We start from the raw sequence: 72,089 nt of genomic DNA, 5'->3' as shown, positions 1-72,089 counted from the left end.
ATCAACTACTACTGTTAATACTACTACTGCTGCTTCTGCTGTTGCTGCTGCCGCCCAGTCAATACACCTATGTCAGCAGTTGTTTCACACTCTATATACTCTTATTCCTACTGCTGTTCATCATGGCAACTCCTGCCCAAGTGATATGACTCTGTATCAACTACTACTGCTAATACTACTACTGCTGCTGCTGCTGCTGCTGCTGCTCAGTCAAGACAACTATGTCAAAAGTAATTTCCCACTCTATATACTCCTATTACCACTGCTGTTCATCATGGCACCTCCTGCCCAAGTGATATGACTCTGTATCTACTACTACTACTACTACTGCTGCTGCTGCTGCTCTGTCAAGACACCTATGTAAAAAGTTAATTCCCACTCTATATATACTCCTATTACCACTGCTGTTCACTGATACCACTGATAGTTAATTTATCCCTTAACTACCCCCATTTGTGAGGGTCGGGGTTTTCCTTTAAAGTCCCATGCAAATCAATGGAAAATGTATGTTCCCACATAACTTCTGTACGCCTGGAGATATTTCAATAATACCCGCTATACATATTACTTATATGCCAAATAAAAATATATAACAGTTAAATTAACCCTTACCAACACCCTTATATAAAAGATGGGTATATTTATATTACTATGATTTTCCTCCCCAAAAGGTTAAGATAGGAAGACCGGGCAACGCCGGGTATTCAGCTAGTAATAGTATAAAATGTTTTCGGTTATTATTAAGCTAGATGTGTTGATGTTGATGTTGATGTGTTAGATGTGAAGTTAGATGTGAAGTTAGATGTGTTTAAAAAACTAACAATTTCAATAAGAAATGAAACCTTTGCAAAATATAACATTTTTTATTAAAAAAAAAAAAAAAAAATTAGGACATTAACTTCTGAAGCTCTGTCACCTCATCCATGTTTTTCGCCAGTTGTTGCACCAGTTGTTGATTTTGGCGCATCAAAAACAGTATCTGCTGCTCATTTGCCATTACTCTCTTCGTGAGGTTTTTCATGGCAGCTTGCTTCACCTCTAGCTTTTTTAGAACTGTTAGGATATAAGAAAAAAACATTTGGATTTCAAAGACCGTTACGAAAGATTATTTTCAGCCATAAAAATAATAAAGTCTGACTTAAGAGACTCTATGAAAGAGGATCTGGCAGAGGCAATTCTCTTCCTTAGAACTCTACATTGCATTTATTTGCATTTGCTAAGCCTAGAACTACATTTCAAGATTAATATAAACCATTTCTAGGTTTTTCATATTTTTTTTTTTGGGTTCATTATAGATAAGCTTTGTTTTGGTTCTAAAACAGCCAAATAATGTGGTCTGTATTTTTGAACTGTTAAAGATCATGTTCCTGATGTTTAAGCCTGCTGCTACTATCCAGTCACTTGATTGTTTTCATTGTGTTTGTCTTTTGCTTAAACTGTGCAATACAGTAGACTGTTGGCTTCCCAGCCAGTAGTCCTGTGGTAGTTTGCGTTTCTTTCCCTCAAGGAATCTATAAAATACATTCGCATATTAATACAGAGGAGTCGGAGTCGGGGAGTCGGGGAGTCGGAGTCTGAAGTACATAAAACTGAGGAGTCGGAGTCGAAAAATTTATCTACCGACTCCACAGCCCTGCTTTAAATGCTGTCCATTTTTAGAGCTACATTTTATTGTTGAAATTTTATTAATATATGTGCACATATTTACCCTCCTGATTGACGGTATAATTAACCGTCTCATCCTGCTCCTCTTCCTCGTCACCCACTACTCCACCAGAAGTTTCGGGGGGGGGGTGCAGCTCCTCCTCTTGCTCCTCCACAGGAACTGGGGGTGGTGATGTGGATGGCCCTGGCTGCTCCTCCTCATCCCTCTCCTCCTCTTCCACATCCTCCTCCTGCTCCTCCTCTGCGGCCTGTCGCCTTGTGCGCTTGGGGCGCACAGTTGGTAGCGGAGCTCCTATAATAACACAATGTTCATATATTATAAAAATGTTTTCTAATGACGTATGCAAATTCTGTGTACTCTACTGTATTGTATATGAATACAAATTAATTTATATAGACAGTTAACCAATGGGACAATGTTATATTAAAGGGTCTTGTGGGCACTACAGGGGACTGAGCGTGAGCTGGGCTGCCACCATGGTAAAATGAGCTGTTTTTGTCTCCTTTGTTTTGTTCAGACGATCTCATGTTAAAAAAAAGTACTTGATGGAGTACACAGGATTACTATAACAACCCCACGCCTAACACAGGAATTTAGTGGGAATCTATATATATAAAACTCAACGTGTGTGTGCATGTATGTATGTATGTTCCACCATCACGTCCAAACGGCTAAAGATATTTACATGAAACTTGGCACACAGGTTACTTATATGTCAGCCACAAATATAGGATTGGTGGTTTAACCCATACCCACCCCCATTTGCCTTGGTCAGGGTTTTTCTTTAAAGTCCCATTCAACTCTATGGGAAATACATGTTATTTCATAACAGCTGTAGATATTTCGATAACACTTGGTCACATGTTATCTATACGTCCACTTAAAGTATAGGATCGTTAATTTATCCCTTAACTAACCCCATTGGTGAGGGTCGGGCTTTTTGTTTAAAGTCCCATGCAAAGCAATGGGAAAAGTATGTTCCCACATAACTTCTGTGTTCCTGTCTGCTGTCCCATGTTTTTTTCCAACAGTACTATGAATACCTTGGCTGGTGGTGATATATGTTACAACAACATGGCGTCTTGGTTAACAACATCTGACCTTACATTAATTACATATGACCTTCCATAACTGTCCCCAAGGGACCCGGGCTGGCTCAACGCGATTGCCACTGCGCTGACAAGCCATTCACCTCTGCAGCTAGGGGTTCGGATCCCGCTCTCGGCTACATGTGAATTGAGTTTGGTGGTCTCAGCTCGGCCCCCGGTGGGTGTGCTATGCGAGGTAAGCCTGCGCTTAGTATGCCCACCTCCCTCCCACAAAAACCACCACACTTACACACGCACTCGCAATTGGGTTAACATGCACGCACTCTGACCATGCGGTCTCTAAAAAGAGAGGCGAAGGACTAACGGGGCTGGTTGAGCGGGCAAATCCTCTCACTCCCTTATAGGGAGTCCCTCTGCCCCGTGGGGCTTCGAAGCGGAGCAGGTAGGACGGTCTGTGTGGGAGGACCCCCTCACACCCGCCATTGCCACCCGGGGCATGGAGAAAGGTGGCAGATTACCTCTGGGGGAGGCCTGCCTACTCCCAACTCCTGCAGTCCGGCTCCTCTCTCGAGTACACGCACAAAATACACTTTAGGGAAAAAAAAAACATAACTGTGACCAATAACTTACCAGGATGATATTTATTCCGGATACGCCTGACCCGGTTCATCTGGCGCCTCTTCAGGTCGGACCACTTTTTGAGGATCGCCATGCGAGTGTGTTCTTCGCCTAGTTCCTCAATCAGGGAGCTTATAACTCCCTGTTTTTCTTGCTGCCTCCGCAGCTCATCGTATCCTGTTTCCAGGAACTTCTGCAAGATGAAGAACAAAGTATATTGTAATACTTTTGTTGACAGCCTTATGGATATATGACATAAATGTATGCTATTCAACAATTGGAAGCATTCTCGCCTTATTAATCAATGACAGGGGTAACATGACAGATTTTATATACTGCCATTTCCGTCGCCACCTTTTTTACATAAATATAGCAGCCATTATCATTTGCATAATTATGAATATATACTAACTTTTAAACTAGACTAAAATGCAGTTGAAGATAATGAAATAACAGTGGTCAAAATACTTACACAAATCAGCAACTTTTCCTCAGATACAGTGAAATTACTTCCAACCATCTTGCTCTGCGATTGCGTTGCGATCATAAAGTTGGAAACTGGCAAGGGTCCAGGAAATGGTCGCGTGTTGTTCGCGTGTTGATTGCGCTGCTTGGACCGAGATGGGTCCATATGGCTTCGGCTGTATGGACCACAGTAACTCTTTTCCCTGTCAGGAGCCTAACGCCCCGGGGGGTCAGAGACGGGACCTTTTCGGAGGACCACTGACGTATGCAACCGTCGCAGTTTTTTGTGATGTCACTCTTTAGGTGTGTGCAAATTTTTCCTTGCACCGGGTGGAGTTTTTGGGTTGTGTTTTGCACGCCACAGGCTTTTCAACAGAAAATAACCAGCTGGAGGCAGAATGGTTGCAAAACACTACGGGTTTGTTACCTAACTCTGGGTTTCAAGACCAGTCCACCTCCAGCTGTTGCAAAACTACTACTCCCATCAGCCACGGTCTGTCAGTGCATGCTAAGAATTTTACTTTTGCTGCATCTAGGGTGCCACAGTTTAGAGACCCGTGCATAAAGGCCTGAAAAATGTGGGCCTGCAGAACTTACAATACTAGAAGTGCCAGCATTCCCAGGCATGCTGGAAGTTGTAGTTCTGCAACATCTAAAGGGCAATATGTATTCGAACGTCCTTGGGCCTTGAGGACACTGAAGTCAGGACGTTCGCATACGTCCTATGTCCAAAAAAATTTTAAATTCATTATGCTAAATAACAAGGAAAAGTGCCTAAATACACATTTGCCAACCAGGGTGTCTGCAGCTGTCCAGGCATGCTGGGACTTGTAGTTTTGTAAAAGCAGGAGACACATTTTTGGTTAAATACTAATATCTGATCATATATACTAACTTTTAAACTAGACTTAAATGCAGTTGAAGATGATGAAATAACAGTGGTCAAAATACTTACACAAATCAGCAACTTTTCCTCAGACTTTGAGAAATTGCTTCCCACCATGTTGCTGTAATATTGGGAAACTGGCAAGGCTCCAGGAAATGGTCGCGTGTTGTTCGCGCAATTGCGCATGCGCGATCGAAAAATCGCAATCGCAATATGTATTTTGGTTAAAATATCATACATATTCGATTTCAGAGTGCTGCTACAGCAGTTTTCGAAATATCTGCAATAAATTTCGCATTCGCATGTTGCGATATTTCGATAAAATATCAGGAATATTCTGAGCCAATCAGAGCGCTCCTCCAGCATATCTCGAAATTGCGCAATAAATATCGCATTCGCATGTTGCGATATTTCGATAAAATATCAGGAATATTCTGAGCCAATCAGAGCGCTCCTCCAGCATATCTCGAAATTGCGCAATAAATATCGCAATCGCATGTTGCGATATTTCGATAAAATATCACGAATATTCTGAGCCAATCAGAGCGCTCCTCCAGCATATCTCGAAATTGCGCAATAAATATCGCATTCGCATGTTGCGATATTTCGATAAAATATCACGAATATTCTGAGCCAATCAGAGCGCTCCTCCAGCATATCTCGAAATTGCGCAATAAATATCGCATTCGCATGTTGCGATATTTCGATAAAATATCACGAATATTCTAAGCCAATCAGAGCGCTCCTACCGCAGTTATTAAAAAATCGCAATTATTTTCGCATTCGCAATAGCGAAAAATCGCATTCAATTAATTTCGATAAAATATCACGAATATTCGAATTTAGCGAATATATCTCGAATATTCGAATATATATTCGAGATATATCGCGAAATCGAATATGGCATATTCTGCTCAACACTACTCATCAGTGCCCATCGGTACAGCCTCATCAGCGCACATCAGTGAAGGAGAAAAATTACTTATTTACAAAAAATATAAACTTCAGCAGTGATCAAATACCACCAAAAGAAAACTCGATTTGTGTGAGGAAAATGTTTCACATGGTTACAGTGTTGTATGACTGCCATTCAAAGTGTGACAGCGCTGAAAGCTGAAAATTGGCCTGGGCAGGAAGGGGGTGAAAGTGCCCAGTAGGCAAGTGATTAACACAATGTACATACCGTACTGCAATAACAGAGATGTGAAAGGGACCCTTTAAATATTTTCAAAAATGGAAGTTTCATAAAGTAGAGGAGAAAAAACAACAATGCATTTTGTAAATGAAGTGCTACTGTCAAAAAACCAAAAGCAGCAGTGAAATGATGCTGCTCTTCTCTGTAGATGTGTTTGTCTTGTGGAGAACATGATGCAGGACAATCAGAATAAAAAGGTATAGATCTCCAGACCCCTTTTAAAGGAAACCTGTCATAAAAGACAATAGGGTGTTTGTCATTGCTGATCTTGTAAAATGCTGTCGCTGTCTTTTTTTAAATACTTTCTAATGCCGCGTACACACTGTCGTTTTTTGTGATGAAATAAAACAACGTTTTAAAAAACGTCATTTAAAATGATCGTGTGTGGGCAAAACGTCGTTTTTTGTCTTTTGAAAAACGACCAAAAAAAAATTCGAACATGCTTCAATTTTTTATGTCGTTTTTCAAAATGTCGTTTTTTGTGTCAACTAAAATGATAGTGTGTGGGTAAAACGACGTTTAAAACAACGTTTTTAAACCCGCGCATGCTCAGAAGCAAGTTATGACACAAGCTTGAATGGAACAGAGTGCCGTCGGATGTGCTGAACGTACCCGCGCTTTGCTAGAGCATTTTGAAAACAAGATGGTGTGTAGGCAACGTCGTTTTTTAAAATGAAGTTTGAAAAACTTCGTTTTTTTTCATGAGAAAAAACGACGTTTTTTTACAAGACAAAAAACGACCGTGTATACGTGGCATCAGGTTTCTTTCACATTAACAGAACTGCCTACTGCCCTCTGAAAAGCAATCAGTAGTGTATCGCTTTCCAGAGGGTGCTATAGCAGCGACTGAGAGTGATTTAGGATGCACTACTGCTGCTTCCTGAACGCCTGTTCGATGTGAGATTTTGGTCGGAAATTCCGACCGTGTGTAGGCTCCATCAGACATTTGCTGTCAGAGTTTCCGACAACAAAAATTTGAGAGCTGGTTCTCAAATTTTCCGACAACAAAATCCGTTCTCGTAAATTCTGATCGTGTGTGGAAAATTTCCGACGCACAAAATTCCACGCATGCTCTGAATCAAGTACAAGACTGAAGCGCGCAGTCTGGTAAAACTAGCGTTCATAATGGAGATAGCACATTCGTCGCGCTGTAACGGACTGAACAGCATGAGGCTGAAAAGCGCAAATCGTCTCTCACCAAACTTCTACTAACACGACTGGTATTGAACTTCCTTTTAATAGTGCCGTTGTACGTCTTGTACACCACCGCGTTCTTGACGTTCGGAATTTCCGACAATTGTTGTGTGACCGTGTGTATGCAAGACAAGTTTGAGGCAACATTCCATCAGAAAAAAAATCCACGGTTTTGTTGTCGGAATGTCCGATCGTGTGTACGCGGCATTAGTATTGAAGCCATACGATCACCCAAATGCCGTGTACACACGATCGGACATTCCGACAACAAAACCGTGGATATACCCCCCTCCTGCTGCCTTTTGCCGCTCGCCGTGCTCTACCATCCCACCGGGACGCCCGAGCAATCAGCCGGCACATCCGTCGGCTGGCCGAAAACCCGAATAAAGCCGATGCTTCGTTCGGGTCTCGATTTGGTAATCCGGAAGCGATGACAATATTTTCCGAATTACTGGCATCTTAAAGGCGCCAATTTAAAAAAATAAAGTATTCGAAAATGCTGATCTTGACATTTTGAATACTTTGAAGTGCAAAGGAGGGGTTTGGGATCTTAGGCTGCATTCACATTGTAACGCCGCGTCCGCGGCGTATTTTGCCGCGATTTTGTTTACTTTTTTTTTTTTTACAACGAATTACATTGCTGTCTATGGCCGAACGCCAATGCCGCCTGAAAAAAAGGGTCCGGGACTTGTTTTCAGGCGGCAGGCGTACGGCGTTTCGGCGTTCGGTGTGAGATGTGAACCATCTCATAGACAGCAATGCAAATTCGCCCCTCCAGCGTATCGAGCGCCGGGCGTTTTGTCGCCTAGGTGTGAATGGAGCCTTATAGACCCCCAATCTCTCCATAAAGAGTATCTGTCAATGCATATTGCTGTCACAAGGGATGTTTACATTCCTTGTGACAGCAATAACAGTAATTAAAAACCTAAAAATTTTAAATGACAGTGTAAAAATATATATTTTTTTATGTACAAAATATAGGCCAAAAATATTGGCTATCGTCAGGAGAGGTGGCTGAAATATCGGTATCGTATTGCACCAAAAAATTATATTGGTCAATCCCTAATTCCTAATGCAGCATACATTCACTCCAGACCGTTACCTTTGCAGCGAGGGGAAAAGTTTGGCCAAATGCATGGTTTTACCACCCTCCCCAACCACAAGTAAAAACAAGTCCTAAGAATAATTTTTGCAGCATTAGTAATTCATCCTCATAGAATAACATGGTAGCCCACGTAGCGGTCTTCCTCCCTGGAGATTTGCCCAGCAGTGTCCTCCTGCTGTCCTCTCCTTGCTCCCATGCCTCTGTGTGTAATGAGAAGGGGTCCCTTCCTCACAAGCTCTGGCCTGAGTTCACCCCCTCTAGACTGGGGAGCTACTCTCAAAGGCCTTCGAAAAGCCTACACGCCATCTCCATCCTCCACCTGAACTTCGCACTCCCCTTTTGGGCTGCCACCTGCCAACCCTTCTGTTAGACCCCTGTAACACTGAGGAGTTTTTCAGGCGGTTTGGCGCTAAAAATAGCGCCTAAATACCGCCTGAAAAACTCCTGCCCTGCAGTCTCAATGTGAAAGCCTGTGGGCTTTCACACTGAGGCGATGCGCTGGTGGGACCGCTCCAAAAGTCCTGCTAGCAGCATCTTTGGAGCAGTGAGAGGAGCGTGGTGTTTACCGCTCCTCCACTGCTCCTTCCCATTGAACACAGTGAGACATTTCAGGTATACCGCCGGCAATGCGCCTCTGGCGGTATTGACCCTTTTTCAGCCATTAGCGGGGCTTAAAACCGCACCACTAACGGCCGAATACGCCGCAATTCAGCGGCAATTCTGACAGTGTGCTATACCGCCACGCACCTCCCGCCCCAGTGTGAAAGGGGCCTTAGGGATTGGTCAGGGCCCTCAGAATACTCCAACTAGTTCCTCCTGGACTCCTCCCAACTGCTTCTGGAACCTTCTCCAAGTTTCAAGCAAGCAGGGAGGAGTTACCAGAGAAGCTGCTGCTGAGTCATCCAGCCTCCCTGAGTTGCTCACCCAACCCAGAAAATCACACATGCTTGGCTCCCAGCCAAGCCTGATAATTGACCTACAATAACACAAACAAACAAAAATATCACTAGCACTGTAGCCACGTTAGGGAGTGCTACACTCACATTGCAATCCTGAACCATACAAAGCTGAGTTAGCTTAGTCCTCCAGAAGCAAGTGACAGCTTCCTGACAGGATCTCTTAGGTGGATTCAGACTAGGATCCCAACATGCCGGACTTCATCCCTACTGTTGATCTTGCTAGAAATTCAGTATCTTTGTTGCTTCCTGCAAGATGAACTAGACAATAAGATCAGTCTTTACCAGCTGTCTCTTGTGAACTACAGAACATCACCACTCTATGAAATAGGGTGTGCCATTGGGGGTTGTTAGCTCTTGTGGTAGATGCATTTTCGTGCAGTGAGTCAACACCAAACAGGCATATAACGTTAAGGGCCTGGTAGCCCACGTTTATTAAAGGAGGAAAACAAAACAAAAGTCCATTCAGGAATCCCACGCAGGGGTTTAAACAATGATCAGAAACAACTGAAAAATACTAGCCCACCTGGCTACTCTTCGACAGCACTGCTGCCATAGGAACTGGTCCCTTAAACCAGCAGCTCCTCCAGACCCCCAGTCTTGGGTGCACACGGCTTTGAAGCCCTTCAACGCCCACAGCATCTGTCTCAACACAGAGACACCAGCAGCCACTGCTGCACACACTTCACCTTCCTCCACTTCTGCTCTCCCCAGCCCTTCGTTATATGAGCTGTGTGCACCTGGGCACACAGCTTGTAGGCTGTCTCTAAAACCCGGACACAGGGTTGGAGATCCTGTCCCACCCATATCTCTGAGGAATCTCCAAGCTACAGAGCCCCTTGTAGAGATAAATAAATCTGAAAAAAACACCAGAGCCGTTCCCTGTTTTAAAATTTAAGCTCTTCACTCGATATGCAGACTCAGTGTCCACTTCAATATAATTTTCATTGGGACAGAGCCTCGCTCTGCCACAAGGGATAAAGAGAGGGGGAGCGGTTTGCAGTCCAAATAAGGACAGCAGCCTAGGGTGACAACACTTCTGGCCTATAGATACAGTAGACTGAGTGTTGTCACCATAGGATAAGAAGTGTGTTTTTGGCAAGACCACACTAAAAAAATAAAACTATTGCAGCCACTTTATCTAAGGACTAGTAAGCTGCCGTGTATTACATTTTTGTTTCCAGACATCCTTTACGGACCAAAACACACTTTTGAGATGCATGGCACATGTTAGGCACATTTTCTTGAATGACGCTCCAATGTGCTAAACTGGTGCAGCTTCAACACACATGCACTGCAGAGCATCACAATGTACTGTAAGGCCTTGTACACACGACCAGACATGTCTGATGAAAACGGTCCAAGGACCGTTTTCATCGGACATGTCTGCTGGCAGATTTTGGTCTGATGCGTGTACACACCATCAGACCAAAATCCCCGCGGACAGAAAACGCGGTGACGTGGTGGTGACGTGGCGGCGACGATGACGCGGCGACGTGCGCGACCCAGGAAGTTCAATGCTTCCACGCATTCGCGGGATTTCGGCCTAGCGGACACGTCCGATGAGTCGTACTAACCATCGGACATGCCCCAAAACCAATGACGTCCTTGCGACGTCATTTAGCGCAATGCACGGCGGGAAATTTTAGGGATGGCGCATGCGCAGTTCGTTCGCTGCGGGGACGCGCTTCATTTAAATGAAAAACGCCCCCTACCCGCCGCATTTGAATTCCGCGCCCTTACGCCACGAGAGATACGCTACGCCGCCGTAACTAATGGCGCAAATTTGTCTAGAATTCAAACTAAGCCTAGGTAAGTTACGGCGGCGTAGCGTATCTTAGATACGCTGCGCCGGTGCAGATCTATGTGGATCTGCCCCTGAGTCTGAAAAACAGGCTCGGTCCTTAAGTGGTTAAAGCGCTGTGGAAATTGGCAGCGCTATAAGTACCTGAAATAAATAAAATAATGGTGAACAGGACAAATAAAGAGGAGGAAGCTCCCTAATGGAAAGCACAGACAGCAATAAAAACTGACAGGTGTTCCAATCCCTCTCCACTCTATACAAAACTAAAAAAAGTTGTGATTTTAGTGAGACTTTTACCTTAGGGCTCATTCACATTGGTGGCTGGAGGGTGGTAATAGCAGGTGGATGAGCCTCCGTTTTATGGTTTACCACCTAAAAACAGAAATGGAGCTACCCCCATATCACTCCCACAACGCAAAAGTTAATGGCATGTTGCATTTGGCAGGTGGTACAGTACCTCCAACAAACGCGATCCATTTAAAGCGGAGGTCCAGCGCAAAATTTTTCTTTTTTTTTAAAGTCAGCAGTTACAGTGTTTGTAGCTGCTGACTTTAAAAAAAATATATATTTTTAAAGCCGGAACTCCGCTTTAAATGGATCGCGTTTGTTGGAGGTACTGTACCACCTGCCAAATGCAACATGCCATTAACTTTTGCGTTTGACATTTAATAAGGACACTTACCTGTCCAGGATGTCGGCAACCGAAACGGAGCAATCGCTCGGGTCTCGGCGGCCCGCCGCCATCCTCGGTGAGGGAACCAGGAAGTGAAGCGTTGTGACTCCACTTCCCGGTTCCCTACTGCGCATGTCACGCTGCGCTATGTAAATGGGTGGATGTCTCCTGGGACACACACAAGGTCCCAGAAGACAATGCTCCCCATTTTTCAGGAGGCAGCGCGAGGAGGAGAAGAAAGAAGACCACCGCGGACGAGGAAGTGGCAGATTAGGACGATCTGCCTAGTAACAGCCATTTCTGGTAAGTAGAAATATATATATATATATATATATATATATATATATATAAATATTTTTTTTTTTTTGGACCTCCGCTTTAAGCAATGAACTGTCCAAGTTTTGGTATGGGCAGTTGGCATATTGATAATTAACCGCTTAACGACCGCCGCATGTATATGTACGTCCACAGAATGGCGCGTACAGGCAGATGGGCGTACATGTACGTCCCTGCCTTTCCGCGGGTCGGGGAGCTATTCGTTTCTAGCCGCCCCCTCGCGATCACTCCCCGGAGCTGAAGAACGGGGAGAGCCGTGCTTCCCCGTGCTTCACTGTGGCGGCTGCATCGATCGTGTGATCCCTTTTATAGGGAGACACAATCAATGACGTCAGACCTACAGCCACACCCCCCTACAGTTGTAAACACACACTAGGTGAAACATAACTCCTTCAGCGCCCCCTGTGGTTAACTCCCAAACTGCAACTGTCATTTTCACAATAAACAATGCAATTTAAATGCATTTTTTGCTGTGAAAATGACAATGGTTCCAAAAATGTGTCAAAATTGTCCGAAGTGTCCGCCATAATGTCGCAGTCATGAAAAAAAATCGCTGATCGCCTCCATTAGTAGTAAAAAAATAAATAATAAAAATGCAATAAAACTTTCCCCTATTTTGTAAACGCTATAAATTTTGCGCAAACCAATCGATAAACGCTTATTGCGTTTTTTTTTTACCAAAAATAGGTGAAAGAATACGTATCGGCCTAAACTGAGGGAAAAAAAATTATATATGTTTTTGGGGGATATTTATTATAGCAAAAAGTAAAAAATATTGATTTTTTTTCAAAATTGTCGCTCTATTTTTGTTTATAGCGCAAAAAATAAAAAACGCAGAGATTATCAAATACCACCAAAAGAAAGTTCTATTTGTGGGGGAAAAAGGACGTCAATTTTGTTTGGGAGCCACGTCGCACGACCGCGCAATTGTCTGTTAAAGCGACGCAGTGCCGAAACGCAAAACCTGGCCTGGGCATTTAGCTGCCTAAAGGTCCGGGGCTTAAGTGGTTAACACAAGTAGTGAGAAGGAGATTTATTGCCTCCCCACCACCTGTCAAATGCCTCCTGAAAAATAAATCCACCACAGGCCGTGGTGCAGTACAGCCTCACCTATGAATGAGCCCTGATAATACAATCAAAATTGGGATTTTAATAAACGTTGTTTCTCATAGCCTAGCAATCTTCCTCTGTCATTTTTAGGAAATATCTCATGCAAGTTTTAGATTAAATAACCATCACTCCTACCTCTGCATTATAAATGGGGCTTGTCTCAGTTTTTTTCAGGCCTCCGGTAAAATATTTCTGTGAATTCCAAGATTCACACAGCTCGTGATTGAGCATCATCTGAGTTTAACTATTGAGTACTTTGTTTTCATGGTCTCCCCTCAGGGACGCATTCATGAGCCTCTTGTAATGAGGTTTGATGGAGCCCCCTGAGGAGGTTAATTGGTGCATGTGGACAGGACACCCTGCCTCACATGATGAGGATTAACTTGGCCTCTCTCTCTCTTAGTACATGGCAGAGACAGCCAGGAGCTGCTGAGAGCAAACCATGAAGGTAGCTGCAGTGGATGGAGGACAGGAGGGAAGATGGAGAAGACCACGAAGGGTTCTTCTAGGAATCTGCACCTTCATCCTGCTGCTGTGGGCTTGTGTGCACCTGCTGTACCAGGCCTTGTCCCATGGGGGGTCTGCAAAGCCTCGGCTCCGGAGAGAAGCAGGTCAGTGTCTGTTCTGTGTGTGTGGTGTGTACATGTTTAAAGGAGTTTTCATGGTTCAACAGAAATGTGGCCTTGTTGATACGGGTGTACTATAGCGTGCGTGAGGGCTGTGTTTGCCTGCACAGGGATGATCAGGTGTTCCATGGCAGGCAGCCCCATTCATGTCAATTGGGACGCAGTTGCTGCTGGAATGCAACCACTGTTTCCAATTTGACAGTCGTGTAGGTGCATTGCCCCCGAATGCACGCTATCTGCATCGGGGCTGACTGTCAAACTGGGAGCAGCAGATGAGTTCATATTGACATGAATGGGACTGCCAAAATGGGGATGCATGGACAACGCATGGCTTTATTGCATGGACAAAATGTCACGTCCTCCTATGAAACCCCACCAATGTAGCTCCATTGTATGGCTAATGGTGGGTAAGGATGTGCTCCAGCGTGTTCGCAAAGTCCACGTGTAGAGCACGCTAGGAAGTCGGCACAGAGCTGCGCTAATCACAGGCAGTGAGACATTGTCCTAATGCGCGGCTGCAGATCTCGTGAAATGTCTCACTGCCTGTGATCAGCGCAGTGCCGACTTCCTGGCGGGCTCTGCACGTGGACTTTGCGAACACGCGGGAGCTCATCCTTAATGGTGGGCATGCATGTGACAATCTAATCGATTGATTCATCACGGAATTGGACGATATAACTGAATCTCTATTATCGCAGAACACATTTTGTGCAAAAAATAAATAAAATCATTTACAAAATTATTCTGATTCCCTCTGAATGGAAAATCCAATCCTAGGAAAGTAGATAGAGTGATATAACTGTTAGGCTGCATTCACACCTGAACGCGGCGTTTTGTCCCGCGATTTGCCGCGACAAAACGCGTTGTTTTTAGCCTACAATACGCCATAGGGGTGATTGAAACATTGTCGGCTATGCCGAACGCTGAAAGCCGCCTGGGAAAAAAAGGGTACGGGACTTGTTTTGAACTTCAGGCGTACGGCGTTCGGCGTGGAGGTGTGAACCATCTCCATAGCCGACAATGTTAAATCACCCCTCCAGCGTATTGCAGGCTGCAATAGCGTCAGGCTTCAGGCGTTAAAACGCCTAGGTGTGAATGGAGCCTTAAAATCAGGGCTCTAGTCCTGTGGGAACGCGTGGGAACGGAGTTCCTGCACTTTTTTCACAGCAGGAACGCAGTTCCCTTTGCAGGACTAGAGCAGCCGAGCCAATCCTTCACTAAGCGGCGATGCCCAGCTCGAGTCACTGTCAGTGGCAGGCGAACCTTAGTAATCCTTTATTACTGGCCGCTTCCTGTATATGGATTCATCGGGTAGTGTGCAGGTATTCCGTCACTTCCTTGATGCCGCAATGTCTCCTGGGAGCTTTTGTCATTGTTCCCAGGAGACATTCCGGAGGTCTGCCGCGAGTTATCGTGGGATTTAGAAAGAACTTGCTTAAAAAAACATGCGGTTTAGTAATTATGCATACGAGCGTATCTTTTTTTTTTTTTTTGGGTGGGAGTTCCCACACTTTTTTCCCAGGACTTGGCCCCTGCTTAAAATGTATGCCACAGCGAACGATCTGATCTTCTGAATTTATTTTTCTCCTGGACAGTAAACTAATGGACACCATGCTCATACATTAAACTTTTTTTGCCTATGGCCACAGAGAAATACATTTATTATTATTATCTTATATATTGCATTTTAGATGGTGGGGGAGGGTTAAAACGGCTGTCATTTTTTCCTTAGCTGCCTATATCTCATTAAAGGCTGGGTTCATATTTTGGGCTGGGTTTACACATATTCGAATTGGATGCAGGTTTTACCATATCCAATTCGCATTACAGGCAAGTGTGACCGGCTCGCAATGGAGCTGGTTCACACAGGTCCGGGCAGCTGTGGTCCGGATTGAAAAATGGTCTGGTGCCTCTTTTGTTCAGGTGTGAATTCAGGCCAGAATCGCACATGAACCGGTGCACAGAAATGCCTCGGACCCCAGGCACGAACCTACAGCCACACATGTGTGAACATGGTATTTAAGAAAAGGCTCATGCAGTCAAGGGGCCCCAGGAGTTGGTAAAAAAAACTGCAACTTTTAGGGTCCATTTACTCTTGTACGACTCCAAAGTTGCTCCAACTTTGGGGTGAAACTTTGATGCAAGTTTGGATGGGTGCGAATTGGATACGACTCGTGATAATAGACAATTGCTGCATTGTACAACTTTCATGCAACTTTTGAGGGTTAACATTGAAGTCTATGGCCCTCAAGTTGCATGAAAGTCGGGCCAAAGTAGTGCAATAACTACTTTGAAGTCACTGGAACTTTAAATTGCACATGTATATGAATGATTATCATTGGAAAACATGTAACGACTTGTCATGCAACTTTGATGTCCAAAGTTGCATGACAAGTCGCACGAGTGTGAATGGAGCATTAAAATGGAGTTCCACCCAGAAATGGAACTTTTGCAAATCGAATTCCTTTCCCCTCCAATGCCACCTATCGGGGAGGAGGGGGGGCAGATAACTGTCAAATCTAGGTATCTGCTCCCACTTCCCGGGGGAAAGATCGCCGCAATGTCCGGCCCCTCCTCCTTCACACAAGTCCCAGAAGACAGCAGGGACCATTAAGAACGCGCAGCACAACTCGTGCATGCGAAGTAGGAAACGGGGTGTGAAGCCGTAAGACTTGACTTCATGTTCCCTTAGTAAGGATGCTGGCACCTGCACCCAGAGCCAAGGGATGGGTTGGCTTTGGGTGCTGACATTGCAGGCTCCCTGGACAGGTAAGTGTCCTTTATATTAAATGTCAGCAGCTGCAGTATTTGATGAAACACCGGATCATGTAACTAGTACGTGATCCGGCACTTCCGGGTAGAGGGTGCCGGCCAATGGATGACAGGACGGAGTGCTTACTTGCTCCATTGGCTTGTAATCTGTATTGTTATTTGTAGTGATGTCAGCAGCGCATAAGCATCTCTTCCCCCCGATTTATGGCACGCTCTCTCCATTAAAGCGGAGTTACATCCATTCTTGAGAGGTGGTCTTAAACAAAAGACCACCTCAACACCTCATTTTTGGATATTACATTTTTTTTTTCTTCTTACCTTTTTGGAAGTACAGAGTGTACTTCCGAGCCGCAGCCCACAACGTCACGTCCTCTTCTGCAGCGAGCTCCCCCGTTGTCTTCTGGGACCTGTGTGTGTCCCAGAAGACAAGCTGGCCATTCACAAAGCAATGCGCAACTCACAAATTTGCAGTAGGAAACTGGCAGTGAAGCCACAAGGCTCCACTGCCGGTTTCCCTTAGTTGGAATGGCGCCGGCACCCGATACGATGGACGGATCGGCCTCGGGGGGCCGACATGGCGGGCTCCCTGGACAGGTACTTGTTCTTATTAAAAGTCAGAAGCTACAGTGTTTGTAGCTGCTGACTCGGAAAAATATATATAATTTTTCCGCTTGGGACACGCTTTAAGAAGTGTGCCGTTAGAACACTGTGTCTATCATATCAGCTCCCCGTGACACTGTGCCAAGATATCGCAAGACTATAGTCTCATTAAAGCGGAGTTCCACCTAAAAATGGAACTTACGCTTAATCCACTCCTTCCCCCCTTACATGCCACATTTGGCATGTAATTTTTTTTGGGGGGGGAGTCAGAAGGAGTGGGACTTCCTGTCCCACTTCCTCCTTACGCCGAGGGGCTGGTAAGGCGATTAGCTTAATCGCCTTATCGCAGCCCCTCCCTGTAGGCGAGCGCCTGTCCAATCGGACAGCGCTGCGCCACTCGCGCATGCGCAGTGGGTGCCCGGCCGTGAAGCCGAAAGCTGTCACTGCCGGGTGCCCACACTAGGAATGAATACGCCGGCCGGCGAGGGGGGGCGAGGAGCGGACCCCCGGCCGGCGCGTCGCTGGAACCGTGGAGCAGGTAAGTGTCTGTTTATTAAAAGCCAGCAGCTACACTTTTTGTAGCTGCTGACTTTTAATAAACTTAAAAAAAGGCTGGAACACCCCTTTTAATACATATGTCCATGCACAAGATTGCAGCTGATAGGGCAGAAGTAAATTGCACTAAGGACTCCTGGAACAGTAGTAAAGATGTCTTGTAACAGGAAGCACAAACTTTAAAACAGCTGTAATAAAGTATGGAATATGCAATTGGGGTTGAAATATAATGCAGAATGTATTGGAATACCTTTTACCTACTGGCTTTCAAACTTGGTGTTTACAAGTTAACCACTTGCTGTCCGCGCTATATAGCTGAATGACAGCAACAGCGCGGACCTGAATTTCCGGGAGACCGTCAATAGACGTCCTCCCCTTTGCACGCGCTCCCTGCAGGGTGCGTGTGGTGCGCGCTGTGATGACTGAGTCCTTGAGACTCGGGTGATCACAGGTCCCGGTCCCTTACCATGTGATCAGCTGTCAGCCAATGACAGCTGATCGCGTGATGTAAACAAAGCTTGGTAATCCTTTTTTTTTTTTTCCTCTCATGCTGACAGCATGAGGAGAAAAAAAAGCCGATCCCTGGCTTATGTGCAAGGGACATTGGTCCCGAAGAGGAAGGAGGCAAAATCTGCCTCATCTGTGCCCACAAATACCGCCTGCAAGTGCCCTCGAGTGCCACCTATCAATGCCAATCAGTGCTCATCATTGTCACCTAGCAGTGCTGCCTATCAGTGCAACCTACCAGTGCTGATCAGTGCCTTATCCTTGCCATCTAGCAGTGCCACCTCTGTGTCACCTCTCAGTGCCCACCCTTGCTGCCTTATCGCTGCCCATCAGGGCAGCCTCATCAGCGTACATCAATGAAGGAGAAAAAATACCTGTTTGCAAAATGTTATAACAAAATATATATATATATATATATATATATATATATATATATATATATATATATATATATATATATATATATATATATATATATATATATATATATATATATATATTAATTTTTTTTTTTTTTTTTAACAAAATATAAAAACCGCAGAGGTGATCAAATACCACCAAAAGAAAGCTCTATTTGTGGGAATTTTTTTTTTCTTTTAATTGGGTACAGTGTTGTATGACCACACAATTGTCATTCAAAATGCATCAGCGCTGAAAGCTTAAAATTGGTCTGGACAGGAGGGGGTTTAAGTGCCAAGTAAGCAAGTGGTTAAATCCATTTTTTTTTTTTTTTGCTAGAAGTAAAAGTGATCCGAATTTATTTTATTTTTTTAAGGGACATCGTAAAAAATATATAAATAAAAAGAAAAAAAATGAAAGTGCCCCGTCCATACAGAAGGGAACGTATACACAAGTTGCGCTCGCAAATGTAAACAGTGTTAAAACCACACGTGAGGTATTGCCGCAATTGTTCGATTGAGAGCAATAATTCTAACAGATCTTCTCTGTAACTATAAATGGGTAACCTGTAGACATTTTTAAAGCGTTGCCAATGGAAATTTTTAGGTACCTTAGTTTGTCGCCATTCCACGAGTGTGCACAATTTTAAAGCCTGACATGTTGGGTATCTATTCACATGATACAAAAAAATTGTGCTAACTTTTATTGTTTTTTTTTTTTTTTTTATTATTCATGAAAGTGTATTAATTGCATTTGAAAGACTGCTGCGCGAATATAGTATGACATAAAATATTGCAACAGAAAAAGAGAGAGTTTGGTCAGGGGGACTTTAAATGAGGCCAATCGCTATGTAGAGTAAGCATGTGGGATATAAAACACAGTATCTCTTATATGGGTTTCCGACAAAAAAGGGGGGAGTTTGTTAGGGACTTTGAATGAGAGATGTACCGTATACCAAAAAGCAGTCTTAGCCAAGAGCCCACTTGACCAAACTCTCTCTTTTTCTGTCCAAATTTGGGATGGAGGCCAATTATTCTTGGTGCCTTTGACCACACGCTATTTTATTGCGCGCGCACATATATATGTATGTTTGGGGGTTCTAAGTAATTTTTCTAGGGAAAAATATGGATTTTAAACTTGTAAGCAACAAGTGTCAGAAAAAGGCTTGGGCGTGAAAGGGTTAAGGTCCCTTTTTCATGGGTGTCTGCTCAGTTTATGTCCATTCAGTTTATATCGGTTTGCATTTATGTTCTGTTCAGTTTGTATCGGCCTACATCTTTTTTTCTTAGTTGTTGCAGAGACCAATGAAGGGGTGGGAAAAGTTTAAATAAAAATGTTTCTTGTCTAAAAACTGGCATAAACGAATGGTAATCTGTTTACATCCATTCAGATGCTACAAAAACATAACAAAAAGGAAGGTGCATGCACCTAGTTCATTACCAAAAAAAACATTTATTGAATAATAAAATCAATAAAAAGTGGGTACTCAAAGTGGCAAGTATCAATGAGCCATAAAACCACACAATGTTGAGCAGAGGTGTCACATGTGCTGTGTCACATCAAGTGGTAAAGGCTGAACTAAGCTCTGAGGAAGGGGGTGTGCCTCCTGAAACCCATCAGCCTTTACCCCTTGATGTGACATGGCACATGTGTTTGCACCGCTCAACATTGTGTGTTTTTTTTTTTTTTTGGATCATTGATAGTTGATATTATTATTCAATAAAAGTTTTTGTTGGGTAATGCACGAGGTGTGTGCGCCTTCCTTTTTTGTTTTTGTAGTATCTTTGGTATTACCCCCATCTGAGGAGGGCAGCATCTGCCTAGTTCCGGAATATCATTTTACTTGCTGTTTTTTCTGCAGAAGACCTCTTAGCACTGGAAGTGATTGCCCTTGTTTATCCATTCAGATCCGTCTAAGGCCACTTTCACACAAAGGGTCCATTCAGGCCCGCCTGTCAGTTTTTCAGTCCAACCTAATGGGACCCTCCATTCAGTCTGTTTATCCCCACCTACCTCTGATGTGTTGGCTCTTTCCTTAGGCCCCTTTCACACGGGGTGGATCAGTAATGTTCCGCCCCGTGAACCTCTGCTTGCTCAGCGGGGATCGCTCCGTTGATCCCCGCTGAGCCGGCGGATGACAGGGCGGTCCCCGCACACTGTGCAGGGACCGCCCTGTCTTTTCTCCGCTCTCCCCTATGGGGGGATTGGATGAACACGGACCGTCTGTCTGTGTTCACCCGATCCGATCCGCCAGATGGATGGAAAAGTAGGTTTTTCCTCCGTCACACTTTGGCGGATCGGAGCGGGTCGGATGTCAGCGGGCATGTCATGACATCCGCCGCTCCATAGAGGAGCACTGAGTGCCCGTTCAGGTCTGCCTAAAAAACTTGCAGGCGGACCTGAACATGCCGCCCGTGTGAAAGAGCCCTTTATGGGCAAGAATGCATAACATGGAACACTTACAAGTGTGCCCTTGTCACTGCCATCTTTTCACTGCTGCTTCTGGGACCCCTATCTTTCTCTTTGACCATTGGGTGGCAAGAGTTAGATCGTTTACAGTACTTGGCTCCATAGATACCAAAAATGAGTTGGAGTGTACACTGCTCTGTACATGCGCTGTAGGTGGTGTATAGTAAATGAGAGGGAAAAAAAAGTAAAAAAAAAAAATGCTAAAAGCAAAACGTTTTTGGGCAGAAGAGACTTTGCATATCATTACGCTTCTATGAGGTCTTTCCCCTGGTCACCAAAATGCTCAAGAATTGCGTGGACATTTGTCCTGACCAGTTTTTTTGTTTTTTTTTAAATCAGAAACAAGTTTATTATATAAAAGTAGAAATACAATCACATAAGTAAGTACACACATACAGATCAGAATTATTTGCATTTACAGGGGAAAAAATCAGGGTATAAATTTATACTAACATATATAAACTTTTTCCTCGATCAATGCTAGCGTATCTTCCTGACCAGTTTTTAAATGATCTCCTTAACTTTGATATTTAAATAATTTTTGCTAATCTAACATATTATTCTTCTTTTTTTTTATTTTATTTTTTTAATATTGTACTCTTAAATGAGCTGGAACATCTGCACTCCTATAAAAAAAAAAGTATACATTAACGGATAATGTATCTTAAATGATTAGTCTGCATAATTTTACAGGGCTATTATTTATGCACAATTACCTTTTAAAATGAATGTACTTACCTTCTGACACTTACAGTAAAATCAATTGTAAAAAAAAAAAAAAAAAATTTTTTAACTGTGTTGGAATTTGTACAACACTCTGGAACAGGAGACCTTGTTATCAAGATCATATTACAAATTCCTCTATTACACTTTTATTAAGTATTGCCATAAAAATGCAGAAGTTGGCATTTGATATAGGGCTAGCCTTGTGCATCGTGCGCACCCATAAACTTTGGCATAAATCACTGTGCTCGTTTCACATGCCTTTACTGAGTTTTGCTAAATCGATAAAATGAAAAGTTGTTATATTTACAGTATTTATATTTAGAGAACTAGTAGAACGAAGCATAACTTTTTTTGTTTCTTGATATGGGTATCCTATCCTATAACAAGATATAAAAGTAAGATTTTCCACTGCTATCCTGATAATGTTACAGAGGAGGCCAAAAAACGATTTTGCTCTGGTCAGATACATTTTTTGATACTAAGGCAAAAGAAAATTACTCTTTAATGTCCTTGCGATGGATAAATACATGTTAAAAAGATTAACCTATACTTTTTTTTTTATTATTTATTTTTATGTTTTTTTGCTTTTAAAAGAGATTTAAACAAAGGGCTACAATTGGTGACCTAAATCTGAAAATTCTGTAGGCCAACCACTGTCTTCTAATGCTTTCTTAATCCCCAACCTAGTATAAGTATACATAATTATTTACTACAGGTACTTGTATAGTACCATCAGTCTATGCCCTCGAGGAGCTTACAATCTAAGGTCCCTAACTCGCAATTTATACGAGATTCACGTACAATTGCGCCGGGGAAACTTAAGCCATTTAAGTTACACTGCCGTAAGTTTTCAGGTTTAGTGTTCGATCCACAAAGCACTTACCTGGAAACTTGCGGCGGTGTATCGTAAATGCGTCCGGCGCAAGGCGGGCCAAATAGAATGGGGCGAGTACCATTTAAATTAGGCGCACTCCCGCGCCGGACGTACTGCACATGCTCCCGTCGCAAATTTCCCGACGTGCTTTGCGCAAAATTACGACGCGCAACGTTTTGTGAATCGCGACGTGAAAAAAGATTTACGCCGGGAAAAATAAAAGATTTAAAAAAATTTAAAAGCGACGCGGGAAAGACAGGCATACTTTAACATGGTGGAGTACTTTTACACCATGTTAAGGCCTGAATCACACTAGTGCGGTGCGAATTTCAGCTCTCTTATCTCTGCAGAGAGATAAGAGAAGTGTTCTGCAGATTAGCAACGTTTTAGATGCGAATTTGGAGACCTGGGAGAAGTTCCAGGTGAGAGGAGAGTGGGGGAGAAGTGTATTGAGCTGAATGAGAGAAATTCCTGAAGAGAACAGAACACATCTGCGAATTAGATGCGTACCCATAGAAGATAATGGGACTGAATTTGCACCTGAGCCGCACCGCAAGACATAAAAACCGCACACGGTTTGGAGGCAATGCGCAGTGCGGATGCATCGCACATATGTGAACCAGCCTCCATTGAAAACAATGTATTTTGAAATGTCCTGCGAATTAGATGCGGTTTAAGCCGCACTCAATTCGCTTAGGTGTGAACCTGGCCTAAAGGTGCCCTATCTTTGCGATGGAAATAACACTCGCGACGACGTAACAACGGGAAAAATCTTTGTGGATCACCGTAACTCCTAATTTGCATACCCGACGCTGGTTTACGACGCGAACTCCCCCCATCGGCGGCCGTGGTACTGCATCCTAAGATCCGACAGTGTAAGTCCATTACACCTGTCGGATCTTATGGCTATCTATGCGTAACTGATTCTATGAATCAGTCGCATAGTTAGAAACAGAGATACGACGGCGTATCTCTTTTGTGAATCTGGCCCTTAGTGCCTTAAAAAAGTTTCATACCCCCTTTGAAATTTTTCATATTTTGTCATGTTGCAACCAAAAATGTAAATGTATTTTATGTGATAGACCAACACGAAGTGGTACATAATTGTGAAATGGAAGGAAAATGATAAATGGTTTTCATTTTTTTTTTTTTTTAACAAATATGTGAAAAATGTGGCGTGCATTTCTATTCAGCCCCCCTGAGTCAATACTTTGTAGAACCTCCTTTCACTGCAATTACAGCTACACGTCTTTTGGGGTATATCTCTACCAGCTTTGCACATCTTGCCCATTTTTCTAAATAGCTCAAGCTCTGTCAGATTGGATGGAGAGTATCTGTGAACAGCAATTTTCAAGTCTTCTCACAGATTCTCAATTGGACTTTAACTGGGCCAATCTAACACATAAATATGATTTGATCTAAACCATTCCATTGTAGCTCTGGCTGTATGTTTAGGGTTGCTATCCTGCTGGAAGGTGAGCCTCTGCCCCAGTCTCAAGTCTTTTGCAGACTATAACAGGTTTTCTTCTAAGATTGCCCTTTTATTTGGCTCCATCCATCTTCCCATCAACTCTGACCAGCTTCCCTGTCCCTGCTGAAGAAAAGCCCCCCCCCCCCCCCCGACGTGATGTTGCCACCACCATGTTTCACGGTGGGGATAGTGTCTTCAGAGTGATGAACAGTTTTAGTTTTCCGCCATACATAGCGTTTTTGCTTTTAGGCCAAAAAGTTCAATATTGGTCTCATCTGACCAGAGCACCTTCTTCCACATGTTTGCTGTATCCCCCACATGGCTTCTCACTAACTGCAAATGGGACTTCTTATGGCTTTCTTTTTGCCACTTTTGCCCATGGTTGTCCTGTGGACAAATTCTCCCACCTGGGCTATGGATCTCTGCAGCTCCTCCAGAGTTACCATGGGCCTCTTGGCTGCTTCTCTGATTAAAGCGGGAGTTCATCCCGAAAAAAATTTTTTAACATTAGATCGAGGCTCATTTTGTCAAGGGGAATCGGGTGTTTTTTTAAAAAATCGAAGCAGTACTTACCGTTTTAGAGAGCGATCTTCTCCGCCGCTTCCGGGTATGGTCTTCGGGACTGGGCGTTCCTATTTGATTGACAGGCTTCCGACAGGCTTCCGACGGTCGCATCCATCGCGTCACGAGTAGCCGAAAGAAGCCGAACGTCGGTGCCGCTGTATACGGCGCCTGCGCACGTGACGCGATGTATGTGACCGTCGGAAGCCTGTCAATCAAATAGGAACGCCCAGTCCCGCAGCCCATACCCGGAAGCGGCGGAGAAGATCTCTCTCTAAAACGGTAAGTACTGCTTCGATTTATAAAAAAACACCCGATTCCCCTTGACAAAATGAGCATCAATCTAATGTTAAAAATTAAGATTTTGGGTGAACCTCCACTTTAATGCTCTCCTTGCCCGGCCTGTCAGTTTAGGTGCACGGTCATGTCTTGGTAGGTTTGCAGTTGTGCCATACTTTCTACTAAGCCATATTTTTGGATGATGGATTGAACAGTGCTCCGTGAGATGTTCAAAGCTTGGGATATTTTTTTTATAACCTAACCCTGTTTTAAAATTCTCCACAACTTTATCCCTGACCTGTCTGGTGTGTTCCTTGGTCTTTATGATGCTGCTTGTTCACTAAGGTTCTCTAACAAACCGCTGAGGCCTTCACAGAACAGCTGTATTTATACTGAGATTAAATTGCACACAGGTGGACTCTATTTACTAGTTAGGTGACTTCTTAAAGTGGAGGTTCTCCCAAAAAAAATTGTTTTAAAGATTAAATTCATGCTCATTTTGTCTAGGGGAATCGGCTAGTTTTTTTAAAAACGAAGCAGTACTTACCGTTTTAGAGAGCGATCTTCTCCGCCGCTTCCGGGTATGGTCTTCGGGTCTGGGCGTTCCTTTTTGATTGACAGGCTTCCGACGATCGCATCCATCGCGTCACGATTTTCTGAAATTAGCCGAACGTCGGTGCGCAGGCGCCGTATAGAGCCGCACCGACGTTCGGCTTCTTTCGGCTACTCGTGACGCGATAGATGCGATCGTCGGAAGCCTGTCGGAAGACTGTCAATCAAAAAGGAACGCCCAGACCCGAAGACCATACCCGGAAGCGGCGGAGAAGATCGCTCTCTAAAACGGTAAGTACTGCTTTGTTTTTAAAAAACCTAGCCGATTCCCATAGACAAAATGAGCATGAATCTAATCTTAAATTTTTTTTTTCCGGGAGAACCTCCACTTTAAGGCAATTGGTTCCATTCAATTTTAATTAGGGGTACTAGAGAATACAAATGGACGTCACATTTTTCACTTATTTTATTTATTATTTTCATTCTACTTTACAATTATGTGCCACTTTGTGTTGATCTATCACATAAAATACATTTAGGTTTTTGCTTGTATTATGACAAAACGTGGAAAATTTCAAGGCCCTGTACACCTACTAGGGCCAATTTAGACGGGAGTCAATTAACCTACAAGCATGTCTTTTGAGTGAGGGAAGAAACTATAGTACACAGAGGAAACCCATGCAGCCACAGGCAGAACATTCAAACTCTAGGCAGGTAGTGGGATTCAATTGACCCTACTGCAGCCAGGTGAAAGTGCTAACTGCTTAGCCACTGTGCTCAATTAAAGTGGCATTAAAAACAAAAATGTATTAAATTGCAGCTTACCAATCCTTATTGATGGCTGCATTGGTTTTCTTTTTGGGGGGGGGAGGGGGGGGCTTTTTTCCTTTGTTTTCATTTGCTGATCTGCCCAGTAAGTTTATTCTTTAACATTTGTTAACAGATCAAGCTGTCCAGACAAAGCAACAGTTAGTTTTAAATGGCTTGTCTCGACCCTCTAGTCGAACGTGTGCTTATAATGGTCTGTTTTTATGCAAACTGAATCCTTCCCGCTGTGTCTTTGTATTCTGATAATGGGGAGACTTCCCTGACTTCACAATCAACAGATAAGTCTACAGCCTGTGGTGCTGATCAAGCAGAAATGTTCCTACAGTGCGGTTGAACAGAAGTCGATCGGTAGATCAACTGTTGTTCAACCACAGTGGTCATACATTGATTGAAAATCGTCCGGTCTCTACTGAACCAGCCAAATTACGATCAATGTATGGACAGCTAAACACCCTCCCCTCAGGGTAACAATGGTGCTGTCCAAAGGTGTCTGCTTTACTACTTCATCCAGAATGCAAACACCCTAAAACAGGAAGTGTGTTACTGGCTGAATCACCAGGTGAAATAAAGCAGAGGTCGTCAATCCCCGGGCCCTGGCGCCTTTGCTGTCGGGCCATGCCGAAAAATCTGTGAGTGATGCGATGGCCATGCAGAGAGATGACGTCATCTCTTATTGCCCAACAGGGCCGAAAAGGCTGCTCTACACAGAGGTGCAGATAGAGAATGATGTTGTCTCTCACCGCCCTGCCCTCAGTCTAGTCCAGTACAGCTATCTAGTATCCCTGCGCTGAGGAGAGGCTGTCAGCACCTTTACTATACTCTGCAATGCTCGGGGGGGGGGTGACAAGCTGCTATTGTTTGGTGGCAGGTAACAGTGACAATTCACATCTGGTGGCAGGCCGCAGCAGTAATAATCCACATCTGGTGGCAGGTAACGGTGACCCGCTGCATCTGGTAGCAGGTGACGTGGAAAGTGACAAAGTGATTCTAAAGGTAATGTTTTACATACAAAAAAAAAAATAACAAACATGTCATACTTTCCTCCGCTGTGTAATAACTTGTTATACTTTCCTGCTCCTGTGTAATGGTTTGTTATGCTTCCCTGCTCTGTGTTGGGCTACTTTCACACCCAGGCGGGGGGGGGGGGTGTTAGCAGTAAAGCGCCGCTAGTTTTACCGCTGTTATAGCAGTGCTTTTCGACCGCTAGCGGGGCAATTTTAACCCCCACTAGCAGCTGAAAAAAGGGTTAAAAGTGCTTCTGCAACCTGTCCAGAACACATCCGTGTGTCATGAGAAGGGTCCTGTCTCCCTCAAAGGCCCCCACAGTCAAGCACGCCATCTCTAGCTTCCACTTGAACAACTCCTCCCTAGCTGGGCTGACCCAGGGTATTTAAATTTAAGGAGTCCTGCCCCCTGCCAATCCAGATTGAACACCTCCCTTCTTCTCCTCTTTCTCTTCCAGAAAACACTAGAACATTCTGGAAAGAAAGGGGAGGTCTTGGTGATGCAGCCTGTGAGTCACCCAGCTCTACTCTGAGTCACTTCCAACCCAGATCAAAACACACCAAATCTTGGCTGCCAGCCAAGCCTAGAAATGTACCTACTCTCACAAAAAAAATACCCTATCCTTCTAGCACAATAGAGGGTGCTACAAATCTATGCTTTACCATGCATTTAAAAAACAAGCAGCAATGTATGTCATGTCAGTGTTACCATATACATGTTTCCAAATGCACAGCAACCAATAAAGAAAACACATGCTTTGGCATGCATTTCAAAAACAAACAGCAACATGTGTGGCATTTTGCGTTACCATTCGTTAACATCTGCGCAATTCCAAATGCACGTCAATCATCAAAACATAGAAAAGTGACAGCAGAAAAAACGAGTAGTCCATACAGATGTGGAGTTTTTGCATGGTTATTATGTCCTTTGGGCAAATGTTTTTGTTTGGGTACAGCATTGCATGACCGCGCAATTACCAGTTAAATTAGTGCAGTGCTAAATAGCAAATAAAATACAAGGGGTAAAACCTTTCCGGAGCAGACTGAGCTGGATAATTATTGGTAGCACTAGTATTATTACAGTGATAACTTTTGACCAAAGCACTGGTCCCTAGTAGTCTGGCTATACTGACATCTCTCCTGTCGCGTCGCCTCGCCTTGATACTTTATGTAACGATCAATCACACGTTTTTCCACAGAAGCTGTCAGCTTCTACAGAGAGAGTTAAATGGGGGGGGCCCCATCAAAATTTAGCTATGGGCCCCCATGATTCTTACGTAGGCCTCTGTTGTGACGAATGTAGCAGTAGGAGTAATTCTTCTTCTTTTGCTTGGTTACACATTGACATATTGAACACGGCTAGAATGTCAGATATGGAACTCTCACAGTTGACGTTCCCAAGAGATATAAAAAGTCAATGGGTGATTTGATTACACCAGTATCCATCTATTATTAAAATATCAATTCTAGATATACTTGGCCTTTGAGAGTGAAATCCAAACAAAAGCGTGTAATTTATCTGGGAGTGAGTCTTGTCTAAGCCATGTTTATCTCTTTCAGAAAATGATACACTCTGCATTGTCTCTCCATCCTCGGAGTTTCCCAAAGGATTATTCACAGAACAGGAGAGAAAAGATGGCGGGATCGTCATTCATTTCCTAGTCATTTTATACATGTTTCTGGCTGTGGCCATTATCTGTGAGGACTATTTCATCCCTTCTCTAGAAATCATCAGTGAACGTAAGTGCCATCAAAAGGCATTGAAGTGTAAAACACATCTGGAGACTTTCATTTTGCAAAATTTTTCACTGAAGGCCTTAATTCTATGTTATTGCCGGGTTCTGAGTAACATTAAAGTGATGGTAAACCCAAAACCAGAAATGTAATATATTGGCGCTTACCAATTCTTAAATGTGTTGGCTGAATTATTTTATTTTTTTTGCCTAGTGATCCAGCCAGTAACATACTCCCTGTCTTAGGGTGTTTGAATACTGGTGGGAGGAGCAATGTAGACACCTTTTGGATAGCAGCATTGTCTGGGGGGAGTGTAATGTTAGACTAGCAGAATTAGATGGACTTGATTACAGTGGCAGCCCATCCATAACGGGTGCACACCCCTCCCATCTATGCGTCCAGCCCCCTAATCTACACGGATGCATGGATTTAAATGAGGCTTTGGTTTTATTTTTTTAAAGCACATTATTAGAGCTTGGGGCCCACCCACTTGTGTGACAATAGTGAATTAATATTCACTATTGCCTTCCTGATTCCCCTTCCAGGCAATCAGGAAGCAGTTCCTGGGACCTGATTGGCCAGGGAGTCTTGGGACGCCCTGCCAACTGGGTCTCAGTCAGGACCCACTTCCTGTTCGGCCAGGAGGAGAAGCAATGGCCTTGGAACAAGGAGCTCCAGCCCAGATACATGTCTGCCTGATCTGCCTCCTTCCTAAGGTAAGGAGGCCTCTGATCACAGCTGCATTCCCATCCGTCTCCGTTGAGAGGGATCGCCGTATTCCCATCAGTGGCCAGAACAATGCTGGAGGCAATTTACAGCACACACTAATTTTGGTAGCATATTTACTAATGTGGAATATATGTTCCTTGCTAAAAAAAACATTGGGCCGGATTCAGAAAAGAGATACGACGGCGTATCTCCTGATACGCCGTCGTATCTCTGAGTCCAGCCAGTCGTATCTATGCGCCTGATTCAGAGAATCAGTTACACATAGATATCCCTAAGATACGACTGGTGTCTTACACCGTCGTATCTTAGGATGCAATTTCACGTTGGCCGGTAGGTGGCGCTTCCGTATAGTTGCACGAGGAATATGCAAATTAGGTAGTTACGCTGATTCAGAAACGTACGTCCGGCCGGCGCATTTTTTTACGTCGTTTATGTTGGCCTTTTTTCGGCGTATAGTTACCCCTGCTATATGAGGCGTAGCTAATGTTAAGTATGGCCGTCGTTCCCGCGTCGAGTTTTGCGTTTGCGTAAGTCGTTCGCGAATAGGGCTGGACGTAATTTACGTTCACGTCGAAAGCAATGACGTTTTGCGGCGGATTTTCGAGCATGCGCACTGGGATTTTTTCACGAACGGCAAATGCGCCGTTAAAAAAAAAACGTAAAATACGCAGGGTCAAAGCAAATTTAAATAAAACACGCCCTCAACATCCCCATTTGAATTAGGCGGGCTTACACCGGCCCACATACGTTACGCCGCCGTAACTTAGGGCGCAAGTTCTTTCAGAATACGAATATCTAAGATACATTACGCTGGCCGGACAGATAGACCATTCTATCTGAATCCGGCCCATTATTTTTAGCAGGTTGCTATGTATAAAGTTCAACTTTAGGCTGCCCATAGATGACTTGTGTTTCCTTTTTTATATAAAAAAAAAAAAAAATGGATTCCTCCATCCACACAAGTAGGGTGGATGGAAGAATCTTCCTCCCTAGGACAGTTAATTGTGACAGCGGGACTCTTCTGTGCTGTCGGGATACATTGATCAGCGTCTGCAGCGGGCTGATCGAGAGAATTTTTCCAACAAGCCCCTTCAGATTGACTATTGTTGAGTGGGAGCGGCCACACATGGATCCAAATGTTCCTGATGTTTAATTCATCTATGGCCAGCTTTAGACCTAAACCAAAGTAATGTTAAAAAGAAAATGCATTTTGAAGATGTATTAATACATTTTAAGGCTCAATTCTACAACTGCAATGTTATTTATATACAATGGAGCATGCAGCCGAAGAAGTGTCTGAAGATGTTGACTTTTTGATTTTGTCTGTCACAAGGCCTTGGCCTCTCCCAGGATGTGGCTGGAGCTACTTTCATGGCTGTGGGAAGTTCGGCACCAGAATTCGTCACGGCATTTCTAGGTAATGGTTTTTTAAAATGAATATTAGGATAGATAGAACATTAAATCCAAAACTCTAGGCGAAATGTTGTACTATAATTTGTTGCTTTATTTTATATTGTTTTTATTACGTTTTTACAAATAAAAAAACGTATACTTTGCAAGACAATTTGCAAGTCATTCGTAAAAATACACATAAATACATAAAAAATACATATAGGTACATAAATGGATCTATCCTCTAACATGCACTTAAATACAAAAAAAGAGTCCATACCACAGCATATACTCTTCACCCTCCTGGGCCCTCTAAACAGCAAACAGGGGGAAAAAAAGGAGAAACATGTGAGCAGGCCCATTCCCCTATCCACACCCCTTCAAAAAAAAAAATTGTTGCTTTATGTCTGGAACACTACAACACAACACAGGTGTGCTTCCTTAGCGCCTTGGAGTGCCTGTTAAGTGTGTTATCTCGTATTGTGGTAAGCCACGTATTCCTGCAACATGGAAGTGTAAATCGACCTTAAAGAGTCTGATACTTTGCTCATTCTTTACTCAAACACTGATACCCACATCCCTTGTACTTGCCCCCCACTCTGTCCTAACCATGTTTAACCACTTCCTTACTGGGCACATATACCCCTTCCTGACCAGGTGAAATTTCAGCTTGTGGCGCTGCGTCAATTTAACTGACAATTGCTCGGTCGTGGAACGTGGCACCCAAACAAAATTGACGTCCTTTTTCCCCCACAAATAGAGCTTTCTTTTGGTGGTATTTGATCGCCTCTGCGATTTTTATTTTTTGCGCTATAAACAAAAATAGAGCGACAATTTTGGAAAAAAAACAATATTTTTTACTTGTTGCTGTAATAAATAGCCCAATTTAAAAAAAAAAAAAAATGTTTTTCTCAGTCTAGGCGATACGTATTCTCCTACATATTTTTGGTAAAAAAAATTAAATAAAATAAATCGCAAGAAGCGTCTGGTTTGTGCAAAAGTTATTGTGCTTACAAAATAGGGGACAGAATTATTATTATTTTTTTTTTACTACTAATGGCGACGATCAGCATTTTTTTCGTGACTGCGATATTATGGCAGACACATCGGACACTTTTGACACATTTTTGGCGCCATTCACATTTATACAGCGACCAGTGCTATAAATATGCACTAATTACTGTATAAATGTGACTGGCATTGAAGGGGTTAACACTAGGGGGTGAGGAAGGGGTTAAATGTGTACCCTGAATTGTGTTCGAACTGTGTGTGGAGGGGGGGTGACTGGGGGAGGTGACTGATCTATATCCCTATGTACAAGGGACACAGATTGGTCTCCTCTCTCCCCTGACAGGACATGGATCTCTGTGTTTACACACAGAGCTCCACGTCTTGTCCCTGTAGCCGCCGATCCCGAGTGCCTGGCGGACATCACGGCCACCAGGCACTCGCATCGGCATCTCAGCAATGCAGCGAGCGCGCGCCGCCGACTGCGCGCGCAGGCCGTAAAAACACGGCCAGTTAGAGAATTGGAACCACCCTGCGGCCGTACAAAGTCATACGGCCGTCGGGTAGTGGTTAAGCATCCTGTTGAAACACATGGTAACCTCTTCAACAGTAAGCGGATTTAAACATACTTGGGACAAACGTAGATCTATACTCCGACAAAAAAGTTTAGCAAAAACTGAAAAAAAAAAGCATAGTATAAATATAAAAAAAAGGGGACGGAAATAATGGGCCACTTGGTCTTCTTCCTTTTTTTTTTTTTTTTTTTCTGACGACATCCTTCTATGTTTCCTCATTGTGTTTGTGTTTGGGCCTAGCAACTGGCCACTCATCCTGGTAAAAGAACACATGCTCCTTTAGGCTCCATTCACACCTAGGCATTTGTACGCCTGAAGCGCGACGCTACAATACGCCGGAGGGTCGAAATTGCATTGTTCTCTATGGAGACTGTTCACATCTCCTAACGCAGAATGCCGTATGTCGATAGAACGCCGAACGACGACTTTCAAACAAGTCCCGGACCCTTTTTTCGACGCACGTATCGGGTGGCTTCGGCGTTCGGCATAGCCGACAATGACTGTGAAAAAAAACGCGGTTAAATACGATGCGTTTTGTCGCCGCAAATCGCGGGACAAAACGCCTATTTTTTGTCGCCGCAAATACGTCGAAAAACGCCTACGCAAAGGTGTGAATGCAGCCTTAGGGAGTGCTGTGAAGGGGAATATCAGTAAGTTAGGGGGGCTTTCTTACAAGAGAACCAGTATAGGGAAAGCAACAGACTTTCTTTAAAGTCTGTTTTTTCACCTTAATGCATACTATGCGCCGGGGACCGGGCTGAGCTCTGCATTTGGCAGCTATGGATGCCGAATGCTGGATTCGGGAGCGCGCCCGCAAGGTAACCCCCCGCCGGGAGAGTGCTTCTCCTGGGGGGTTATCTGATGCGGGGAGGAGCTGCAAGAGCTGCCGGGAGATCCCAAAAGACGGCGTTCAGGGCCACACTGTGCAGAACGAACTGCACAGTGGAGGTAAGTATGACATGTTTATTTATTTTTTATTTTTATTTTTTTTCAAATAACGATCTAACCTTTACAATCACTTTAAGGATTTATTCTAAAACATGCAGACCTTTTGTAAAGCTATGGTAAGGGCAATGAATGGTATCCAAGGTGCTGATATAAATCCAGTTAGCCCACTGCAGCAATAGGACACCATTATGCACTCACAGGGGGTCCAGTCCTCCACTTTAGGGGTTTGGTTGAGTATATTTCCACTTGTTGTAGTGAAGTCTTTGAAAAGATATTGAGCCCAGCTGCTACCTCACCACAGCACTGTTGCATCAGTATCAGCCTGAATGTATTCAGCCACTGCCTATAGTAAGCCTGTGTTCACACTATTGCGATGCGGAAACCAGCGCGATTCCAGTGCTGGTTCCCGCATTGCATCTCCCTCGCAGGCAATTCACACTGCCCTCTGCGAACGTCAATAAAAAGTTAATGACACCCCCAGATTGGTTCACAGATTGCAGTGCGAACTGTGAATTCGGACAAGAATCGTATCGCATGGGTGTGCACACCCATGCGATCCAATTCTGTTGCCGGGGGAAAAAAGGTTCTTCCACCTTTTTCATTCGAATGCAATGGGAGTTCAGCCATACAACTGTATGGCTTAATTCGCATTGCACAGACATCGCGTTTGTGATCTGCACAGCCATGCGGTGCGAATCACATGCAATGTCTGTGTTCGCAATAGCGTGAACCCAAGGTAACCTCTTCTTAACCAAGCTACTGTTTTAGAATTACTGTAACCTAATACAGATCCTGCTTATTCCTTGTCCCTAGTGTATCCCTATAAAGAATTCTGTAACAATCCATTTGAAAGCTCTTCGTCCTGAGCAGAGCAGTGAATGACCCAGAATTTATTCTTAAAGGAGAAGTATGTCCAAAGCTATTTTGGCCATAGTTCTCCTATGGATCAAATGATGCACTTAGTTCTACACTCTAGTGACCCATATTCAACCAAAAGAGGGCTTCGAGCCGGCCCAGGCTCTGCAGGATTCCCGACTATAATGTTCGGATCCACCCAGATGCCTGATCGGCAATTTTGATCTGTGTCTAACCCTCCTGGTTCAGGACTGCTGAAAAGCCTTGTTTGATTGGCTACAGAGCTGATCGGTGTATTCTGACAGTGGAGAGCCCCGTTGTCAGAATACAATGTTCCAGTGGGGAGGATTCCTGCATCTGCCTTGTTGGGTATGCCGAGGGGCTGCCCTGCTGCATTTTTAACACTGAAGGTTGCCTGCTCAACACAGGTGCCCTTCAGAAATAGCTTTTCATTTTTGCAATCATTGCAAAGCATTCTCTGATTGGATGAGATGAAGATTGTGACCTTTGTGCTCCACATCTCCACTTCCAATCAGAGAACACTTTGCCATCATTAAAAAAAAAATGCAAAGCTGTCTTTGAATGACGCATGGGCTAAGTGAGCAACCTTCTGTGTTCAAAGTGCAGCGGAACTGCCACTCAACACAGGACTCGGAAGCAGGTAGAGATCATTGGAGTAGTGGGGTCTACTTCAGGGATATCCAGCTTCCAGAGGGATCCGTCAAGTATGATATCTGCATAGTTTCCTTGGTTCAAGCTGGACCAACATAGCTGTATAAAAATATCTATACCTAGAATTTATCATTAAAACTGTTCAGACCTGATCTTTGCTAGAATTTCCTGCTGTTCCCCATATAAATGTTCACTTCATCTTGTATTGCAGGTGTGTTTGTCACCAAAGGGGACATTGGAATCAGCACTATTGTTGGATCTGCTGTGTACAATCTCCTTGGAATTTGTGCTGCTTGTTGTTTGTTATCAACTGCGGTATGGTACCTGGTGTATTTTTCATATTTCCATGAATAAAAACAAAGTCTAATTTTGTAATTTAATGTTTAATAATATACCATTTATATTTCGGTCTGCAGATGCTATCATTTTCTTAAACTATTTTTAAGTGTGTACATGGAATAAACGTGTGTACAGTGCAAAGTCAAGGCTCCATGTTAAAATTGTGGTTTTCCAGGTCAACTCTGTATTGCTCTGCTGTGGTCCATGCATTTTGATGATTCACGTCTCATATTTACCATATAATATTGAACAATGCCAGACAAGCATTCACATTGGCATGCATATTCCTTTATTCTACATTTGGATAACCAGCTTGATTTACATGTCGTCTACAAATATGATGAACAAATACAAAGAATTTTGGTAGCACTTATGGCATACAGTACCGTGTTGACTCAGCAGATTGTATTTGAATGTTGCTTTCCTTTTTTGCTTTTCCATACAGATTATAAGGCTGTCTTGTTGGCCCTTATTTCGTGACTGTGTTGCATATGCAATCAGTGTAGGAGCAGTAATTGGAATAACTTTTGACAACAGAATTTATTGGTAAGAAACATTTTTATTATTATTATTATTAATAAATATATATATATATATATATATATATATATATATATATATATATATATATAATATATAATTTTTTTTTTTTGCAAGATGTCCATCAGAATGACCTTTTAATACATACATACATACATACACACACAGACACACACACACACACACACTAACCGTAAATTAAGGAACTTTATATAATGACTTTGCTCTTAGAATCTGCTCACTCAGTCTGACTATCTTTTAAAAAAAAACATATAGGTAGATTCACGTACGGCGGCTTAACTTTGTGCGGGCGTAACGTATGTTATTTACGTTACGCCGCCGCAAGTTAGAGAGGCAAGTGCAGTATTCACAAAGCACTTGCTCCGTAAGTTGCGGCGGCGTAGCGTAAATTGGCCGGCGTAAGCCCGCCTAATTCAAATGTGGGAGAGGTGGGCGTGTTTTATGGAAATTATTCGTGACCTCACGTAAATGACGCTTCGAACGAACGGCGCATGCACCGTCCAAATCATGTCGCAAAAAGTCAATGCTTTCGGCGTGAACGTAACTTACGCCCAGCCCCATTCACGGACGAGTTACGCAAACGACGTAGAACGTGAAAAATTTGACGGCTGTCCAACGTCCATACTTGACATTGGCTGCGCCATCTTTTTGGTGGTTTATCTTTACGCCTGAAAACGCCTTACATAAACGGCGTATCTTTACTGCGACGGGTGAGCGTACGTTCGTGAATAGGCGTATCTTGCTGATTTACATATTCTAGGCGTAAATCAGCGTACACGCCCCTAGCGACCAGCGTAAATATGCAGCTAAGATACGACGGCGTAGGAGACTTACGCCGGTCGTATCTTAGCAACATTTAAGCGTATCTCAGTTTGAGCATACGCTTAAATGTACGACGGCGTATCTACTGATACACCGTTGTAACTGTACATGAATCCAGCTAATACTCTGTAAAATTATTATTTTCTACACAGTCAGTAAAAGGAAAGTAGGCATAAAAACTTTGAGTAAAAGTTCGTAATATAGTACTGTGCAAAAGAATGCTTTCACAATTATCAATTTTAATTCCTTATTTCCCTGTTCGTCTTTCAGGACAGGTACTGTAGAGAGACACAGGCTCCTCCCCTCACAGGAAACACCGCCTTCCAATTAGAAATTTAAGCCTCATCCTCCCTCAGCTCCTCAGTTTTATGGTGTTTCCTCCGGAGGGGAGACACTGCTTGGGGCCAAGGGCCAGACAGCTGGGGAAGCTGAGGCCAAAATTCCTGAGAGGGGGGACCTGTTCTCCCTGGGCTCAGGGCTATTTTTCTAAAACACGGCGTCCTGGCTAGCTGGGGAAGCTACTTACCCAGGACATCGCCGTGTAGCGTCCCGCGGACATTCCTGGGGTGGTTTTTAACCGCGGAGGTCTATTTTACTACTCGCACAGGGGTGGCGCTGCAGGCGGTGTGCACACTCCCTGTGAGAAATCAGTCGGCCAGGAAGCTGGGCCGGACCGGATGACGAGTGACGTCAGTTCCGGGGGGGGCGGGCACTTCCGCCGGATACGCGTCACTGGTCCCAGACGCTGCAGAGTGAAAAGGCCTGACGCTGGGCTGGTGCGGCCTCTCTTTTCAGCCGTAGTGTCGGCGTTTTTGGAGGCAGTCGCGACCACATTCCTCAGCGAGATGTCGGAAGCAGAGGCTTCACGTGCACCTCCGGATGACGACAGCACCAGCCACTCTAAGGTAAGGAGAACCCTGGGGTGGTGTTCCCTTATCATGTTACAGCTTCACTGGTGATTTTTGTCACTTTTTCTTCTCCTGGTGGTCGGGGAGTTTTTGTCTCTGTAGTGTGTCTAGAACCCTGGTGGTGGTTGGTCCTAGAACACTCCTGGTGGTTACCTATGTTAGCGCTGGGCTCTCTCTTATTTAGCCTCCACTTTGCTTCTGTGTTTTTCAGAAATCCACAGAAAAATCAGCCCACAGCAAGAAGAAATGCCCTTCCTGCAGATCTTCCCTTAGTGAGAATTGGAACAAAGCACTTTGCAGGAGATGTATTGAGGGGCTGATTAAGGAAAGGGAGGCAGAGCAGGCATCTGAATTAGCAGCTTCCATGAAAGAGCTTTCTGGCACCTTTCAATCTTTTAAAGACATCTTTGCTAATTTTCAGTTGCCCCAAAGCAGCCCTTCTGTAGCGCAACAAGTAATTCCACCCAATCCTGAGGTTCTTCCCTCTGTGAGTAGAGAGAAACCTGCGGACATCAGAGAGGACGCTGAGGAGGAGCAAGATAGTGCCGCTTCTAGCTCCCAAGAGGAGTCAGATGGTGAGGGGACAGAGGCAGGGCCCTCAAAGGTCTCTCGCTACAAGCTTTCCCTTGAAGAGGTGGAAGAATTGTTAGAAACTATCCACACTACTTTAGGGATAGCTGAGGAGAAAAAGACACTGTCACTCCATGACCAGATGTATAGTGGCTTGGGAGAACAAAAGAGAAAGGTTTTCCCAGTCCATGAAGTCCTGGTCAATGCCATCAAAAAAGAATGGCAGGATCCAGAAAGGAAACCTTTCTTCTCAAACTCGTTGAAGAGAAGATTTCCTTTTTCTGAAGAGGAAGCTTTAGTATGGAACAAATCCCCCAAATTGGATGCTGCCTTCTCGCAGGTATCCCGACATACGGACTTGGCGTTTGAGGACATGGGGGTCCTTTCAGACCCAATGGACAGGCGGATGGACTCACTGTTAAAGAAGTTCTGGGATGCTTCTCAAGGGAACCTTAAGCCAGCTATGGCAGCAACGGTGGTGGCCCGTAATCTAGAGCATTGGCTCTCACAGATCAGGGCACATATTGAAGCCGGAACGCCTAAAGAGACCATACTATCCTCTTTTCCAACTTTGCTGAATGGCGTACGGTATGTAGCGGACGCCTCAGCAGAGTCAATCCGCATGTCGGCCAGATCTGCAGCTCTATCTAATTCTGCAAGAAGGGCTCTCTGGCTCAAGACATGGCAGGGGGATAGCGCCTCAAAGGTGAAGTTGTGCGGGATCCCCCTTACAGGAGATTTATTATTTGGGCCAGGCTTAGAGGCTGTCTTAGATCGTACAGCCGATAAGAAAAAGGCTTTCCCCTTAAAGAAAAAATTTGGGGGACAAGCAAAGAAAAAATTCTGGACCCAAAAGAAGGTGGAAGTCTCAAAACCTGAGGGAAAGAAAAAGTTTTGGGGACAAAAGGGTAAGGGCCGTGCCGGGGCGCTTTTTCGTGCTCCTGAACAGCCCCAAAAACCTCAATGACGGAGTCAAGGTGGGAGGAAGGTTGGGGGCCTTTCTCCCACAATGGGAGCTGATCACCAGCAACCAATTTGTGCTGGGGATCATAAGGAGAGGGTACAGACTAGAGTTCTCAAGTCCCCCCCATCCAGACTTTTAGTCACCAATTTACCACAGTGCAAAGAAAAATCTGTGGCCCTGCTCTCCTCTCTTCAGGAGTTGGAGGATCAGGATGTGGTGGTTCGGGTTCCATCGGAGGAAGCGGGCAAGGGCTTTTACTCCCACATCTTCGTGGTCCGCAAACCTTCCGGGAAATTCAGACTTATACTGAATTTGAAACCTCTAAACACCTCGGTCACATACAAAAGGTTTCGGATGGATTCTATCTATTCCGTGAGGACGCTCCTCCTTCCGAACTGCTTCATGGCATCCATAGATCTAAAGGATGCCTACCTGCACATCCCAATAGCAGAATGCCATCAGAAATTTCTCAGACTGGCCGTGAGGTCCAGAGAAGGGACGTTTTTTACCTACAGTTTAAAGCACTCCCCTTCGGGCTCTCCTCTTCCCCCCGCATATTCACCAAAGTGATGGTGGAGGTACTAGCCTTTCTACGTCTCAGGGGCATCCTGGTAGTGGCATACCTGGACGATCTGCTATTTTTTGCAGATTCCCCGACACGGTTGTCCCAGGACCTCCAGGTTGCAAAGGAGATTCTGGTAAACTTAGGTTGGCTACTCAATCTGGAAAAATCCAGCCTGACACCCTCCCAAAGAGTCACTTTTCTGGGATATGTACTGGACTCAACCAGACAGATGACTTTTCTCCCAATAGAAAAAGTTCAGAAGGTGGACAATGTAATATCACTCCTTCAGGGAAGCGGCCAGCTTCCGATAAGGAAAGTCATGTCAGCTCTGGGGTTATTGACATCTTCTCTTCCTGCAGTGCAGTGGGCAGGTCTGCATTACCGACCCCTGCAACTGTTCATACTGAACATTTGGGATCACAAACCGGACTCCTTGGATTCCCTGATATCCATACCGGTTCACATCAAGAGGTCCCTTTGGTGGTGGAGGAAGGGGGCGAACCTTTTACAGGGCCTGGATTGGGTCTCTCCGATCTCCAGAACAGTGACAACAGATGCCAGTGGCTCCGGTTGGGGAGCACACCTGGACTCCCTTCTGACACAGGGTCGCTGGGCAAAAGAGGACTCGCAAAAATCTTCGAATTGGAGAGAACTAAAAGCGATAGAGTTAGCTCTCAAAGCCTTTCAGAAGGAGCTGCAGGGTCAGCATGTTCGAGTCAGGACAGACAACTCCTCCGCAGTAGCTTATGTCAACAAGCAGGGGGGCACCAGGAGCAAGTCCTTATGGGATCTGACGAAGTCTATTCTCATATGGGCAGAGGCCAATGTCTTGTCCCTCTCAGCCATACATCTAAAGGGAGAATTAAATCAGGTCGCAGACTTCCTCAGCAGGAAGAAACTGAGGGAGGGCGATTGGGTTCTGAATCAAGAAGTCTTCAGAGCGATCACTCAAAGATGGGGTCTTCCGGAGGTGGATTTATTCGCCTCAAGAGAAAATGCCAAGACTCGGCTCTTTTTTTCCCTAAACAGGTGGGATGGAGCTCTGGCGGTGGACGCTCTGGCCCAAACCTGGCAGTTCTCCAGGTGTTATGCTTTCCCCCCTCCGGTTCTAATACCAGCAGTCCTGAGGAAACTGCAGGGGGAGAACACAACACTGATTCTCATCGCACCTCATTGGCCCAGGAGACCATGGTTCTCTATCCTGAAAGGTTTATCAATAGAACCTCCTTGGATTCTGCCAATCCGGGAGGATCTCCTTTTACAGGGTCCAATCTGCTGCCCGCAGGTAGAGAGGTGGAATCTGGCAGCTTGGCTTCTGAGGAAGAGCTGCTGAGGGGCAAAGGGTTTTCAGAACGCCTGGTTGAAACACTCCTAAGCTGTAGAAAGAAGGAGACACAAGCCATTTACCAAAAAGTGTGGAAACGGTTTAACATCTGGTGTGCAGAAAGCTCCTTCAGTGTCAACAGCTCTGTGGCTGTTTTAGAATTTCTACAAGCTGGGGCTGATAAAGGGCTGGCAACTAGCACGCTGAAGGGTCAAGTGTCAGCACTAAGTGTATTTCTTGAAAAACAACTAGCATTTGACCCCTGGGTCTCTAGATTTTTTAAGGCTTTGAGTAGACGGAGACCTGTAAAAACCTACAACTTCCCAGTTTGGGATCTCTCATTGGTTCTTCAGGCCTTTACAGTAGAACCATTTGAGCCTTTAGACAATTGTAGTTTAAAAGTGATCACTCTCAAAACAGTATTTTTAGTAGCGATCACTACTGCCAGGAGAGTGAGCGAACTCGAGGCCCTATCTATTAGGGCCCCCTTTTTTCAAGTTTTTCCGGATCGCATCATTTTTAAGACAGATCCGGCTTTTCTACCAAAGGTAGCTTCTAAGTTTCACAGAAGTCAAGAAATAACATTGCCTTCTTTTTGTTCAAATCCTGTGAGGGAACAGGAACACAAGTTTCACAACCTAGACGTTAGGAGGTGTGTCCTACAATACTTGGATTACACAAATCAGTTCAGGAAAGCTGATTCACTATTTGTTTTGTTTTCTGGGTCCAGGAAAGGGTCTAGGGCTTCTAGACGCACGATAGCCAGGTGGTTAAGGGCAGCCATCGTTCTAGCTTATTCTTCTAGGGGAGTAGAGCCTCCACAGGGTATCAAGGCCATGGGTGTAGGAAACCTTACAAATCTGGGGGGGACAGCATTTTTACTCGCCAGGTAAATTCTTATTCAGTAAACTCGGACTCCCACATGCCATGTGGGTTAATTTTTACTTAAGCCATGTGGGTTGATTTTTACTAATGCCTTGTGGGCCACAAGGCATTAGCAAAAATCAACCCACATGGCATAAGTAAAAATTAACCCACATGGCATAAGTAAAAATTAACCCACATGGCATAAGTAAAAATTAACCCACATGGCATAAGTAAAAATTAACCCACATGGCATAAGTAAAAATTAACCCACATGGCATAAGTAAAAATTAACCCACATGGCATAAGTAAAAATTAACCCACATGGCATTAGTAAAAATTAACCCACATGGCATAAGTAAAAATTAACCCACATGGCATAAGTAAAAATTAACCCACATGGCATAAGTAAAAATTAACCCACATGGCATAAGTAAAAATTAACCCACATGGCATAAGTAAAAATTAACCCACATGGCATAAGTAAAAATTAACCCACATGGCATTAGTAAAAATTAACCCACGTGGCATTAGTAACAACCAACCCACATGGCATAAGTAAAAATTAACTGGTTAGCTGGTAGTGGCAGGTTAGGTGATTGACAATAGTTCCAGGTTAGGTAGTAGTGGCAGGCTAGGTGGCAGTGCCAGGTTAGGTGGCATACAGTAGTGCCAGGTTAGGTGGTAGTGCCAGGTTAGGTGGCATACAGTAGTGCCTGGTTAGGTGGTAGTGTCAGGTTAGGTGGCAGTGCCAGGTTAGGTGGTATACAGTAGTGCCAGGTTAGGTGGTAGTGCCAGGTTAGGTGGCATACAGTAGTGCCTGGTTAGGTGGTAGTTTCAGGTTAGGTGGCAGTGCCAGGTTAGGTGGTATACAGTAGTGCCAGGTTAGGTGGTATACAGTAGTGCCAGGTTAGGTGGTAGTGCCAGGTTAGGTGGTAGTGGCAGGTTAGGTGGTATACAGTGGTGCCTGGATAGGTGGAAGTGGAAGGTTAGGTGGTAGTGGCAGGTTAGGTGGTATACAGTAGTGGCAGGTTAGGTGGTAGTGCCAGGTTAGGTGGTATACAGTAGTGCCAGGTTAGGTGGTAGTGCCAGGTTAGGTGGTATAGGGTAGTGCCTGGTTAGGTGGTAGTGGCAGGGTAGGTGGTATACAGTAGTGCCTGGATAGGTGGTAGTGCCAGGTTAGGTAGTATTGCCAGGTTAGGTGGTATACAGCAGTGCCAGGTTAGGTGGTATACAGTAGTGTCTGGTTAGGTGGTAGTGGCAGGTTAGGTGGTATACAGTAGTGCCTGGATAAGTGGAAGTGGAAGGTTAGGTAGTAGTGGCAGGTTAGGTGGTAGTGGCAGGTTAGGTGGTATACAGTAGTGGCAGGTTAGGTGGTAGTGGCAGGTTAGGTGGTAGTGCCAGGTTAGGTGGTATACAGTAGTGCCAGGTTAGGTGGCAGTGCCAGGTTAGGTGGTATACAGTAGTGCCTGGTTAGGTGGTAGTGGCAGGTTAGGTGGTAGTGGCAGGTTAGGTGGTATACAGTAGTGCCTGGATAGGTGGTAGTGGCAAGTTAGGTGGTAGTGCCAGGTTAGGTGGTATACAGTAGTGCCAGGTTAGGTGGTATACAGTAGTGCCTGGCTAGGTGGTAGTGCCAGGTTTGGTGGTAGTGGTAGGTTAGGTGGTATACAGTAGTGCCAGGTTAGGTGGTATACAGTAGTGCCTGGTTAGGTGGTAGTGCCAGGTTAGGTGGTAGTGGCAGGTTAGGTGGTATACAGTAGTGCCAGGTTAGGTGGTAGTGCCAGGTTAGGGTGGTAGTGCCAGGTTAGAGTGGTAGTGCCAGAGTAAATACATGACATGAATAGATAAGAGTCCTGTTCCCCATTTCCATCAGCTGCACTAAAAGCATGAATCTATGACTATCCAGTGCCAGGTTAGTACCTGTATACCATACCCCCCCCCCTCTCTGAATACTGTACCTCCCCCTCTCTGTAAACTGTAACACCCCCCCCCCCTCTCTGAATATTATACCTCCCCCTCTCTGTAAACTGTAACACCCCCCCCCCTCTCTGAATATTATACCTCCCCCTCTCTGTAAACTGTAACACCCCCCCTCCCTCTCTGAATATTATACCTCCCCCTCTCTGTAAACTGTAACACCCCCCCCCCCTGAATATTATACCTCCCCCTCTCTGTAAACTGTAACTTCCCCCCTCTCTGTAACATTTACCTCCTCCCCCCTGTACCTCAACTGTGTCATTCTGGCTCTCCATCACATGCAAGTCTTTCTGGCTCTGCAGGCTGGTCGGGTGTAGTGTGGCCACGAGTGTCAGTCTGGGCCCCGCCCCCTTCCTGCTCCTTTCTCCCATTCAGCAGAGCGGCCAGCACAGCTATGCATGTCTGTGTGCAATCAGCTGTGCGCCGCTCGGGAGGGGAGGGGAGGGGTCGGGGCTGGATCGGCACTGAAGGGGGAGAAAAGCAGTGACCGCAGCTGGACTCTGCGGCCCCTGCCTGCGATCCGGGGACGATCTCCCTATCCTAACCTGGGGGGGATTTTACCATACTTGTCCCCCCCGCATTATTTCCTGGGGGGGATGCGTCCCACCCGTCCCACCCGGTTCCTACGCCCATGATCAAGGCTCATTCCACCAGGGCAGTAGCAACTTCCCAAGCAGAGTGTGCTGGTGCTTCCCCGGAGCAGATCTGCAAGGCTGCAACATGGTCTAGTTTTTCAACGTTTGTAAAACATTACAGACTGGACCTACTTTCAACCAAAGACCAGGCTTTTGGACGCAAAGTACTGCAAGCAGTTGTCCCACCCTAGGGTAAGGTGCTCGCTTATCCTCTCTACAGTACCTGTCCTGAAAGACGAACAGGGAAAAACGGGGTTACTTACCGGTAACATCCCTTTTCCAGGAGTCTTTCAGGACAGCACTGGTACCCACCCTCTTTGTTGTAGGGAATATTATGGAAACTCATCAGACGAGGCCGTCAGGTAAGATGAAATATTATACTTTTATGACGTGTTCTTATGTCTCCCCAGCTGGCCGGAGGTACTCTGGAAAAAACTGAGGAGCTGAGGGAGGATGAGGCTTACATTCCTAATTGGAAGGCGGTGTTTCCTGTGAGGGGAGGAGCCTGTGTCTCTCTACAGTACCTGTCCTGAAAGACTCCTGGAAAAGGGATGTTACCGGTAAGTAACCCCGTTTTTTTATCAATTTACAAAATGCAAAGTAAGCGAACAGAAGAAAACTCAAAATCAAATCAATATTTGGTGTGACTACTCTTTGGCTTCAAACCGACATTAATTCTTACTCTTGTAAACACTTTGTACGCTTGTCAGGGATTTTGTTGAATTAGAGTCGGGTGTATGATTAACCAATTATACCAAGTAGGTGCTAATGATCATCAATTTCATATGTAGGTTGAAACACAGTCATTAACTGAAACAAACAGCTGTGAAGGAGGCTTAAATCTGGGTGAGGAACGACCAAGTTCAGCTATTAAGATGAGTCTGTGGAAGATAGTCTTATGTCACAGGTCATACACCATGGCAAGACTGAGCACAGCAACAAGACACAAGGTTATAATGCATCAGCAACATCTCTCAGGCCCCGTACACACGACCGAGTTTCTCGGCAGAATTCAGCCAGAAACTCGATCGGAGCTGTATTCTGCCGAGAAACCCGGCGTGTGTACACTTTCGGCCGAGGAAGCCGACGAGTTCCTCGTCGGGCCAAATAGAGAACATGTTCTCTATTTCCTCGTTGTTCAATGAGGAAAGTTGGCTCGCAGAGATCCTCGGCGGCTTCACACAGAACTCGACGAGCAAAACGATGTGTTTTGCCCGTCGAGTATCTCGGACGTGTGTACAGGGCCTAACAGACAATGATTTCAAAGCCGACTGTGATTTCAAGATGAGCTGTTCAAGCGCCCTTGAAGAACAAAAAAGGGCAACATTGAGAATCATAGATACAGTGTTCGGTCAAGGAAACTTAATGCTACAGATTCTTCCTTTAGGCCTCTTGCACTTTTTCAGACTTTTTTATGTATATGCACGTATTTTCGCGCATTTGCATTCGTGCAATTGCACATATTTTTGAGGGAATGTATTCTTGTGTTCTTCTGCAGATTGTAAATAATGCCCATTAGCGCATATTTGCTTTCACTTAGGCCCCTTTCACATGTCCGTTCCACCTGTCCGTTCATTACAAGTCCGTTAACGGACTTGTAATGAATCCTTATGGGAACGCGTCCGTTAGCGGATGGAGCATCCGCTAGCGTCCGCGTCCGTCGGGATCCAGTTTAGGGTTTTCTTCCGTCCGGCGGAACGGAACTGATGCAGACGGTCCGTCTGCATCCGGTTCCCCATAGGGCAGAGCGGAGCTGAGACAGGGCGGTCCCTGCACTGTGTGCGGGGACCGCCCTATCCACCGACAGCTCAGCGGGGATCCCCGCTGAGCCGAAGGAGCGGACAAAAGAAACTGACAGGACGTGTGAAAGAGCCCTAAGGCATGCAGATTTGTTCAATTTTTCTTTTCTTTTTTTTTAGTAAAGAATACACAGTACTTGTTTACGCACCTGTGTTCATAAGCACATTACAATTAATGGGCTGTATTTTTAGCTCAGTATAACAAATAAGCTGTACTGAGTTCAAGCTGCAGTGTGCAAGAGGCCTTAGACATCGTAAGACGTCCAGCAGTGCTATCGGCACAGAACTGACAAAAACAAATACGACACAGGTACACTTCAGAGAAGTCTGGCTAGAAGTGGTTTTCATGGAAGAATTGCGGCCAAAAAATATATACCTCCAATGTGCAAACAAGGGGGTAGATTCAGGTAGGGCTGCGCACTCTTACGGAGGCGCAGCGTACCGTTTTAACGCTACGCCTCCGTAAATTACTTGCGCTATGCTTCATTCACGAAGCAGTAGCTCCGTAATTTGCGCGTGCGCTCCGTAAAACTGTCCGGCGTAATTTAAATGATCCCGTAGGGGGCGTGGATCATTTAAATTAGGCGCGTTCCCGCGCCGAACGTAGTGCGCATGCTCCGTCGGGAAACTTTGCCGATGTGCATTGCGGTAAATGACGTCGCAAGGACGTCATTTGCTTCAACGTGAGCGTAAATGGCGTCCAGTGCCATTCACGATTCACTTACGCAAACAACGTAATTTTCAAAAATCGCGACGCGGGAACGACGGGTATACTTGGCATTGGCTGCTCCTGCTAATAGCATATGCAGCCTTACGCAGAAACCGACAAACGCAAACAACGTAAAATGCGGGCACGCGTACGTTTGTGAATCGGCGTGAGTATGCAATTTGCATACTCTACGCTGACCACTACGGGAACGCCACCTAGCGGCCAGCGTAAGAATGCAGCCTACGATACGACGGCATAAGAGCCTTATGCCAGTCATATCTTAGGCTACAGTCGGCGTATCGAGCTTTCTGAATACAGAAAAGTCGATACGCCGGCGCAAATTAGCAATTACGCTGCGTATCTATGGATACGCAGGCGTAATTGCTACCTGAATCTACCCCGCGGCTAAGCGACTTAACTATGCACAAAAACATAAGAATTGGGGTGAAGAAAAATGGCAGTCATTTGTTTGGACTGATGAGTCAGTATTTGAAAAATATTTGGCTGTAACAGGAGTCAGTTTGTAGGCGGAAGGCTGGAGTGAGGTACAATGAGTGTCTGCAGGCAACAGTGAAGCATGGTGGAGGTTCCTTGCAAGTTTGGCGCTGCATTTCCACAAGTGGAGTTGGATATTTGGTCGGGATCAATACTGTCCTCAATGCTGAGAAATGCAGTCAGATATTTATCCATTATGCCATACCATCAGCGAGGCGTGTGATTGGCCCCAAATGTATTCTGCAGCGGGACAATAACCCCACACGTACAACTGATCTGCTTAAGAACAATCTTCAACGTAAAGAAGAACAAGTCCTGGAAGTGATGGTTTGGCCCCCCAGTGCCCTGATCTCCACATCGAGTCTGTCTGGGATTACATGAAGAGAGAGAGAAGAATCTGAGGCAGCCTACATCCACAGAAGATCTGTGGTTAGTTCTCCATTATGTTCAGAACAACCTTCCTGCCGGGTTTCTTCAAAAACTGTGTAAAAGTGTACCTAGAAGAACTAATGCTGTTTTTAAGGCAAAGGGAGGTCACAGCAGATATAGATTTGATATTGAAGGACACGCTTCTGGAGAATAATCTACAGGACGGCGTTCGCCCATCTGAGAAGGGAAAAGTTTGTGTACAGCCCAGCTGATGGTTCCTATGCTGTTTTCCCCTGTGAGGGAGGTAAGCGCTCTGTGAGCACAGTCATCGTGTGATCATTTTCAACACATGTAATTGGATCATTCCATCGCTGCCAGCACTTGCACACGGATTTTTTGATTATTTGTTGTTGCCATTTGGGACAATTTATTTATTCATTTAGTTATCATATTTGGGACACTCTATTTGTTTGACTATCCTTACTTAGCACATTTCTCAAGCCATCAATATACATTGTGGACTTGAGTAATTTCCTCTATTAGAGGATCCTAAGGAATTATTCTATTGTTCACTTTATTATTTTGTTTATATGTTTACACCATTCACCTTTGCGCTCATCATATACTTTATTATTCACAGATATTGATTTGGATTTCTCTTCTGTTCATTTACTTTCCATTTTGTTAATTGATTAAAAATTGAACTATTAACACTTCTATTTCTGAAAGCATTCTTAATTTGTGTATTTTTTTTTTTTTTGCACACCTGCTTAAAACTTTAGCACAGTAGGCTATGTCATCCTTAAAGTGACCACTGGCCGATAAACTATACATTCCCATGTGTGACCAAAAATGGGAGTGTGACGAACAGTAGGATTGATGGCACGCAAATCAGAGCTGCTGCTTCACCAATAGATGCACCACTGGGATTACCAAACTATAACAGTTGTGTAATATTGCTAGATATATACTTTAAAGATCAAAGCTGTTACAAAGCAGGTAATGCATCAGCATGGTGATGGTTATAGGGACTTCTACCAGATTGTCACAATATAGGAATCAAAGACATAATTTTTAAAATATGCAACAGCAAAGCTTCCATCTGCCTTATCTTTAAAGGGGTTGTAAAGGTAAAAAAAATGTTTTTTTCCCCCTAAATAGCTTCCTTTTACCTTTTTAGTGCAGTCCTCCTTCACTTACCTCATCCTTCTATTTTGCTTTTAAATGTCCTTATTTCTTCTGAGAAATCCTCACTTCATGTGTCGGTAAACAAAAACGACCAACACAATACTGGGCGGTAAATCCTTCTTCTTATCCAGTAGTGGAGCCTCAAGACTTGTAAAGTAGAATAGGTGTAGTGCATTGTGTCTGCACCACTTTCTTCAATCACTGACCTTCATAATAAAGTTTTTAATTGAACTGGCTCCAGTCATGCACTGATCACAAGCTGGCATTGGCAGCCACATGTCCTGGAGATGAGAAGGCTTTCCGTTGAGCAGAAGCAGGAGAGACACTTACAAGGAATCTGCCAACAGTATCACAAAATTCTGCAGCGGGTGACTTGAACACATTACAAATGTCGTCGGTGGTTTGAGGAAAGAAAACATTACTAATGTTATGCCGCGTACACACGACCATTATTCTTGCCATGGGGAAAAAAAACGTTTTTCTCGACGTGATTCCTCTCAAGCCTGCCTTGAATACACACGATCGTGATAAAAAATGCTCGAGCAAAGCGCGGTGACGTACGACGGAACTATAAAGGGGTAGTTCCATTCGATTGGCGCCACCCTTTGGGCTGATTCTGCTAATTTCCCATCTCATAACTTGCTTCTGTGCATGCGCGTTTTTTTCCCACCTCGTTAAAGCGTACGCGCGACCGTTTTTCACGACGAGAAAAACAACGACATGAAAAACGACGAGAAAAAATAGAGCAGGTTCTAAATTTTTAATGCCCATTTGTCTCGTCGAGAAAAATGCTCTGGAGCCTACACACGACCGGTTTTCACGACCAATTTAAAAAATTGCATTTTTCTCTTCATGAAAAATGGTCGTGTGTACGCGGCATTAGTGATTGAGGAAAGCGGTGCTGATGCAAAGACAGGAGACATGGAGGAAGAGTTCTCCTTTCACAAAGAAGAACATTCCTAACATACTATAAGTTATGTTTATTGTGCTGTTTTTGTTTTAGATTTTTAGCTAAAATTAGGCTTAACGTCTATTTTCTTCTTGTTACAGGTATGAATCTGCTTCATTGCTTTTGGTATATGCACTCTACATTGCGATGTTGTGCTTTGATATTCGACTTAGTCAATACATGATGAGGAAGTTCAGTCCTTGCTGTAGATGTTTTGCAGAAGCATTAGAAGAGGGGACTGAGCAGCAGCCCTTACTAGGATGGAAAGAGGAGAGTGTACGTGTAGTTCGCCATAATTCCCGGTCAGATAGTGGTATCTTTCAGGAAGACTCCGACTATTCTCAGCTCTCGATGAGTTTGCATGGACTTAATGAGCTTTATGAAGGTGAGTATTGGCTGTATTTTATAAAGTATGTTTCTTCTTCCTTTACATTGCCAAATGTACATCTAATCAGATGACTATTCAAAGATTATTCATGAAGATGGTACATTTTTAAAGGGCAGACAATCCCTTGTCGAAACCAGATTTCTTTGTATGGAGGCTATGTAGTATGTACCATCACTTGAAAGAACAGAACAATTTTATCTTGATTCTTATTAGAAAAGTAAATGCATATTTAGCATACCACTCTTCAAGACACAATTCACAAGAAGCTTTGATTTAAATCCCCCCCCCCCCCCCCCGCCAAAAAATAGGAAATTTTAAACATTTTTCAGAAAGAATTATACAACAACTATGAACATTCAGTTATAATGGTAAATATAAGAAGCTAACTCATTGGACAGCTTGGTCACGTTTTAGACCTGGGAGAAATAATCCAAATTAAAACCAATCCCAAGGAACAGGGGACAAAAGAAGCAATTGGTCAGTGCTCTGGAAGAAGAAGAACCCAAGACACCAGAGACAAACGATTTTTGAAGTAAGGTCGGCCATAGACTGTTTGAATCTCAGCTGGCTCAGCAGGAACCAGTCCAGATTCAAACCATGTATGGGCAGGCTGAATGTACCCAAGTTGATTAATCCAATGGGGGGGACTTGCTATAACTGGTGCTCACAGAATCGGTTTCAACTGTGCATAGTAATCAATTAACTTCCAGGTTTTTATTGCCAAAGCTTAATTGAACAAGCTAAAGTTAGAAGCAGATTCTGTGTTCACCAGTTTTAGTAAATTCCCCCCAATGTCTTGGTGGGAGGGATTGCCCTGTTGAGCTGTGCTGATGGTAAAGTTGAGCAACTGTTTTTTCCTGCAGATGGTCAGGCATTTTAAGGGCCACAGTGCCAGAGAGAGAGAGAGGGGGAGAAGTCTGTATCATATACTGTATTTTTCCCAACTTGCCTGCACAGTTTAGATCCCAAAGACTGTTGGGATACGCACTATAGAAGCGCAAAGGTTAATGATAAGGATCACTGATTACTTCTGACTGGTTGATGTGGGTAATTGTCCCTTCCCCCCCCCCCTTTTTTTTTTTTTTTTTTTAACAAGGCAGGTCATATGATTAATAATGTAAACAGCCAAAACGCACAACCTCCGATTGCCATCAACACAATGATATCCTGCGGTGGCTAACTTTAATAAAAGTGTGATTAAAGGTGAAAGTCTAGTTTCTATGAAAAAAAGCAGCACAGGGATGAAACTTGCATTTAATATTAAATATGTTACCTGTCCAGGGAGCCCACAATGTCGGCACCCCAGCCGATCTTTGGATCGACTCCTGGGTGCTGCTGCCACCACTCCTGGTAAGGGAACCAGGCAGTGAAGACTTTCGGCTTCACTCCTGGTTCCCTACTGAGCATGTGCGAAGTGTACTGCCCTTTCTAATTAGCGGTGTGGGGAAGAAGGAGGGGGGCCAAACTTTTGGAAGATTAGGCCGTGGCCTGTCTCTGGAAGTGGGGAAGAGTACCTGTCAAAAACAGGTCCCGGTTCCCCCCCTTCGATGCCACATTTGGCACCTTTTTCCGGGGGGAAGACAGGGCACCTGTTTTTGACAGGTCCCTTTCCCCACTTCTGGAGATGGGCCGCAGCCAGAACTCCTGGAAGTTCAGCCCCCCTCCTCCTTCCAGGAAGCATATAAGTGAGAATTCCACTTTTGGGTGGAACTTGCTTTAACGTAAAAATGATTAGTTTTGCCGAACCTCTGTTTAACAAATATTCAATTTCACTGTAAGGAGGAACCCCTCTCTTCAATAATCTGGGAGTTGAGGCTTCTGCTTCTGCCTTTCTTGTACTAAAAATCTCTTTTGAGAGCTGACGGTACAGATCGACTCTCAAGCACTGTCCTTCACAATAACTGTAGATTAAAAATCCATATAAAACCTTGGTACGTTCTAAATCAAAGGTATGACTGCTGTCTAGCCCACCTTTTTTCAAGCAATATATCAGGTCTGCCAGCCAAAGGAGAGCAAATCTGTAAAGATGTATTTTAGTGCAGCAAAATAGATATAGACCTTTACAACCATGAACCACGATGACAAAAGAACATATAGATTTTTGACTGCTGGAAAATCAGCCTTCTTACTTACAGGGTTCCCGTGGAAGGAATCAAGACTTCCCCTGAAAAGCCTTAATTGATAGTTACAAGCTTTGTCTCCAAGGGGTTTCCGTTCCTTTTCTGACAGATGTCACTGTGGCTTTTGAGCTTCTTTTGTTACATGCATTTATTGTTCTCTTCTATAACAGATCCTCCAAGTGTGTTTGCAATGCCTGACGATGATTTGAAAAGAATTCTGTGGGTCCTCTCATTGCCAGTCATTACGCTGTTCTACCTGACTATTCCTGACTGCAGAAGAAAATTTTGGCATAATTGGTTCATTCTGACATTTATTATGTCAGCTATTTGGATCTCTGGAGTGACTTACATTCTAGTTTGGATGGTTACCATAGTGGGTGAGTATGTAGTAGAACTATTTCCATGCATTTGCTTTTCTTACTGCCTTTGTCACATGTAAAATATATATATATATATATATATATATATATATATATATATATATATATATATATATATATATATAATTTTTTTTTTTTAATTTATAGCAAAACTAGAGTAAAAACATTTCTATCCATTTTTGCATAGAGTAAGCGAGGGTTACAACTTCTGACAGTGTTTTCCCCATCTGTATTCCATAGGTGAGATTTACCTTTAGTTTCTAATCCATAGCCAAAGCAGGCAGAGAGACTAAATCCCTGCAAATTTAGGGAATCCCTTGAGGGCCCGCTAGGTCACCAAAACTAGCATCCCTATTGGAAGCTTTTTCCTCTACTAACTGTTCTGGGGACATTTTGGGATTTTCTTTTATTTTAACTGTCACTGAAAATGATATTACAGACATGTTGAATCTCCTAAGGCTCCATTCATACCTAGGCGATTTGAATCTCGGGAATATCGCAAAGCGGTTGCTCAAACTTTGTGCGATTGCGATTTTTGCCCGCGATTCAAATTGCCTAGGTGTGAATGGAGCCTTAAAGTGGTTGTATAGTGGTGTGTGTTTGTTTTGTTTTTTGCTTTTTTACTTTTACCTACAGGTAAGCCTATAATAAGGCTTACCTGTAGGTAAAAAAAAAAAAAAAATCTCCTAAACCTTTACGGTTTAAGACCGTGATCTCCAAACTTCTGCCCGATTCACCAATACCCACAATGGGGCATTGTTTCTCCTACTGACACCAACAATGGGGCCCAATGACCTCAACAAAGGGGTCCAATGACATCAACGATGGGTCACAATTCTTCCTAATGACACCAACAATGGGACACAATTTCTCACAATGACACCTACAATGGGGCGCAGTTTTTCTCAATGACACCAACAATGGGACCCAATAACTGGGCACAGCTACTCCCACTGAAACAATGGGGCGTTCATTTTTCCCACTGATCTCGGGACCTTTTTGACTCCCACTGACCACTGTCCGGCCCTCGTAAACTCTGAAGGACATTAAACTAATTCTTCTGCTTAGAAAGTTTGGAGACCCCTGGTTTAGGAGATATTCCACTCGCAATGAGCTGCTGACTGCAGCGGCGCATGCGCACACAGGGAATTCTCAGCTAAAGGCCCGGCAGACGCCGGACCTTACCGGAAAGAAGTCTCCCACGTTCATGCGCGGGAGTGATGACATCACGGCTCCAGCCACTCACAGCGCTGGAGCCGCAATACCCGGAAGATGCGCAGAGGCAACATGTCAGCTACCTCGGCGTGGACCAGGTGAGTTACCGATGCCTCGTTCTAAGGTAAGTATTTCATAATGAGCTAGTATGCGGTGCATACTAGCTCATTTATGCCTTTTGCCTTATAGGTGACCAACATTTTTTGACTATACAACCAGGGCTGTCTTAATGAGGGCACACCTGGGCACTGCCCAGGGGCCCCAGCTGCATGGGGGGCCCTTGCTATCCCCAAAGCAGCTGGTCCTTGAGCCCGGACTGCCCCTCTACATCCCAGATATGCCACCATTATCCTGACCCCTCTACACTCTAGATATCCCCTCCCTCCTACCTACTTGATTTCTGTTTACCTGCACTGTCTCCATTGTAGGGGCCCCAGAGCATTACTTTGCCCAGGGCCCATGATGCCATTAAGATGGCCCTGTATACAACTGCTTTAATGGGAGGCATAGATGGTAATAGAAACAGATGTTTTAATCCCCCTTGACTATCCAAAAATAAAAAATAAAAAAAAAGTTTGCTTTTAGTTATACTTTAAGAAATTATCTGGAGTTAAACTAATTGTTGCAATCTGAAGATGCAATATCCTTCAGATTTATGAATTACTAGGGTCAGTCTAGATATAAATGAATTGATTGTTTCAGTAAACCCACACTTACATTGTTGTTGGTAATAGTATTGGGATAGTAGAGAGATTGTGAATTGGAAATGTAAAGTATGAGGACAAATTTGGACAACTTAAAGAGGATATTCGTTCTGGGAAAAAAAAAAAAAATCAGCAGATACAAATAATGTAGTTGCTAACTTTTAACCATTTGATCTCTGAAAGATTTACCCCCCTTCATGACCAGAGTATTTTTTGCAATACTGCACTGAAAATTGCGTGGTCATTTTTTCTTTACCCCAGAAGCAGAGCTTTGTTTTTGGGGGTATTTGATCACATACAATGAAAACAAATTTTAAATCTAATTTCTTCATCAATTTAGGTCATGTATTCTGCAACATGTTTATGGTAAAAAAAAAAAATTATCGTGACTGCGACATTATGGCAGACACTTTTGACGCTATTTTGGGACCATTCACATTTATACAGCGATCAGTGCTATAAACATGCACGTATTACTGTATAAATGTGACTGACAGTGAAGGGGTTAAGTGTGTCCTAGGGAGTGATTCTAAATGTGTGGGGGCGGGGCTTACTGTGACAGCACTGATCGCTGCTCCCAATTACAGGGAGCAGACGATCCGTGTCCTGTCACTAGGCAGAAGCCTTGTTTACACAGGTATCCCCACCCCGTTCTGCAGCTCCGTGACACAATCGCGGGACACCGGTGGACAATCCAGTCTGTGGCTCCTGCGGACACAGTCACAGAGCTCGCAGCAGGGGTGCGCGTGCTCCCGCATGGCACAAAAGTCAAGGCAACATATATATATACGTTGCTTCGCACAGCCGTGCCATTCTGCTGACGTATATTTATGACGCGGTCGGCAAGTGGTTAATATAAATTATACAGTATATATGTGTGGGTGTGTATATAATTATATGTCAACCAGCGCCAGCTGTGACTACATAGCCGGCTCTCCACTGCGCAAGCTCAAGTCATACTGCACTTTGTGAATGAACCTGCAGCCTCCTGGAACCTGTGATGTGTCCCTGGAGATTGCAGATCAGGAGGGCGGGTGTGGCAGATCTTATACTCCCCTCTCTGGCAGACTGTCTCCTACCTTAAGACCCCTTTCACACTGAGGACATATTGCATTGCAATGGTCAGTCCGCCCCTGGCCAGGACTATGTTTGCATTATCAGAAAGTAGTCCTCCGTGGGACATCACTTGAGAGGCAGTGTCCCTCAAACTTCAGGGGATAACTTCAAGAGGTAGAGTATTTGGCTCTGCAAGCACTTGGAGTTATAGGGTCCTACATCTTATTCCTTCCAGACAAGTTGGGGCCTATGCCCCTCAAGCAACTTTGTTCCCAAGGAGGTTCCATTGTTTCCGGCAGAGACAGTACCTAACCTACACTGGATGTGCCAAGTGTCTAAAATGCCAACCTTGAAGCAGCTTCCTAGTTAAAATCCTTCGGAAGGCTGTGTTTCCATGAGGCAAATTCAGAGGCAAAATCTTGTCATTTTGGAGAGTCAAGGTCAGTTCGGAGCTATGATAATGCATTAGTGTGAACTGAGCCTTTTGGAAAATGGTTGTCATCTAGTCTGCATCGGGCAACGTCATCCAAGGCTGTGGTATGAATGGGTCATCATCAAACTATAAATAGTCGGACATGTACAACCGTACAAACTTACTAGTATATGCAAGCTGACGTTCTCATGTGCTGGCATAAAAAGTGTAATTCATACAGTTCTCCAGTAAACAGTCACTTAATCCATAGGAAAAAAAAAATGAATGAAACTTTATTTTTTTATTATTTTAAACGTAATATATTTAGAAACACCACCTGCTGTTGATTTCCATTACAAATAACCCACCCACCTACAAAACTCTCATTGATATACGACTGAAATGTTTGTTTTAATTGCCTGTAAGCCTGTTTGCATCTTCAGTAAATAGCTAGCTATTCAAAAAGACGATCGTATTCTTCCTTTTACTTGACAAATGATTTGCACAGTGTAAAGAGACAAGCTTCCTAATTGCATTCACAACATGTAAGAGGAATATGTTTTGCTTGTAAAAAGGTAATTCCCATGAATATTTTATTTACATATATACTTTATTGTAAAATAGCCTCATATTTCCATTTTTTAAAGGGAAACGTGTTCTACCTATGAAGGGCAAAGTACAAGGCTCTCTAAAGAAAACCTCTAGTTTGTATGCTATGTTCTCCTATTTATTTTAACTTGCCAACAGTAGAGTTGCCTCCTCTTCCGCGTCTTCTCTTCAGTGCAGCGATCTTCACAATATGAATGGGCAACACTGCCTCCTTTTCTCCATCCTGGGGACCATACACCTAGTAGGATACAGTTCTAGAAAAGAGGGTAAGAAGGGTCCTGTATCAAACATAGAAGGCCCACTTGACTGCTACTGTAATGTTATTCTAAATTTGGGGGGGGATTATAGCTTGCAGATTGAATTGGAAGGGGGTGGGGAGATGAAGAGCGATTATTTTGTTGACTGGAGATCTGCTTTAATGCCCCCTTACCCAGCACTTGCTTGTCTATGCTGTGCTCCGCCACCACTCCATCCAGCCATTAGAGGCAATGAAAGGAGCCAATGTTTATAGGTTACGTCCACCTTTTTTGCCATGTTGCTCGCTTTACAGGATCATGGATTTCTTCTCCCTGATGACTTCTGTAATTTTTTTTTTTTAATTCTACGCCATCTGTGAATGAATAGACTACAATTTCCATCTGCTATGTGAAAGAGGGACTTGTTGTAATTATTGGCAGGGCCGTCTTTTATATTAATTGGACGAACCTGGGCAAACATTTTCTCCTTTAGGGGGGGAAGGACATACCTGGCCAGCCAGGCTCACCATGCACTTTCAGAAGTCTGGGGGGTTCCTACTACAGCTGTTCCCTCCTAAGTATACAGACTGCAAGGGGCGGGGTCAGAGCGTCAGTGGAGCTCCAGGCCCCGCCCTCTCTCTGCTGGCTGGGGAATACAGCGCTGCCTCCTGTGTCCCGGGTGCGCTCTGAAGTGCCATCATATGCGGCCCCAATATATGTATACATAATGTCCCAGAGGTGTTATTTTGGATTTAGGTCAGGTGAGCGTGGGGGGGCTATTCAATGGTAACAATTTTTTCATCCTCCAGGAACTGGCTGCATGCTCTCGCCACATGAGACCAGGCATTGTCGTGCACCAGGAGAAACCCAGGACCCACTGCACCAGCGTAGGGTCTGATGATGGGTCCAAGGATTTCATCCCGATACCTAATGGCAGTCATGGTGCCATTGTGTAGCCTGTAGAGGTGTGTGTGTCCCTCCATGGATATGCCTCCCCAGACCATCACTGACCCACCACCAAACCGGTCATGCTGAGCGATGGTACAGGCAGCATAAAGTTCTCCGCGGCTTCTCCAGACCCTTTCACGTCTGTCACATATGCTCAAGGTGAACTTGCTCTCATCTGGGAAAAGCATGGGGCACCAGTGGCGGAGCTGCCAATTCTGGTGTTCAATGGAAAATGCCAATCGAGCTCCACGGTGTCCGGCAGTGAGCACAGAGCTGAATAGAGGATGTTGGGCCCTCAGGCCACCCCCATGAAGTCTGTTTCTGATTGTTTAGTCAGAGACATTCACACCAGTGGCCTGCTGGAGGTTTTTGTAGGGCTCTGGCAGTGCTCATCCTGTTCCTCCTTGCACAAAGGAGCAGATACCGGTCCTGCTGATGGGTTGGGGACCTTCTTCGGCTCTGTCCAGCTCTTCTAGAGTAACTGCCTGTCTCCTGGAATCTCCTCCATGCTCTTGAGACTGTGCTGGGAGACACGGCAAACCTCCAGGATGTCACATCAATACGTGTCATTGCCAGAAGGAGTTGGACTGCCTGTGGAACCTTTATAGGGTCCATGTATCGCCTCGTGCTACCAGTAGTGACACTGACCCTAGCCAAATACAAAACTAGAGAAAAACAGTCAGAAAAGATGAGTAGGGGGGAAAAAATGTCAGATACCTCCACCTGAAAAACCATTCCTGTTTTGGAGGTCAACTCATTGTTGCCCATCTAGTAAACCTGTTGGTAATTTAATTGACAGCAAAGCAGCTGAAATGGATTAACAGCCCCCTCTGTATACACCCCTCCCCCTCTGCTACTTAACTGACCAGATCAATATCCCAGGAGTTCTGATTCAAATTGTTCCTTTAATTTTTTTGAGCAGTGTGTGTGTATATTATTATTATATAATATATATAATCTCTCAGGGAGCTGGACGCATGGATAGGGGGGGTCACGTCCGTGTGCCTCTAATGGACGGGTCGCCACTGGATTCAGGAGCGCCTACCTACTCTCTAGATTTTCAACATTTTTAAATTTGAAAGAAAAAGTTAATTTTTAAGAAATGTCTAGCCAGGTTTTCCCCTTAGTCTCTAAATACTATGCTCCATGGCCACGGCCATTACTTTTTTTGTTCTTTTTACTGCACAGTTAGGAAATCTCACCGCTAAAATCTGGAAATGTAAGTTGTCAAGGGGTGGCTTGTCCCATGAGACTTTTCCTGTAGCTGAAATATCACTTTTGCGTTTAATGGCATGTTAAGGAAAGTCATGCCACAATCTGGATCTCTGGAAAGATATATGTGTAGTAGGTAAATAATACTTGTCTCAAAGGCCCCGATCTTCCACTCGGCAGCTTCAAAGAGCATGCCCAAGAGAACTTGCTGTAGTTGCAGTCAGTTCCTCCTTTGGAGTTTTTAAATAGCACACAACCTACACCGCATACTACTGAGGATATCGAAGAGACGATCATTCTAGCACAGGGTATTGTGGATCCGATGGTGAGAAGGGAGCAGAGTATAATTTATACACTGTGCTGATATTCCACAAAACCATCACAAAATCTATGCTCACACCCCCACTTCAATCCTCAAAGATCAGCTGACTGAAACTTGCTACGAATGGAATACTCATTATTATAAATTTTTCCTTTATCACATCAAAATGCCTCTCCAAGGAAAATCTGAATGCATATAGCAAAGGCATTAAATAGAAAATGACATCAGCTTCCCACGGGTTCCAAGGTACAGAAACCGCACGATACTTTCTTCTCTGTCATAGAATATAGTGATCTTTATTTAAGACTATGATCGCAGCAGACAAATGTCAGGTGATTATTCCAGTAAAAGATAGTCACACGCACACATACTATGCATTTTATACAGTGCCTTGAAAAAGTATTCATACCCCCTTGAAATTTTCCACAATTTGTCATGTTACAACCAAAAACGTAAATGTATTTTATTGGGATTTTATGTGATAGACCAACACAAAGTGGTACATAGATGTGAAGTATAAGGAAAATGATGGTTTACCAAATGTTTTTACAAATAAATATCTGAAAAGTGTGGGGTGCATTTGTATTCAGCCCCCCTGAGTGAATATTTTCTAGAATCACCTTTCTCTGCAATTACAGCTGCAAGTCTTTTTGAGGATGTCTCTACCAGCTTTGCACATCTAGAGAGTGAAACCTTTGCACATTCTTCTTTGCAAAATAGCTTAAGAAATGTTAGATTGGATGGAGAACGTCTGTGAACAGCAACTTTTAAGTCTTGCCACAGATTCTCAATTGGATTTAGGTCTGGACTTTGGGACATTCTAAGACATGACTATGCTTTGATTTAAATCACGGATGCTCAACCTGTGGCCCTCCAGATGTTGCGGAACTACAAGTCCCATCATGCCTTTGTAAGTCAAGCTTGTAACTGTCAGCTTTGCAATGCCTCATGGGACTTGTAGTACCACAACAGATGGTGGGCCACAGTTTGTGCACCCATGATCTAAACCATTCCATTGTAGTTCTGGCTGTATGTTTAGGGTCATTGTCCTGCTGGAAGGGGAACCTCCACCCCATCTCAAGTCTTTTGCACACTCTAACAGGTTTTCTTCTAAGATTGTCCTGTATTTGGCTCCCGTCAACTCTGACCAGCCTCCTTTTCCCTGCTGAAGATAACCATCCCCACAACATGATGCTGCCACCACCATGTTTCACAGTGGGGATGGTGTGTTCAGGTTGATGTCCAGGGTTAGTTTTCCACCACACATGCATTTTGCCACACAACCATTTTGCTTTTAGGCCAAAATTTCTATTTTGGTCACATTTGACCAGAACACTTTCTTCCACATGTCTGCTGTGTCCCCCACATGTCTTCTCGCAAACTGTAGACAGAACGTCTTATGACTTTCTTTCAACAATGACTTGCCACTCTTCCATAAAGGCCAGATTTGCATGACTAATGCTGGGAAGGCACGATCGGATTTGAGATGAAAAAAGTCAGATGGACTTGTTGCATCCGAAATTCCAATCGTGTGTAGGCCCCATCTGACTTTTTTCCATCGGTAATTACCTGCCAAGTAATGATTAAGCACAAGATGTTTGTGTGAAACACGTCTACATGAACTTGTGTCGGTGTCTTTGGTGTTATCACTTTGAACAATAAAAGGCAATTGGAATTTCTGGATGTGCAGCCATTTCTTTTCTTACATAGTAAACAGTTTACTATACTTCAGTTTGTGAATGGTCAGGAAGCCGCTCAGCAAGGAGCACTTCCCATTCATTCACTGTCCAGTCCAGCTGAGGCTGCAAAGAAAGGCACTGTGGAATCTCTGTCCCTTTCTCTGTTTCGACCCTTGATATATCACCAAAGGCCCCAATGGGGCTCCAAAAAAGTTGTAAAAACAAAATAATAAAAATAAAAACTACTGACGCCACCTACAGCCCCCATCTCTGCTCTACTGACGCCATCCACTGCTCTGCTGATATACACACAGGGGTGCAAACCCTAATGCAATAGGCTGCACACACCAATGTTGAAGGTAAATCTAAAGGTAATTGAATAGGAAAATGATATAATGTATGACCAGCTGTCTCCCTTTTATATTGTAAAGTACTGTGCAAACTGTTGATCTATAAATCCTGAATAATAATACATATAATATACCTCAGTTTTCACCAGACAAGGAGAGGACACACTTTGGTAGTATGATTTGAGTTCTCTGCAATATCTCATTCTTTCCCTGGCTATAAAATTATCAGTTTTGTGTTTTACGATTTGATTTCCTTTGAATTTGTGGGCAAATATCAGGCTGAAGTCTGCCAAGAAGTGCATAGTTGGAATTCTTACAGATCCTCTCTCTCATTAGTAGCTTAGGGATTACCGTCACATGCCTTTGTTAAAAAGGGCATGATTAAAGGAACAGTGTCGCATGACTTGGAATGGTGTATGACCAGAAGGCTTTGGGATATAATACCATTGCTATATTCCTACCAGAGAAGATATTCACATGGAAATTTTAAGAGTATTGCTGTGTGAAACCAGTCCTCCTTGGAGTCCTATCTTTAAAAAAAAAAAAAATACGCAAATGTGAGATTTTAATTAAGGATTTGTGTGAACATGCATCAAACTGCTAATGAAATGCAGCCTGCGTTTGCCTTTGTCATGCAAAGATGAGAGTAAGGGGTAAACGCAGGCTGCATTTCATTAGCAGTTTGATGCATGTTCACACAAATCCTTAATTAAAATCTCACATTTGCCTCTGCTCTCACCTCATTGGCTCACTGACTGTGATTGACAGTAGCGGGAGCCAATGGAGTACATATGCTGCAGACAACAATGCTTTGCATCACGGTGTGGCACAAATGATTTCCGTACCAGTACTCTGTGCTGAATGCAACCCAATCAACTGAATAATGGGGCCCAGCAATCGGATGAACTGCAATTCAAGGAGTTGCCCCACACTAGTGAGCGTTTTAAGGGGTAAAAATAGGCGATGAGGAGGTGACACCTGTCAAATGCCCTCTGAAGAGCAGTTTGAATGCAGATGGCTTTTCAAAGCGCAACACTAATATAAACTAGCCCTTAAACTCTCTTTAGAACTATATGTCTATCTAAGATTGCCATGTTACAACTGAGACTTATCCAACTAAAGCCCTGTACACACGGGCAAGAATCTTGTTAGGAAAAAAAATGTTGTTTTTCCCGACGAGATTCTTGGCAAGAATCTCTTGCCGCCCGAGTGTACAGACTCTCCTTTCAAAAGAACCGCGGTTCTCTTGAAAGGCAAGAATGCAGTGACGTCATTGCGTACGACGAGCTTGCGCTTGTCACATCCGATGCTGTCGCCGCCATCTTGCTGTACCCTACCTATGCCTAGGAAGCTACCGCGCATGCGTCAAAGTCATTTCGAGCATGCGCGGGTTTCCACGGTGGCCAGGTAAGTATACACACTCTCGGGTTTCTCGGCAGGAAAACTGCAGAGAATCTCACGACGAGAAAATAGAGACATGTTTTCTCTTTTTCTCTTCTAGATTCTGGGCAGTTTTCTTGTTGAGAAACCTGAAAGCCTCGTACACACACTCGGTATACTTGGCAAGAAAGCTCTGCCAGCAGTTTTCTTGCTGGTTCTTGCCGAGTATACCGAGCGTGTGTATGGGACTTAAGTCTGGTTCACTGTGCCTAAATTGTTTCTACAGTATATTGTAAAAGAAAAATACCATCTCTTTTACCATCCGCTGCCTTTATGAAGATGTTCAAATCTTGGTTAAAGAAATGTTTTGGCTAAAAGCACAGGCAAAAGTTACCAGTGACCCGAGTTTGTAGCGAGGTGTTTTCATTTTTTGCAAACATGATTTTCATATTAACCCGACACATTTATTTTATCTATTAACTGCAGGTGGAACCTTTGGTATCCCAGACACTGTGATGGGCCTAACATTACTAGCTGCAGGAACAAGTATACCTGACACAGTTGCAAGTGTTCTTGTAGCAAGGGAAGGTAAGGAACAATTACTACTTTAATTCAAATGCTGTCAGTGCTGCCCAAATAAGGCTGGGTTCACACTACGGTTTTCCCGTCCGTCAGCCGCATACGATTTCAGTATTGAAAACGTACGGGCCCGGACGGGAAAACGTATAGATAGAGAATGCATTGCAAATCGTATGCACTCAGATGCATCCGGGTGCGTACGATTTGCTGGCAAAACGTTTTTTAAACGTACGCAAAACCGTGTTCAACCACGGTTTTGCGGTCGTTTTTAAAACAGTATGGCAACCGCATACGTTTTCCTTTAACATTAATGTCAATGGAAAACGTACATGTGTGCGGTTCCATACGTTCCCGTCCGTTTCAGCCGCATACGGTTTTACATATAAATCGTATGCGGCTGACGGACGGGAAAACCGTAGTGTGAACCCAGCCTAATACTAGTAATTGGCTTTCCAGAACGGCTATCACAGAGATGATTGGGTCTGCTCTTGAGATCAAACAAGCACAAACCAACGGTTATTAATTAACCGGCCATGCATTCAGTATGTGACAATACGAATCCCTAGGCAAAAAAAAGATTAGCAGCTACCAGTAGGTCTAACTTTGCATTTTCCAAATAATCTTCCAGGAAAATAGTCAGCTTTGCCAAGTTGGAAATAGAAAAGGGCCTTTTCCTGGCAGGACAATTATCAGTCTTGTAATGTTTAACAGGTATTCTGGCACAACCTATCTGCAGACATAGACCATTGAAGCCCAATAAGTAAATAGGGGCCTGGTAGAATTATTAAATAATTATACAGGATTATCTGTATATACACTATATTGCCAAAAGTATTGGGACACCTGCCTTTACACGCACATGAACTTTAACCATTAAAGCCCCGGACCTTTAGGCAGCTAAATGCCCAGGCCAGGTTTTGCGATTCGGCACTGCGTCGCTTTAACAGACAATTGCGCGGTAGTGTGACGTGGCTCCCAAACAAAATTGGCGTCCTTTTTTCCCCACAAATAGAGCTTTCTTTTGGTGGTATTTGATCACCTCTGCGGTTTTTATTTTTTGCGCTATAAATAAAAATAGAGCGACAATTTAAAAAAAAATGCAATATTTTTTACTTTTTGCTATAATAAATATCCCCCAAAAACATATATACATTTTTTTTTTCCTCAGTTTAGGCCGATACGTATTCTTCTACCTATTTTTGGTAAAAAAAATCACAATAAGTGTTTATCGATTGGTTTGCGCAAAATTTATAGCGTTTACAAAATAGGGATAGTTTTATTGCATTTTTATAAAAAAAAATATTTTTTACTACTATTGGCGGCGATCAGCGATTTTTTTCGTGACTGCGACATTATGGCGGACACTTCGGACAATTTTGACACATTTCTGGGACCATTGTCATTTTCACAGCAAAAAATGCATTTAAATTGCATTGTTTATTGTGAAAATTACAGTTGCAGTTTGGGAGTTAACCACAGGGGGCGCTGTAGGAGTTAGGGTTTACCTAGTGTGTGTTTACAACTGTAGGGGGGTGTGGCTGTAGGACTGACGTCATCGATCGAGTCTCCCTATAAAAGGGATCACTCGATCGATACGGCGCCACAGTGAAGCACGGGGAAGCCGTGTTTACATACGGCTCTCCCCGTTCTTCAGCTCCGGGGAGCGATCGCGACGGAGCGGCTATAAACGAATAGCCGCGCCGTCGTCCCGGATCGCTCCCCGAGGTAAGCCGCCCGCCGCACGCAGCGGGGGGGGGTCCCGATCGGTCCCCCCCCACCCGCTAGAAGGCAAGGACGTATATATATGCCCATCTGCCTGTACGTGCCATTCTGTGGACGTAAATAGGCGTGCGGCAGGCGTTAAGTGGTTAATGGCATTCCAGTCTTAGTCCGTAGGGTTCAATATTGTGTTGGCCCACGCTTTGCAGCTACAACTGCTTCAACTCTTCTGGGAAGGCTGTGCACAAGGTTTAGGAGTAAAGCCTCGTACACACGCTCGATTTTCTCGGCAAGAAATACTTTGGACTGTTTATTATCACTATTAGTATTAATTTATGCAGAGCAAAAACTCAAATTCAGTTCATGTTTTTTTGATCTAAGTGTTATTTGTTTGTTTTTTCTTTTAATCACCATCACTACTATTGTTGAGGGGTGTTGATGTGGCTGCATGGTGCACCCTAGCGGCCACCATATGTCACTGTTTTGATATAGTAAGTGAACTCTTCCTAGACATTACCCACTTTTATACGTTTGTGTTTGTCAAGAAGGGTGGTAGATAGAGGTTGCACGATTTATATATTTTTCTTGTATCTCTTGTTTACACGGTAATCGCAGCACCTGGAAGGAATAGACTGTTACTACGTTGCAGGGCTTTTTTCTTTCCTTTCCATTATTTTAGCGCAGTTTCTTTCCATTTTTCTGTATACTTACCTGTCGCCGTGGAAACCAGCGCATGCTCGAAATGACCACGGCATAGGTAGGGTGAAGCAAGATGGCGGCGACGTCATTGAATGTGACGAGTGCATGCTCGGTGTACGCGATGACGTCGCCACGTTCTTGCCTTTCAAGAGAACCACGGTTCTTTTGAAAGGTCTGTGTACACTCGGGCGGCAAGAGATTTTTTCCAAAAATCTCGTCGGAAATTTTTTTTTTTTTCCCTGGCAAGATTCTTGCCTGTGTGTACGAGGCCTAATGCTGTTGGGTTACATCTCACTTTCTGTGACAGGCATTGCTAGCAAGAACTTGAGGAAATGGTTGCCACCAGGAAAGCACGAGACAAGCCGTAATAATAACCCTAACTGGTTTCTAACCTTTTTCCTATTTTTCTGAAAAAGGGTTTTGTTTGGATTTTCACTGAACAGATTTTCCATCACTTCCTTTCCTGACACTAATCAACATTTCAAAGTCCATTTTTAAATGCAGAGATTTCAAAATCCACACGCTTAAAACCAAACTCTGGCTTCAAGATCCCCTCACAAAAACAGTGGTCTCCAAACTTCAGCTCAGGGGCCATATGTGGACCTTTGCTTGCCTTTATCCAGCCTATAGGGCACTATACCTCCCACTGATGCCAATGATGGGGCACTATACTTCCCACTGACCCAAAGGTCACAGTCCGGCCCCTCTAAAGTCTGAAGGATAGTAAACTGGCTCTTTGAAAATACTCCTTGCCACTGATATTTGCTCTGCTGAAGAAATTTATGTCGCTACTGTGAAAGTTTGCCAGCCTAATACGTGAAGCACAAGAAAGATAATGAACAAGGAAAGAAAAACAAGAGAGTAGAGACGTGCAGGGAAAGGGGGAAGAATGAGCTAGGAAGCAGAAAAAAATCGAGGAGAAGGTCAGGGCGTAGGGAATGGTTGGGGGAGTATCCCCCTACTACCACCACCAAAAAGAACCAAGTTTTGAGATACTTCTTCCGCTTTCAGCCACAGGAGTATATAGGGAGGTGACAGATCTTTCTATTTCAGAGGGATGCTTTGAAAGGATAGCAGAGGATCCACCTCCAATAGGTTATGAAAGAGAAAAAGAGATGGGTCCTCCCATGAGTGCATAATTTGTAAACTTTAGTTCTGATAGATCACAAGAACGGGAGCAGTTTTGGGCAAAACCAGAATATATGGAAAATGGTTCCCGTTTCCAGGTTACATCTTCATAAACTTTACCCCAGCATGTGAACACTGCTGAAGTACCACATGGGTAACCACCTTGTTAGGATTTTATAATTGGTTTCCTGATATTTGGAACAGCCCAAAGATCTTAATATTAATCCTGGGACCACGGGGCATGAAATGAACCATCTTTTAAACAGTGAAAAATTAGGGTTGCCAATAATTGAGTACAGAGGTCAGTTGGTGGGGAATAACCCATATGCTCAGTCTCGGGTCTACTGTGGGATGGATGAGATTTCAGCAACAGGGAACCTAGACAGAAACATATGGGAGGGGCTTGTTCTAATGACACCCATAGTTTAGGGTTTTAATGTTGCATCGGCTAAGAAGTCACATTAGATGAGAAGCTACCAGATATTTGTCATATGAAAGGGTGATGCCCCATATTTTGTTTTGATAAGTAGATGAGAGACTGTATAAGTGAACATTTACGCCAAGGCTGCCGAATTACAAATTTATTGAAAAGTGCACTGTCCTGCTTCAGGAAGCTGGCAGTGCCTGTGAGATATAGGAACTTATGCAATTGTGCCATAGTGTTAATATCGCAGCATCCAATGAAAATTCCCATTTTGACACCCCAAGAGCAGGGTCCAAACCTTGTGCAGAAGGGGTGGGAAGTAGAACTGAAAACAGCAATGGTATCGTTTTGATTACTGTTAGAGAAGGTTCTATTTTAAAATGTGCAGGCTCTCTTGGGTATGCTTTCAGTGAAACGATAATCACAGGATTTCTTTGTCATACTTGCCTGTAAAATCCTTTTTTTTTTGAGTACATCATGAGACACAGAGTCAGGCTAATATTCATTATCTGCTGGGTTATACTTCATCATCAGGTGAATGGACACTGGTAGACCAAAGGTCTTCAGACAGGAAGTGATCCCGTATATAACCCCTCCCATACAGGAAATTACTTCAGTTTTGTAACCAGCACTGAATCCTCAAAAAAGAGGGGAGGGATCTCTGTGTCCCATGATGTACTCAAAGAAAAGGATTTTACAGGTATGACGAAAAAAGACGGTTTTCTTTTTCATACATCTTGGGACACAGAGTCAGGCTATTATTCATTACCTGCTGTGACGTCCCAGGACAATAGCCTTGAGGGGGAGGGAGACATTGTTCTATGTACAATCCTTGTTTTATTGATTGCTTGTAATATTCAAATTTTCTGAGATTGTGGATTTGGGGTTTTCATGAGCTGTACGCCATAATCATCACAATTATGACAAATCACGGCTTGAACTATCTTGCTTTGCATGTATCTCATATATTAGTTTCACCTTTTTAAGTTGCATTAGTGAAATAAATGAACTTTTGCACAATCTTCACATTTTTCAAGTATCACCTGCATTTTGGTTGACCCCTTACTTGCCTAATTTACAGTATTTCACCAAGTGCCCAGTATATGGCTTTCATTATTATGACCCCACTCAGTGTTTAAGGCAAATCTCTTGGCCTGTTCAAAGTTTTCTTTTACTAAAGTAAATGTCTAATCCATTTTGGTAGCAGCCCAGCTTGCTGGACATCAACCAAATTTGCAATTACCCTCTTAAATATGCATGATGTTTTTGGGTGTTCTTGTCCATTCCATGTTATAATATTAAGAATACTGCCTAATGTATACCAGAATGTAATTTTAGGTTTACAGCTCTGTTAATGTTGTAAATTGAACAGGCACATATTACATTAGAATGTTTTAAAATATATTGGCCAATTTTCATTTTTGTAAACCAAAAGACCTTGTCCTATTTTGACTCTAAGCAGACTACAAAGGAGTCTATGTACAATAATCTATCTATGACATAAAATCTAAGCGAGTCCATTAAAATCTTCTAAGGTTTACCAAAATCTTTCAACCCATTAAAGTGTATGTAAACCCCAAATTTTAACATGTTTTGTTCACTTGATGCTGCCAAACATCCTGTGCTAACTCTGCAGTCTGTTGGACCTCCTACACGTGGTTGTACTACAACGTGAGGGCCATGTTTGCCTGCATGGTGATGCACAGGAGTGCCGTATATAACCTGCACAGGCATAACTGCTGTTCCCAATTTGACAGCCGTGCATGCCCACAGCCCCAAATGCAGACTGCGGGGTTGATTTACTTAAACTGAAGAGTGCAAAATCTGGTTTAGCCAATCAACTTGTAACTTCAGCTTGTTCAATTTAGGATCTGACTTTAAAAACCTGAAAGCTGATTGGTTTCTATCCAGAGCTGCACCAAATTTTGCACTCTCCAGTTTTAGTAAATCAACCCCAATGTGTGTTTAGGGCATTGCACTCGCATGGCTGTCCATTTGGGAGCAGCAGCCACTGGATCTAGTTTGACATGAATAGGCCTGCCTGCATGGAACATGCGTGCATCCCACCAGCCCTCACATAATGTTTCAGAGAAGTGGTGTTCTGTAGTCCTGTTTTAGGTAACAATGCTGCTCCTCTATGGATACAGTACAGTGAGCACTAGAACAGGAAAAGTGTTAGGCCACGATCGGTCAAAACCGATGAAAACGGACTAAAGGACGTTTTCATCGGTCCAAACCGATCGTGTGTGGGCCCCATCGGTCAGTTAACCTTCGGTCAAAAAAATGAGAACTTGCTTTAAAATTTAACCTATGGACGCCTAACCGATAGATCAAAACCGATCGTTAGTACGCATGACCATCGGTTAAAAATTCACGCATGCTCAGACTAAATGAGGGGACGGGAGCGCTCGTTCTTGTAAAACTAGCGTTTGTTATGGAGCTAGCACATTCATCACGCTGTAACAGACAGAAAAGCGCTAATCGTCTTTTACTAACACAAAATCAGCTAAAGCAGCCCCAAGGGTGGCGCCATTGGATTTGAACTTCCCCTTTATAGTGCCGTCGTACGTGGTTTACGTGACCGCGTTCTGACACGATCGTTTTTTTAACCTATGGTGTGTAGGCACATCAGACCATCAGTCAGCTTCATCGGTTAACCGATGACAATGCTCCTTCGGACCGTTCTCATCGGATGGACCGATCGTGTGTACGCGGCCAGGTGAAAATAAACGTAAAAAGGCAGAACAAAAGAAAATGATGACAACGGGCTAAAAATTTGCAATATGCTGTGTTTTATTTGCTTTATATACGCTTTAAAAATGCAATAAAAAGATTATATACCGTATTTATCGATATTTCAAAATGTGGTACTAAATTCACTATAGATGTACCTCTATTAAAAGTAATTTTTTTTGGGCTTGATTTCAGGTAAAGGAGACATGGCTATGTCAAACATTGTAGGCTCAAATGTGTTTGACATGTTGTGTTTGGGAGTTCCTTGGTTCATTAAGACAGTCTTTGTAGACCGTTCAACACCAGTGGAAGTGAACAGTACTGGATTAACGTATACCACCATCTCTCTTTTATTTTCCATCGTCTTTCTATTTGTGGCAGTTCATGTAAATGGATGGAAACTTGATAAGAAGTTGGGTGTGATCTGTTTAATAATGTATCTTGTTTTTGCTACTCTATCCATTTTATATGAGCTGGGAATTATAGGAAACATGCCTATACGGATGTGTGGTGACTAATAAATATCAAAAATGTAAATCCTGTGTTATGTTTTAATTCATGAATTTGAGAGGGTGGAAAAATACTGTAACAGACGAGTGATTACCAATGTGCTTAACTTCAAGCAAATAAAAAAACAATTATGGCAGTTGTGTTTTTAAAATACATTTGTGAATACAAATATAGTGGCTAGTTTGTGCTTGGCATCACTTCTTGGCCTTTTGGCTAAGATCGAGTGTAGTTTGTGCTTGCCATCAGCCCCCTGTAAGGTTTTTTTTGCACACAGGCGTTAAACCAGTACAACGTAAATCCCAGTGAACTCCCCTATGCTCAGGCGCTGTGTACATCTACCCATAGACATGAATGGCTGTCCTCGGGTATACAGGAGTACAGTTTATGGGCATAGGCAAAAAAAAATGTAATGTTATCTCGATGCAGACTTCATTATCTGTCACATGTATCCATTACTGGAGGAAATAATCCCATATGAAAGTTTGAGGCCTCATGCACACTGGACATTAAAATAAAACGGCAGTAGTTTAGCAGTGAGTTTTTCAAAGTTTTTGCAATGGCAGTTTTTAGCGTTTTTCCACGTGTCTTTTTTTTCTTGAGGAAAAAATTTGTTTTTTCTAGGGCTGGGGAAATTAAAGATGAATTCCTCGATTTAATCTTAAATTTTTTTTGATCGATCAAAATTCTTGACGTCACTGGACAGCGAGACTTGCCCTGCTGGATGCGAGCAAACTGCACCCATTGGATTGAGGTACCTTTGCATCTGTGGAGCAGGAGGATGCATCAGGCTCCATCAGGGTAAGGGGGCAAAAATAACCATTGTTTTCCTGTCCTAAGCAGTTTTGTGCAGACAATTCTTTGTGTATCGACAACATCTGTTCCGTGCGAAAGACGGTTCAGTTCTTCAGGGTATATTGTCAATAAAATGCGATCATGTCTGCGTCTGGTATGTCTGTGTGACTGGCTAAAGTGATGCCTTCGTGCCTACTATAAAGTGACTGACAGTCAATATACTAGATAAGTTTTATAATTAAAGTTAAATTAACTTTCTACAT

The 72,089-nt window shown here is 43.8% G+C and overlaps 1 protein-coding gene across 1 annotated transcript; it reads left to right on the top strand.

The window, feature by feature from the left end:
- Positions 1-13,333: 13,333 nt before the first annotated feature.
- On the top strand, positions 13,334-71,061 carry SLC24A5 (solute carrier family 24 member 5). The gene is made up of 9 exons (XM_040342658.1): positions 13,334-13,668; positions 28,841-29,020; positions 31,077-31,160; positions 35,405-35,508; positions 35,978-36,078; positions 50,333-50,616; positions 52,910-53,116; positions 63,729-63,830; positions 70,720-71,061. The coding sequence occupies exons 1-9, from the start codon at positions 13,500-13,502 to the stop codon at positions 71,040-71,042; spliced, it is 1,554 nt and encodes a 517-aa protein (XP_040198592.1). The 5' UTR covers positions 13,334-13,499; the 3' UTR covers positions 71,043-71,061.
- Positions 71,062-72,089: the final 1,028 nt, after the last annotated feature.

The sequence above is a fragment of the Rana temporaria genome, chromosome 3 (genome assembly GCF_905171775.1).
Source record: "Rana temporaria chromosome 3, aRanTem1.1, whole genome shotgun sequence".
Classification (NCBI taxonomy): domain Eukaryota; kingdom Metazoa; phylum Chordata; class Amphibia; order Anura; family Ranidae; genus Rana; species Rana temporaria.
Note: the sequence above shows the minus strand (reverse complement) of the source record. Positions and strands in the feature narration are given on the sequence as shown.

Coding starts and splice junctions, on each gene's coding strand:
- SLC24A5 (XM_040342658.1), top strand. CDS start 13,500: ATGAAGGTAGCTGCAGTGGATGGAGGACAGGAGGGAAGATGGAGAAGA. Junction 35,509..35,977: donor GTTGTTTGTTATCAACTGCG/GTATGGTACCTG, acceptor TTTTCCATACAG/ATTATAAGGCTGTCTTGTTG. Junction 63,831..70,719: donor TGTTCTTGTAGCAAGGGAAG/GTAAGGAACAAT, acceptor GCTTGATTTCAG/GTAAAGGAGACATGGCTATG.